Source organism: Cimex lectularius, unplaced genomic scaffold (assembly GCF_000648675.2).
Source record: "Cimex lectularius strain Harlan isolate CLEC.00 unplaced genomic scaffold, Clec_2.1 scaffold3, whole genome shotgun sequence".
Taxonomy (NCBI): domain Eukaryota; kingdom Metazoa; phylum Arthropoda; class Insecta; order Hemiptera; family Cimicidae; genus Cimex; species Cimex lectularius.
The window spans coordinates 4,298-76,386 of NW_019392688.1; the positions used below are offsets into that span (position 1 = coordinate 4,298).

Consider the following 72,089-nt stretch of genomic DNA (forward strand, 5'->3'; position numbering starts at 1 on the left):
GATATTTGATCAATCGGAGTACGAAATGTAATGAATCTAATCTCAATGTTGTTGTTTTTTCCCCCCAAAAATGAATTGTTTAAGAGCTAGGAGTAGATTTATGAAAAAGAAACAGTAGATAGTTGACCAAAAAATATGTAGGTAATCTCAGAAAGGGTTGAGTATCGGAACATGATTCATAACTTTCATACGTTCCATTTGAAAAGTAGAAGCACGTGATGAACTTAGTCGTACGAGTAGTTAATCACCCTGGATATTAATGACATAAACTTGGTCAAAGCGTAGTATTCTATATTTAAAACATACACTAGTTCCCTATAGTGATCAATTATCATCATAGAAATAATAGTTTAATGATATTTCCAAATAACTAAAATTTACTTTTTTCTCGTCTCTCAACAAAATAAACGTGTGTTTTATCAAACGTAATCTTTTCTGACTATTTTATAAACTGGAGTCATTTCAGGCAATCAGTTCAGCAAAATTATCAAACTTCATTATTCACCACGTAGGTTTTGTTCTTCGTTAACGTCCAGGGAATAATGGTGCTGTTATCTGAAGTGAATACCGTCACGTTCACATCACACAGGCTAATGACAAACGAGCTGACCAAACCGGACAGAAACCGTCGTTGAATTTTGGTTGTCTACAGAATCATAGCAATTTTCAAACCGTACCTTCTATTACATAAGTACACTTCATCATGATTGTGACGACCAAGACAGCAAGACAGTGAACAGAACGCTTATAATTTATATATATATANTATATATATGCCTTTGCTGGTTTCTTTGAATATTAAAGTAACATAAAATTTTCATTTAATTAAGATTTTTAGTTAAGATAAAAAAGTCAGTGTCCGCGGGATTCGAACCCACTATCTTCGGCTAGATACGCCGCTGCTCTACAAAGCGGACACCAACTTCCCATCTCAACCCCACCTTTTGAATTTTTCCTCCTTTTTTGCTATTTTCATTGTTGAGATGGGAAGTTGGTGTTCGAGTGGATCGAAGTCACGATAGCTCAAGTGGTAGAGCAGCAGCGTATCTAGCCGAAGATCGTAGGCTCGAATCCCGTTCGTTACACTGACGTTTTTATCTCAACTATAAAATTAATTAATTGAAAACTATTAATTGGTCAAGCGGACCACGAAAACTAGTGAACGTAATGTATAATTCTTATTATATAATTAAGCATATCTCTATACAATTCATAAAGTCCAAAATAATTCATAGCGTCAATGTTAACATATATGACTATTATTGGATTTATTATTTGACTAGACGTAATATTTATCATTAATTAGTCATTAATCGATTTGTTAGTGTCGAGCTCAAAGAACCGTATCAACCAAATCGAATAGGTAGTAATTGCATATCTTTTGAAACGTTTTTTTTTTTTTTTTATCAGACACACTCACAAACACAATTAAGTCCATATATACAAGGAATTTCGTGAACAGAGGTCACTACTTCAGGAGGTAATCCAACTTTTCAAATTGGATTAAAAAGCCTTTAAAAGCATGATTGTCAATTTTATTGGAGATATTTCACTTGGTTACTTCATTTATTATTCCATTAAGTACCTAGTGTGTCACAAAAATAATGTTAATCATACTTTTTTATGTTTTAGTGGTTAATTGACCAAGTTACTTCTTTCAGCTAATTTTTTTAATGTAAGGTGTTGGTTAATTAATTAAGATTTTTAGTTGAGATAAAAAAAAGTTAGTGCCACGAGCGGGATTCGAACCCACGACCTTCGGCTAAACACGCAGCTGCTCTAACCACTTGAGCGTGACTTCGATCCACTCGGACACCAACTCTCCATCTCAACCTACAACCGTTCGAATTTTCCCTCTTTTTGCCATTTTCAAATGTCGTGTAATCAGGTAAATCATACTATAAACTGGATTATACTAATGGAAAGAGCATTGAAATATCGTTGAGAATTTTTGTTCCTTGCAACCTTAAACAAACAAAATACAAAATATCATAAAAAAAACTTTAAGAGTTTACACAATTCTGAGTTTGAGTAAGATTTTCGGGGTTCTAAAAATACTGGCAGATATGGTGCTTAGACAAAAGTTGCCTCTAGTTATAAACACATGTACTGAATTTCGTAAAGACCAATTATCATTGAAAAATGGCCATTCGAATTTTGGAATTTCTATTTAATAAAATCAAGGTAATACAAGTGTTGTACTACTTCAACATTTCACAGCCTTTTTCATAAGTCTTGTTTCTATTAATTCTACTGTAAATTTGATTATAGCACTGGAAAGAACATTAATATTTTTATAAGATTTTTTTTATTGTATTAACCTTAAGGAAACAAAGTACAAAATCAATTTGATCATAAACTCTTACGATTTTCCCAAGTTTACTATAGGTGAAGTAAGATTTACTTGCTCTTTCTTTCTTGGCTTAGTTAATTCAGACAGATATTGAGCTTTAAACACGGGTACGTAATCTCAAAGGTCAGTTATCACCAGTGTAAAATTAGCATTTAATATATACAAATTTCAGTTTACGGTTATAATTTTTTTAAATCTTGTATGTGCAACTTCTATCTAGAAAAAATGAGAATAATAAAAAATTAACGAAAAATACTGTTTGGTACAACAATGTTCATAAGTTCACTAGTTTTCGTGGCCCGCTTGACCAATTAATATCTAATATTAATATTAATATCTCAGATAAAAGTCAGTTTCACGAGCGGGATCCCGAATTGAGATGGGAAGTTGGTGTCCGAGTGGATCGAAGTCACGATAGCTCAAGTGGTAGAGGAGAGGCGTATTTAGCCGAAGATCGTGGGTTCGAATCCCGCTCGTAACATGATTTTTTTATCTCAACTAAAAACCTTAATTAATTGAAATTGTTCATAAGAAAGCTTAAAATTTTTAAATTAATTGTTAAAATTGTTCTCCTGCTTGGACAGATTTTATTGCTCTCAAGTTTTTTTCTTATGTTCAATTTTGTACCAATGAGTCTTTCTTGTTAATTTGTATTACTTTCATTACTTTTAATAGAACTATCAAAATATGTTCATAACTAATGTTTTTGAACAGTTCGTAACCGATAAATCAATTTTTCGTAATTAAACATTAATTTTGGATTAGCGATAACTGACCGTTGTGAAATTAAACTTTGTGTGTTTACAGCTCATTATCAAGAGCAACTTTTGTGTAAGCGCCTTATCTGTCCGTATTTACAGCACCAAAAAAAAACTTACTTTATAGAAACTTCTGAATGATTTAAGTTTAATTGTCTAAAGTTGCAATATAAAAAAAGACACTCATAGGTTTTTCAATGTTTTACCCGTTGGTGTAATCAAATTTTCAGAAGGATTAACATTTCAAGAGACATGAGATACTTCATGGAATAAGGTTGTGAAAGGTCGAAGTAACATGACAAGTGAAATATCTCGAATAAAGTTGAGAATTAGGCTTTGGACAATAGGGGCTTTTAAGTGAAATTTGATAAGTAAGATAACCTCCTGAAGTACTGACGTCTGTTCACTGGACACTCTGTGGTTCCAATTCTTACAATATTCTAATATATTTATTTTTTCATATTCAAAAAATTGTTAAAACTAACAAAATGTAAAAAATTTTGGATGATTGACAGGAGTAAGTCGACGCTATTTCTAAGGCCCTACCTCCACCCTCATATCACATTCTATAATAAAACCCTTTTTCAACATATTTCCTATTTCTCTATTTCATTTGCTGGATTTAAAATCCGATTAATTATTTTAGGGCTGCGAGTATAATAGTGCGGGAGGACGGCACTCACCTGCTTCGCGTCGACAAAGAGGATTTCAACCGGATTTTACGGGACGTCGAGGCGAACACGGTCCGCCTCAAGGAGCACGGGAAAGACGTGCTCGTCTTGGAGAAAAGTTCCTCGCCGAACTCACAATACAAGTAAGTACGAGTTCTGTTCTTGAATTTTCTAACTTTTTACAATTATTTTCTGCCCTGAAGATATGTTGTTATGGCATGTACTGCGATGAGGATGGTCGAACACCTCCTAGATTCCAGATTGGATACCAACACGGCCGCCCACGACCCAGCGTTGGACGATTTTCTTCTCACACATGTACTTTTCATATCGACGAGACATCTGGTTCAAGAACTGCGCAAACAATATCCTTTTTTTACTTATTTTATTTTTTGTTGTGGGTGTTGTGTATGAAAGATGATTTTCCTTAATAATGCTTACTTATACCATGGATACTCCGCTTCATGATAAAGAACAATCGGACGGACACAAAAGAAAAGTGATTCTGTTCGTGTACCGATGGGTCACGACGATAAGGCATCCAGTACTTGCTGATTCAAACGCGGTCGCTTTCATCGAGGTACCTTGTAGCACTAGTAATTACTATTGTTGAATATTCTAATTCTTTTTGGTTTTAAGGAATTAGCGTCGGATTGTGAACACGAGGGATGGGAAGAATCTGGACTGATGCACAGGGTGACGGCGCAGATCACCAGACACCGCGAATCCTCGACAGTCGTCAACAGATGGAAACTGCCGCCTTCAGGACAGCCAATTTGCCTTTTTTCCCCGTCTGAAACCGGAGGGACGTTGATAAAGTCCCACGATGACAGTAGGTCAAATGGAAATACGAGAATATGTCAAAGTTTTACAACTCTGCCCTATAGTAATTTTCAGGGTGTACTGCGCGGATCACACTTACTGCACCCTCCGCATGCAGGTGTCGGCGACGGCCGAACAGATCAAAGTCGCCGCGGCGGACAAACTGGGGATCAGGCACAGGCCGGAGGACCTGTTGCTCGCTGAGGTCAAAAGCAACGGTGAAAGGATTACTTTCAGGGATTCTGAAGTCAGCATACCGACCGCGCTGACTCTGAATGGAAAGATCTTCGTCGCGCCAAAAGAGCATTTGGACGCATTGGTAAATAAATAGTTATTATATGATTTTAAGTACTTTTTCCTTATTCCGGAATGCTTGCAGACCATCATACCCGAGCAGGAGATACCGACCGAGGGGCTGGAACTAGACCTGGAGGACGTCAGTGCCAAAGAGATGGCATACCACCTAACGATGTTCGACTGGGAGCTATTCTGGAATATCCACGAAGTTAGTATTAAAATAATAAAATGCTTTCTGTATGTAAATATATAATGATGTATAATAAAAACAAAGAAATGGAAGAAACCTCATCACGGACATGGAAGAAGAAGGGTTGTGGTTTCATGGGTTTAGGGTTCCGTTCGTACGACGCAAGGTCTGTACCGCCAGTATATATATAATTCCCATCGATATTAAATTAAAGGAAAGAGTTAAGGTTTACGAAAAAAAGAGTACACCTGTCTTGGGCCGGAATATGTAATTGGCAATCCTTTACCACCAGCAGAATGGGCAAATCCAGCCGAGTTGGAAACTAGTCTGGAAAACTAGATCCAACATACGACATTTTTTCGGTTGGTTGTAAGATGGGTGACTCTCTGGGTTCCTCTGTCGTGGTATATCACTCTAAACGGAAATGCCACGCTAAAGTACCCTTTGGCAGCATGATGTTCAATTAACCAGGCAGAAATTCTAGCGTTGATGCATCGGACAAAATGGTTGTTAGAAAGAACCTCAGAAAACCTCCTGGTTCAAGCTATGAACGCTACTATGATATACACAGAGAGTTCGGTACATTCGACATGCTCATAGAACACCGAAATCACATTGCCGTAGATAAAATTCGTGCAACGCTTAGGAAACTGCGGGCAAAATTGGGATGGCAGGTCGGATTGCTCTCGATTAAAGCTCACGCTGGAAACGATGGCAACGAAACAGCAGATAGGATGGCAAAGCATGCGGCATCTGATGAAAGCTTCCCAATCACCTACTCTCGTCAGCTATGTGAAATTTTGGGCTAATGGGAATGCAATAACGACATTGAAAGATGAGTGGAGAGAGGTGATAAAAGGAATCCGAAGAATTTATTCCAACCATTGAACACCGCTTACATATAAGTCATACTTTTAAGACTACCATGGCACTTACGGACCACGGAAGGAACAGGACGTATCTTTACCGAATGAATGTCATTGATAACCCTACTTGCTAGAGGTACTTGGTAGAGCAGCGGCGTATCTAGCCGAAGGTCGTGGGTTCGAATCCCTCTCGTGCCATTAACTTTATTTCATCTCGACTAAAAACCTTAATTAATTGTAATGTATTAATTGGTCAAGCGGACCACGAAATTAGTGAAATTAATAGTGAAGTAGAAGGAAGCGTTGAGGATACGAGAAAGATTTTTGAATGAAAGGATTGTATTCTTGGAAGTTGGATAGCTTGGCGAAACACACAGCTCGATCATGTAAGTCTACGTAACATGTTCTAACTGCGATATTTTCCTAAAATAAATAAGCCCTGATGATGACAATATAATCGCAAAAATTTAAAGAATTGTCGTTCAGTTGTGACCTCATCGAAGATCCTTTTTGCCAAGTTGTTCAATAGCAGGTCGATACATATCTTATCTTCAGTATCTCATATATTGTTAATTGGTTCTGTCCACTTACTGCATATTTAGGTCCGAGTAGGATATTTGTCGAATCTTCGGTTGAGTTCTTTTTAAGAATGGGTTCCATGTAAGGCTGTTTTTCAAGTAGAACTCTAGATAGCGACGGAAAGATTGCTTCACTTTTTATGCGCACTCGTGGGTACGTTCGTCTTATGAGTGTTAACATCATGTGACGGCTGTTTTGTTCATTTTGATTAATGCACCACTGAGTTCACCAATCTGTTATGAAGCCTAGGTGTTCTTGAGTTGCTTCTGTTGCAAGGATAGGGTCCGAGTGTGACAAGAGGATTGGTGCGTCGTCCGAAAAAGGTTGTGAAAAAAAATAACACTAAGAATCTACGTTAACCACCTGAGGTCTGTTTTTACCGAATTCGGCTGCTGCAAGATAGGATGCTCCTGGATAATCCTCGCAGCTTGTCATGAAAGGGCTCGTTATCACGACAGGGTGAAATTTATTGCTCAACCATCCTTGACGAGAAATCACCCCGGAGCGATTGATGACACAGCCTTCCAGTTAATTTACAGGCTATAGAGTAAATCATTATTGAGAAGGCGAGATATGTCATCACGTGCTCGCTTCGGGACGGCATCCATCATCCGATTAATTAGCCACCTACTAGCAATACGATTGACCCCGTTTAAAATAACAATTCTAAGAAATTAGTAATTAAAAACTTATTTTCTTTGACTATAATTTAACCCATCCAAAACTACGTGTATAACGAATTTTACCCTTTGCTATGTTAGTTAATGAAATACCGTGGCCATGGCACAACTGTGAAATTGGACGATTATTTGATCATAAATTGAGTCATTAGCATTGCAACATGGATAAATCTGTACGAGATTAGTCTGAAAATACACAAAATGGTAGATGATCAATTTTGCCCTAATTTCACCAATAAAATTGAACCTCATAGTGTCAGAGTGATATTTGCATATGTCAGACGACTTGTAACTTTTCAACCGTCAAATGGCTTTGTCGATTTCAATGTCATTCGAACGAAAAATAACGCTGTCGTTAATGTAAAAAAGTTCGAAAAAATAATTTGTTATTAAATACAAATTATATATTAGATACATATACATTTATATTAATGTTCTTATAAATATTGTATTATGTTAGCAATAAGTGGCAATTCTGCTTGTATTTTATTACTTATCTCTAATGTAGAATAGAACGTTATTAAATAAATAAAAATTTATTCACTAAATATATATACTGTATTCAATTTAAATGGTAGATAAAAATCAAGAAAATAACACAATATTCAGGGTGTTTTTTTAGGCCCGGCTGAATTTGTCTTGATCCAAAAATGCTATAAAAAATACGGGTTTAATATTTTTTAGTCTAATTTCGAATTTTTGCCTTTTTTGGAGAAAAATTATACAGGGTACGTCAAGCCCAGTACAACTTCATAAGTTCAAATAACCCTACAAATCCTAACACATCATTTTAAAGGATTTTTTTCGCTGAAAATGTGCAATCGGATTTTAAATTGGTCAAAAAATGACAAAGTTATGACAAAAAGTTTTCGTTTGTTTCGTTGTTAATTCCAATAATTTGCTTCTTCACTAAAGTAAACATTTATTGCCTTTATGGTTTACATTCCGTCATTGTTTGTCAAACTCGCATTATGAGAGGTAATCAGGAAGTAAATAAATGTTACAATAGTAACTATTCGTTACATTCAGTATTCCAGTAAAAATGAACCTAAGAGCCAGTTTTTTTCCAACCAACAACGAGATGTACGACTGCTTGTTTGATAGTGGTGGTATTGCGCGTCGTGTAGGAAAATTGTACTCCCAGAAATTTCCTGATCACCACAAACTTTTCTGTATGTTTCTGTGTGTGGTTTTACCAACCCTATTAGATGATGTTCGTCTACAACAACGACAAAGAACGACTCTCCAGCTTGATGGTTGCCACGCACACAATTCTTTGCAGGTGAGACGTTATTTGAATAGTCACTTCCTGGATAGGTGGATAGGACATCATGGCCCGATCTGTTGGCCTCCTCAGTCACCCGATTTAACTCCACTTGACTGTTTTCTATGGGGCCATTTAAAAAACAGTGTCTACGCCAATATAGCCATTATAACCCAGCAACCTAAGTTGAAGAACTGCGGCAAAGGATACAAAATGCTTGTCAATCCATCTCCGGGTGGTACAACGTGGTTAAGGCTCGGGGCTCAAGAAAGGTGTACCTCGTGCTTCATCAACGTCTCTTTCTCACTCCAGGTTCCTTCATTGTTGGCTACAATGAGGGTGTCCGGGCGCAAAATAATGGTGTAGCCCTGAGGGCGGCTTAGCAACCTCTCTAAAGCACAAGCTGTACTTGTGTCGGCCGCGGGTCGGCATGGGGCGGCGAGTACCTTATCAGAGGCACACGAGGGTTAGGGCACCAGATCCTGTCTGAATAGACGGAGGAGGGTGCATAACCATCTGTACTATGGGGTAACAGAAATGTTCCAAGGTTCAGCCCCTGTTACAATGGGAATGGACTCGTAGTTGGCCGTGGCGAGACCCCTGGCGGGCACTTAGAGAAGAAGCTGTCTTCTACCTGTGACCCTCGCACGAAACTTGCGTATGACCACCGTTATACACCCGGCTTCACGGGATACGGCGGATCGGACGGCTGCGAATAAGCGTTGAGGACGCTATGATTATGCTGAAAAGTCCCTCGAATGCGTGAATAGTGGCGGATGGGAACGGGTAGTGTATCGGTTGCTCCTAATTGAGTATGCTTTGCACATAGGTGTAGGCTGAACTCGATTGGAGGCTTTTCCCCTAGGCGGTCTCCTCTTGGGGTGGCTAGCAATTCCACTTTAAACAAAACTGCGGCCGGAGCGGGTCCGGTAGTTTCTACGCTAGGGAAGCCCCACTACTCTGGGTGGTAGAGTGGCCTTCTCTATCTAGGGAGTGCGCGGGAGACCAGGCTGTTGTATTTTTTTAAAATTTTACGGCTTGGCGCGCGGCATACGGTTCGATGCTCAATGGGGACCCGACTACTCGGAATGGGCAAGCGGAGAGCGAGGTTCACTTGGTTAAACTGAGCTGCCTTTACACCAACGCTGCGGCAGTAGCACCCTTCCCGTATGCGAAGGTGCGTCAGCTCTCATGTTGAGAATCAAAACTTCCGATAAGGCCGAATAGGCTTGGTGCGGACGTTAAAGATCCTCATTGTCCTTTTTAGGACGACCGAGTATACGGGAGGCGATGTCAATCCATCTCCCCTGACTTTATCGCTCTAAGCACCGGTGAAGAGTGGTTAAAAAAGAACAAATCGTTGCATCTTTTCGCAAGGCAGGCAGTTCCAACTTGAAATGTGATTAATAAATAGCAAACCAAATGATTTTTTGTTTTTTACCAATTTAAACTCCGAACGCACGATTTTTTCTCAGCGTAAAATTTCCTTTAAATGATGGGCCAGGATGTATCGTCGTATTTTTAATTTGAATTTTTAAGTTGAACTGGGCCTCAGATACGCTGTATAATATTTCTCAAAAAAAGTTAAAAAGTTGTAACCAGACTGAAAGATATTAAACATTTTTTATTGATTTTTATAGCGTCATTGGTTTAAGAGAGAAATTCAGCCGGGCCATCTAAAAAGGACACCTTGGTATTAGATTAATTGGCATAAAATTTGTTGATATTGTTGTAAGTAATTTTAAGATAGTAATATTCATTGAAGAAGGCAATGTTATCTTCAGTATTTCTGCACGATTACATTAATTACCAATTATCAAAATTGCTTCTTTTGATACTGACTGTAAAATAACAAAGAGCTGGAATAGTATTAAACTTTGCATAAATTGATTGATAGAGTTTAAAACAAAACTCTTCGTAAATATATAAAATAAAGTAAAACATAGACACAAACATAAAAACTGATAGAACAGTTTAGAAAAATTAAAGAATATTGGCGAAAATCCTCTCACAGGAACTGTTCCAACGCTATGGGATTTAATCTGTTTTCCTGCTTATACTGGCTTAAAAATTCTCGTGTAATCAAATTAATATGATTTTCTTTTGAAAGAGATTTTCCTTTTTGTTGACAGTACGAGCTTCTGTACCACACGTTCGGTAGACACAGGTTCGGACAGAACACTGCCAATTTGGACGTTTTTCTCAGGCGATTCAACGAACTCCAGTACTGGGTAGTCACCGAGATCTGCCTGACGCAGAGTCTTAGCAAAAGGGTCCACGTGCTTCGAAAAATCATCAAAATCGCATCTTAGTTAGTAACCTAATTTCTATTTGTATTTAGAATATTTTTTTCACGTGATTTCTTTCAGCTGCAAGGAGTTCCACAACATCAACGGCATGTTTGCTCTGGTGCTCGGCCTGAGCAACGTCGCAGTTTCCAGGCTGTCAGCCACCTGGGACAAGCTGCCGAGCAAATCGAGGAAGCTTTACACCCAGCTCGAGGCGACCATCGATCCATCTAGGAATCACAGGGCGTACAGGGCAGTCGTAACCAGTATGAGCAGCCCTCTCATACCGTTCATGCCTCTGCTGCTGAAAGGTAATCAAGGTTCCGCAAGGTCATCATGTTTTATTTATTTATTTATTTTTTTTTTTTGCGTTGGTGTACCTTGAACTGAAAGACAAGGATAATGAAATGTCGAAACAGTCAGAATAACCAGAAAGAACAGATAGAGGTGATCAGATACGATCAATCTACAATATACGTTGTTAATTTTTTTTTCTTTTGATTGTAATGCTTATATTCAGTGTATGTTAAATTCAGCCCCAATGACCAGGTAGGTCGAAGTAATGTTTTGTACAGAGTTAGTGTGTTCTTTACCGTCATGTCTGGTCGGTCCTATAAATTTTCGTAATCCAAATCGTCTAATTAGTTCTTGTCACTTGAGTCTTGTGTTAATATAGCCCTAAGTATTTTACTTGGGTAGATGTCGATAGTTTTTCACTATTAACGTATAGCCAAGGTAAGGTTGTTTGTCTAAAGTGAACGTAATTTGGGTACATTTTTCCTTTTTAGTTTCATCTTCCACACTTTTACACTTTTGTTCAATGAGCTCAAGATTCTCTAGGATATTGGACCCCTCCAACTCAAGCCCTTTTGAATAGGATTGGAGTTAGGAGATAAAATTTATCACTCGTCAAGGTTGTAAGGGTATGATGGGATGTATTGGCAGGTCAGCTGAACAAAGAGTGGACCAAGAACCCTTGTGGGACGCCGGCCCATGTAATAATTAAAACCAAATTTATTTAACTGAATTAATATACTAACAATGTACCTGTAAAAGTACCTGAACGACCTTTCGAGATCCGTCTGCTAAACTATGTGTTATCGGTCCAGGAAGTTAACTCGTAGGTTTCAGGATAAAGTTTGTGAGTTCTTTTTTACGAAGGTTCGCAATAGCGGAGGTTATATCAACCCTAGGGATGCCGCTGTTTTTTAAAAAGAGCCGTCTTGTATGTCGGCCGCTGGATTCGAACCCGGGACCTTTACCGTACAGTGATGCCGTGTCAACACCTAAACCGTTGCGGCCACCGACGCCCCCCAATATACGTTGTTAGCATGAATTCAAAATTTAACCTAACTAATATTTCATCTTATGCTTTTTAACTTATCGAACCTTTTCTACATATTGTAGACGTTGAATTTTTAACAGAAATTGCAGATAATTATCAGACTTGTCATATTACGTACGGGCTCGTACGTTATCGCAGTTTGATTTTTTTTAAATGAGAGAATCAATCTAAATAATAAAACGCAATATAACATTCACACAAAAATGTATGTACACAGTTAGTTTTTACTTTTTTATTATTACCTCTGTAATTTATAAACTGGGTGTAATGTGTGACAATCAATTGTTTTGAACTCAGACATACTCTAAAAATGACTAAATTCACTAGTTTTCGTGATCCGCTTGACCAATTAATATATTACAATTAATTAAGGTTTTTAGTTGAGATAAAAAAGTCAGTGTCAAGAGCGGGATTCGAACCCAGATCATCGGCTAGATACGCATATACATCTCAATTAAAAACCTTAATTAATCTAAAAATTACTTTGCCAAAACCGTTTTCAAGCAAAAAATGGGTGTATTTTTTTGATTGGTCTAAATGTTGAAGTTTCGTTCAATATTTAAGGGAACAGTATCTCATTACTTTTTTTTAGGAATGAACGATTCCTGTGAGTCTCTACCAGTTTTAAATCACAATTCGTTTTTGTTTTAAAAAGAAAAGTTATTAATATTTTGAATTTAATTCATTAGATATGACGTTTATACACGAAGGGAACAAAACAATGGTCGATGGCCTGGTCAATTTCGAGAAGATGCACATGCTCGCGCAAACCCTACGAACACTGCGATACTGCCGCAACAGGCACATGGGTGAGTGAAATGTCTGACTGTATCTCCATCCAGCGGTATTGACCGAGTCAATTTTCGTTTCAGTCATTGACCCGCCGACGCCGAAGAACGAGTCCGAAGTCAGAGCGTACGTCAGGTGTCTCCGGACGATCGACAACCAGAGGACGCTGAACAGCCACTCGCAAAAACTTGAACCGAGGAGGTCGTAAATTCACAATTTAAAATTCTTCCAGGCAGCCTGCAATTTTATCAAAATAAGAACAAAAACGTTTTTTGCCCTTTTTTTAATATCCGAAGCCAAAGATTTTCAAAATTACAAATTATCAAAAAGAATATTTATAAAATTTAAAAAAACCTAAGAACACCAAAGCATCTTAGCTATAGTTTTATCGCAATACTTTTGTAAATAATATAAATTTTTAATCTTTTATATAATAAAAAAAGAATAAAAAATTATTGAATTCTAGTCATTACATATAGTATTCTATAAAAATTATTATGAATTTTGTTTTCGATCCAATTATAAAAAAGAATTTTAATATTTCAGATATATATTTTTTCCTACTATTACTACTATTTGCTACTTACTATCTTAAGCCAATTGTTTACTACGAAATGGCTAGTATTTTAACTATCACTAAAAATCAAAAATGCTTTACTTTTCATATTGGAATAATTAATTTGTAGAGTTACTAAAAAATGCTTAGTACTTAGTAATAGATACCTTTTAGTTAAAATTTATCAAACCGATGGATCGAATTGTAAAAGAAGATGACTCCATGAACTTTTTTTTAACTTTGACAGGGCATAATCATGGGGGAAATATATTGAAAACGGGACGGAATTCCAGTATATGTGATCGTTCACTTCCTAATCGTGAAAAAAATTTTAATCTAACGTTAGATAGTTACTCTATATATTTTTGTTTCTCTAACACAAAATGAGACAATCAGTATATCGGTAAAACGGCTCTTTTGCGGATTTCAGAGAGGAAAAAGAGAAAATCAGAAATGTGAGTGCCTTGCTGGTACATGAACCAAATATGTTGTACCTACATAATTGTATCCCTTTATAACTTTTTAATTTATATTTTTATTATTTATTTTTGATTTTTTTAAAAGATATCGCTTCTATACCTACTTTATTTGTGTTGAATAAATGTGATGTTGTATCTTTAGGTTAGTTTATACTTCTATGTATTGCTTCCTTTAAAGTTAAAGATGTTCTAAGTAATTTTAAAAAATTAATTAAAAATTTTTAAATTTTTTTTCTAAATCTGAATAAATAAACTGGATTCGTGTGTTGTCAAGACCAATTTTTATTTCAAATTATATCATTGTCGACCAAGAACAAGTCTAAGTGATTTAAAAGAAAATAGTGATACACATTTATCAAAAACTCCAATAGAAATAATAGTTTTTGAACATTTTGTGAATAAAGTCAATTTTTCGCCCAAGCCAATCATGTCAAATTATTGTCAGACGGAATTAACGCAGAAGAATATTTTACGAAATTACGAAGAGGACAAATGTATTTAAAATGTAATATTTCCTTAAAAAGAATTCTATTGTATCCTAAGTATTTGCAATAAAATAATCAAACTTTAAACGAACCTTTTTATTTATACAACCCTTATGTCCCGAAAAATTACGGACTTTATTCAAGAAAAAATGAAAACTAGGATACGATAACAAGTCGAGAGATCCTGCTGATAAAACAATTTTGAACAAGATAATGCAAATTCAAAAAATATAACTATATAAATAGTAAACTTAACAGCTTAAAAGCAGTTAAGACCGACGACTTATTACGAAAAGGAACACAAAAATTAAAGAAAACAATCATCTAAATTTTAAAATTAAACCCACTTAAAAAAAAGACGGCTCCTGGGTAAGAGATTCAAAGATTTTCAATTCATTTGGCTGAAACGTTTATAAACTAAATGGAGTATGTTCAACTCATCTGTTATTAAACAAAAGAAAATAGCCAAATATATAAAAAAAATAATGAAAATACTTCGAAAGCTCAGGAGTGAAGAATAGAAGAGGGAGAAAAATGCTCTGTTCTCAGAGAAATTTTGCTAACCAAACAAGGAGTTTTTAATTTGAGATATTTGTTTATCAAAGCATTAAGAATTAGGTTCGTCCTTAATATCTGAAAAGTAGCTGAGATCACTATAATAACATAACCAACTAAAACACCACACGAAGTTCCACCCTACCGACTCATCTCATTACATCCAGCAATCTAAAAACTATTGAAAAACAACTACATTGAAAAAGAGAACATTATACCAAGTCACCAATTTAGATTTAGAGCCAGCATTCAACTATAGACGATATAGAAAATAAAAATTCTAGAAAATAAAAAGTTCTAGAAGATAAAAATGCATTCTTTTTATGTAAGGTTTTTTGGTTGAGATAAAATAGTCAGTGTCGCGAGCGGGATTCGAACTCACGACCTTCGGCTAGATACGCCCTGCCCTACCACTTGAGCTATCTTTACTTGATCCTCTCGGCGTATTTAGCCGAAGGTCACGGTTCGAATCCCGCTCGTGACACTGTATTTTTTATCTCAACCAAAAACCTTACATAAAAATAATAATTAATTGAAAGAAGTCAATTGACCACTAAAACATAAATAGATAAAAATATATGTTCAGCTTGAAGGCAGGTATCGCAAGGCTTTGACAAGGAATCCTACGAAGGTTTAAAACAAAAGTTACAAACAATATTCCAAACACAATATGTTGAACTATTGACCTCTTACTTTTTGAAAATACAACAACAAATTAGACATTACGAATAAGATTGGAGTACAGCATCTTAGGTTCCGTATAGTTTTTGCTGTATACATATGACCTAACAAAATTGGGAAACATAACCATAACAACTTTTGCCGATGACCTCTCAGTGGAGAAAGGTATGCTCAAACATCGTCTTTTGCTCAAATATCAAAAGATAAGTGATAAATAAAGACAGATAAGTTCAAATTAAACGACAAGTGTTGCGTATGGTGCCGATTGAAAATAAAATAGAACAAGAAAAAATAGAAACAAAAGGCAATTAAAAATAAAATAAAATAGAGATGGAATGAGAAAAACAGGGAATGAAAAGAGTACTCACCCTTCTGCCTCTTGTGGAGGCGCAAGTGAGAAGAACTTCGATCCCTATAGCTTTAAGCCAGTATGGCGGAGATTAGGTTTGAGGTAGTGTTATGAATACTACAAAAGAGCAAAGTAGAAAGATGTTAATATGAAAACAACTCAAGAGACAAAACGAGACTGTTTTCGGAAGGGGTCGGGAGAGGGCCATAAGTCGTCCCAAAACAAAAATTTCGATTGTTTTAAGGCACAGAAGACCTAAAAACCAATCGAGAGAAAACTTTACACATCGTTTTCCGGGCCAACGCAATACTTTTTTATCCTCCTTCAACGAGAAAAACTAAAAAAAAAAACTTGATTTAAAAGTTTCAATACTTTTATTTCAAAAAGGAACATATTTATCATGTATTTCCAAAATGTTTTTCCGTCATAGTTTGCAATGTAAATGTTTTTACTAACCAACATTAACGAATATAAAAATTAATCCCCAACTTAGAGGTTATCGCATCGAGAGTGGCAAAAATCAGAAAAGCATCACAAGGACATGTCCAATCATGAAAAAATCATAGACTGCAATGTAATTTTTAGCACAAAACATAAACGAACAAAAAAAATCCTAACGGCAGTAAGGAGTGAGAGGTAGATTTCTTTCTTTTGCGAAATCAATGAAGCGGTGCTAAAAATTTTCTACTTTTACAATTATATAATAATTTGAAAACAATGGGTGTATATTATTAATTATTTTATACAAAACGTAATTAATATTGCAATAGGATAAAAAATTAATAAATTGTTTTTGTTTTTTATTAACTGCTGGCGTTAAATTAAATTAGATTCGGGCCATTTTTTCCTAGACCACATAAAATAATGAAAATAAAATGATTTACTAGTTAACTACCTAATTTGAAATTTTATTTAAGCTATTTAATTCATTATTTTCTCGAGTTATTTCACCATTACTTTTCTGTAACAATGGGAAATTTACGGAAAAAGACGTGCGATGGCCCCGCCATATTTATTAATAATATGCACAAATTTAAAGACTTTTGCTTTTCTCATGATTTCTCTGTTAATTACAAAAAAAACTTAAGAAACGCCTACGTTTTCATTTTATTATAAAAGAAAAATTAATTTAGGTTTGAAAGTACCGTATTTGAGAAAAAATCCCGATTAAAAATGGGATTTTTTCAATTTGTGATAACATTTAAAATACTGGATTTGAACCAAACCGAGCTTAAAAGTTACAGGAAGAATCCCGCTTAAAATCGGTACCAAAAATGTGAAAATTTAATAATGAGGGTCGTAGCTAGGAGGGAGTGAAGTTAAACAAATCGCGCTGGCTGTTGTGCGAGATAAAACGCAAAAACGGCTAAAATTTTGATTGAATTTTTTACCTTCATCGCCCATAACCCTGCGACTCCCAGTCGATTTGGCTGAAAAACAATCCCAACCGCCCTTATAGGATTCTTTACCACCCTGCCAAATTTCATTGCAATGCGATCAAAAATACGGCCGCTAGAGAGCGCTAGATTTTTGAAAGAAATCTACCAAAAATTCTAAATCGACTTACAGGTTTCTTTAATTGAGTGTACGAAGTATCAAACCGGGGGGAAACAAAAGTATTTCTACTCACTCAAAGTGTTTGTTTTCTGCGTAAATACTTTGTTTGAATATAAAAAATATTTTTTGCATTGTATAAATTCACTTTTTTCCACATCCTACATTTGTAAAATTTAAACAATGTTTGTAAATCCCAGGGCCTGAAGATGATCTCAATAAAGATCGAAACGTTGGCACGATAAAGAAAATGTTTTTCTGAAACCTACATCACACCAGACCGCATCTCACGATTTCCGAATAATCATCGACTTAAGCCGGGAACACACTTACCCGATGCTACGCCGTGCGACGCTACCCGACGCCTTGCCACGTTTTGGTGGGGTGTGCACATCTATCCGACGCAAGTACACGTCGCGTACAGACCACAGCGTTTATCACAATAATCACTATCACAATCACAACGCATCTTTTGTTCTTAATGCACTATTTTGAGCAAATCCTTGTAATAAATTGTTAGTTAAATTTTATGAGTACAACCATCTAATAAATTGTTTGTTAAACTTAATGGTTTTAAATAAAGTTACTCCTAACCATCTAATTAAACAATGTTTATAAAAATTTATGCATTTTTGATCTCGTTTAATTTGGTTTACATTAAAATAACATGTTGTAATTAATATAACGACAAAATTACATGTACTTAGTTTGAAATAAACTATAAAAAAAAAGAGTGTCCTGTTCTGATGCTACCCGACATTAGAAAATGGTGTAAGTTTACGAGCAAAAGTATGAAATAAATTGTTGATTAAATTTTATGAGCAAAACCGTGTAATAAATTGTTCCAATTTGAATATATGTACCGCCGAAGCGAGTACAATAAATTGTTAGTTAAATTCATTATATCAAAAAATCGTATTCCGGTGTTTTGATTAATTTTCTACCAAACCATTAAAATTAATTTTTTAAATAAAAACTAGTTCATTTTTAATCACAGTTAATTTGGTTTCTATTAAAATAAGTATGTTGTGATTAATATAACAACAATAATACATGTAGTTTGAATAAAAATATGAGTGTCCGGTTCTTTTGTCTTCGAGTGTACTCGATGCGACCCGACGAAAATCTGGACAGTGGGGATCGCAGAGCGTCGGGTAGGTTAGCGTGGCATCGGGTAGATGTGCACGGGGGTAATGCAACCTTATGGAAAATCGGAGTTTGGATTTGTATAGGTTAGCATCAGGTAGCGTCGCATGGCGTAGCATCGGGTGTGTTTCTGGCTTAACGGTCACTAATCACCCCACATAAGAAAAAAAGTGGAAAAACAGCTGTTTGTATTTATAAAAAAAAAGTTCTCTATTCCTTTAGTCCTCCCGAATAGCACGAAAAATGTAACCTGCAAGTAAACTTTAAAAATAAATCAACTATCCGTTCATTAATTCTAGCAAAAACAAAGAAAAACGAATCGCCGTTGAAGTAATGAACGATTCAAAGGAATTAAGACTGTATAACTTATTCTTTTTAATGATAGAAATAAATAAGAATACTTAAATATCCGAGGGACATAATACAAGATAAAACACCATAATGTCGTAAAGAAGTGATTAATAATGCACTCAAAGCTCTTTGAAGGCTGGATTTTCCAAGATTCACTTACGCATTCGTACCAGCATTAGCTCCGTACTAACCGGGATTTCGAGTATTAACTCACAAATATCACCTAATTTCAAAGTGTAATAATTACGAGATACAAACAGAATAATCTGGTCCTTTTATATATTTAAGTTATGCTCATTTTCATCGGCCCAATAGTTAATTGCGTTTAAGTCTTATTGAATTTTTTACAATTGCAGCTTGTAAGCCTGGAGATGTAAAGGAAAGTCAGCAATTTGGAAGACTCTGCATAAACATGATGGGAGAAATAATTTATGAATTTGGGGACGTCGTTAAGGTAACAGCAGAAGGGGATTTTAAGGTGATGGATGAGGGAGATTACACGGGTCAGAAAGGAAAAAAACGGAACCGGCGGAGGAAACTGTAGGAAAAAAGATAAAGCTTTGAGTCAGGAAGAAGGGTCTATGATATTAAAGGTTTTAGAAAAATCGAAAAAAGACAATAATGGTGATTTTATATCCCTCTTTGCAGATGTAGTGTGATTTATTTGCCGTCTATTAATCTACAAAATAAGTTTAAGTAAAGGAACCTGAATTTGACAAATAATCAAATATTGATTAAAGTTTACAAGTTTTAATATGCCGACTTGATTAACTTTGTCGTGCCAAAGATGGGGGACTCAGATTTTAGTGTGTTTTTTCCTTATATTAACATCCTACATATGTTTAAAGGAATTATTTTTAGTTATTTTTTTAAGAAAAACAACAAAATTAGAGAAAATTAGTCACAATTGTAAAAATGGTCCCAATCCAAGGCGAAAAGTCTGACATCACAATAAACACCAATAACAGTTGTAATGCGGGATCAGAAAAGATTTGCATTTGTTCGAATTGTTCCAGTACGACTCGTAGCACCGTGATCAAGAGGCCTCGGCCCGTCCCAGACTGGATAAAGAAACTGAAAGGGATGCTGCACTACATGTGCACCCCGGGTCCGAAACAGAGGCCGCCCAATTTCGAATCCGTCTGCAGGACTCTCAAAACAATCGAAGAGCTTAAGATCGACATGAGGAGGGTGTCCAGTTTTATAAGGCACGTGAAAAACGACTTGCCGAACGATCGTTGCTACGCCGATATGGAACCGATACTCCAGAGGATGATGGTGAAGATCAGCATGCTGGAACATTCGGCGATGAAAAACTGCGCACTCGTCAGCAAAGGTGACGTGCGGACGAGACGAAACAGGTCCATAACGGCAGAACAGTCGTTGATCCAGAGGCTCTGGGCTGAACTCAAGGCTCTTAAGGCGAAACAGAAAGAATACGAATCCTTAGTGGAAACGGTCAATAAACTGAAGAGTTCCATGATAGATGTCCGAACCGAGTCCGATAAGGGGCGAGTTGAACGGTGGTATAAAACACCCGAGGAGAATATAACAGGCGTCAATTTCGTCTACACAAAGACGACGAAAATGTACGATGACAATCCCCGGCACGACGACTGCGAAGTCTGCGATGTCCAGATCAGCAAGGGCGGTGTTACTAGTCGAAATTCGGATCTAGCTCGGAGTCCCGAGATCAGAGATCAAACGCTCAAAATGTCGAACATCTGGTACCAAAGCGCTAGACAACTAGTCGACATGATGGCCGAAAGAGCTAAGCAAAATCCATAAACAATGGTCAATAAAACGGAAATTTAAAAGAGAGAAAAAAACTTTCTACATAGTTAAATAGTTGAATACCTCTGGTAGTTAACACTTTTCAAACATGCATAAATTTTCTTCTAGCAATATCTAGTGAAAACTCCGAAACTTAATAGAGTTTGAATTAGGAATTTTTTTATTTGTCATTGAATTTGACAGTTACAATTGAACCTAAAAAACGAAATATTCTCGTAATGTACAAACTAGTATAGAATCAGATGGTAGTATTTAAAAAATCATACAAATTTTATCATACCTAGTAACCAATCCTTTTCCTTTCAGATTTTTTGTTATTCAAACAATGTACCCTGAACCTTCAGACTTTTGATGAAATAATTATTAATAAAAAAGAACATTTTAAGTTTTTATGTACGTATCATATTACGTTATTTGTTTAACTCCTGAGCTCCTATTCTGTGAAGATCTGCCACAGTAATGGTTCTGTAGAAGTATGGTCTACACGTGCACATGCGCACACACAAAATCAAATAAAATAGCATATTTATAAATATATTTATATAAATAATAATTTATTTCAATTAATTAATCTTGCTGTAAGGTATTGGTTGAAATGAAAAAGTTAATGTCACGACCAGGATTCGAACCCACGACCTTCGGCTCAATACGCCGATGCTCTAACCACTTGAGCTATAGTGACTTCGATCCACTCGGACACCAACTCCCCATCTAAACCCAACTTTCAAATTTTCCCTCTTTTTTGCCATTTTTCAAATGCCGAGTAATCACAATTCGATTCTCGGCGACAAATAAAATGGCTTCAATTAGTGAAGATATATTTCGTTTTCCATTATATTTCGAGGTCCGATTGACCAAATTACTTCTTTCAATTAATTAATCTTGCTGTAAGGTATTGGTTGAAATGATCGAAGTCGCTACAGCTCAAGTGGCTAGAGCGGCGGCATATTGAGCCGAAAGCCGTGGGTTCGAATCCTGCTCGTGACCCTAACTTTTTCATTTCAACCAAGACCTTACATAAAAAGATTAATTAATTGAAAGAAGTTATTTGGTCAATCGGACCACGAAATATAATGGATTTAATAAATAATAATTTTAAAGTTAGAGTGTCAGGAGGCACAACATTATTTGCACATAATTATTAATTTTATAAGTAATAATTAATTTATAAGTATGAAGAAACAGACAAAACATCTGAAGAGGTTGCATCAGAAAACGGACCACGACAATCTGTCCGTCCAGCAGATGTGGTAAGATTAATGAAAAATAATATAAAACAAAAATGGGAATATCGCTGGGCACAATCTTCTGCCAAATAAAGCATTGGTCCATGGTGGCAGGGTCGAGAAGGGAAAAGGCCATACTTACTGGGTACGCTTAGGTCATAATAGCTTATACATGGGCACTTGCTGGCGGGAAAGAGACCGCGTCGATGCCCATTATGTACCAAAAGATTATTTTACAATGCAGAAAACTAGAAGCCTGCGGGATGAACTAGGAAGTCCTGACCTAAGCGTGGACTTACTGCACGTCAGTGGGCACTGATCGCTGGTTAAGTAGCTCTGGGCTATAACAGTTTTTAAACGTATAAAGTCTGTGTTTATGTGTACCGTTTTTTTGTGTTTTTAGGGGTTGTGTTTGTATAAATGTAAATGTGTAAAAATATGTGAGAGTGTGTTGTCTGGTGAGTGAAAGTAATTTATTAGCACGAATAGAGGGTTTAAACCCACCCCGAGGAATATCAAGTACTCTGAGGGAGTGAAGGTGACCAGACTTTTTTTTTGGGGGGGGGGAGATTACAGGATTATCCCAGCACCACGACGCCGGATGCTTTTCGCTGGGGAGCCGCGTTTTTTCCTCTATGCACGGCAGGGCTCCCGACGCTAGCGGTCGTTTCTGGGGAAGGTGGGAAGCGTGAAAATGTTTACGTGTTATGTCTTTATGTTTTTCTTGTTCTCTTAGTAACAATTTGACAACCTGAGGTACATTTGAGAGGTTATCAAGATAAGCAAAAAAGAGACAAAATATGAAAGAGGCAGTGACAAAGATGTGCGAAAGAAATACAAAAAACGAAGAATTTTCGCATAAATAGCCGGCGATGCCCACTTGATATTTGTCGCCCCATAAATAAACAATACAATAGTATTATCAACCGAATTTTTCTAAAACATTGGCTGGTTGACGTTCAATTAGACCTTCTTACTGCCGCGATAAGTCCTCTTAAATCTACTACCATTATATATTTTTTTCCAACTAGGAAGAAGTAGAACCACAGGCTAGTCTAACAGGCTGATGCAGAGCATGACCCCAATAGCCTACCGGCATAAAAAGGAGCAAATAATCTTCGGAGGGGGTCATATAACCTCATGGTTGATATACCCTCCTTTAACAAAATAAAAGAAATAAAACATTTAAAATAAAATAAAAAATATTAAAATAGTCTGAGAGAAAGGGATCCCTGTTAAAGCCGACTATATTTGGTTTACAAATTGGTCCAATGGCTTCAAGACAGACTATTTGTCTATTATGCTTGTATATATGGAAGGAATTTGAGCAATATGCCACCGTACTTTAGACAAAGGCAGTTACTATTGAACACTGTGTCAGGGAGCTCAAAATAATTGCCAACAAAAGAAAAGCCATCTAGTAGTACAGTCAGGTCAGTAGTAGATACCTCATATGTAGTGAAGTCCAGGGCCGTTGGGTCGATACGTTTATGAAGGAAATTTCAGTCAGGATACTATCGGACCTGAACCTCTTGCGACATACCAAAACGACATATCCACTTTGGGTTTAAAATAACGTCTTGATTTTTATGGGAGCATTCGAACAGGTTCATTAAAGGCCCACCAAAGAAACTAACAACAAAATTACTAAAAATGCGAGATGTAAGGTCAAGAATGGTAAGAATTCTTGTTTCCAATTTAGAAATATCGACAACTTTTCCATTCATGGACACTCCTGATCAAGGTACGGTCTTGAAGAAGAAAAATTCAGTTATTACTAATACGTAGAATATTTCCAGGGTAAATATATTTAATTTAATTTATATTTATATTTATTATTTTTTAACGAGGGTTTGCAACATCAGAGGTCATATCAACCTACGGGGTGACGGTGTTTTTGAAAAGAAGCCCATTTATATGTCGGGTTGAATGTAGGGCCGTTGGTTCGAACCCGGGACCTTCGCCTTACAGTGATGAACGCCGTGTCAACGCCTAAACCACCGAGGCCCCTATTTAATTTTTTTACTGTTGAGATTTTGATTTGCAGTCGGCTTTCAGTTTTACGATTGCCCAATGAATGGCAATTTTTCATCTCTATTTTCTTTAATTATCAAGCATTATGGGAAAAATTGTATGAAATCTATTGGATATAATCATAACAGTAACGTTTCCTCAAAGCACCGACATAAGTTTAACTTCGCCTGAAAGTTCCGTGAGCTGCCCTTGTCACATTCATTATTTATGGGTTTGTCCCGTTAAACTTCATTTATTTTTCATGACATTCATTTTCATAAAATACAGAACACATGTCGTGCTCGTGTGTGCCTGTTTTTATAAAGAAAAGTTAACTACGATCTTATTGTTCAAAATTTATTAACCTTTCATGCCTCGTTGTGGCAATCATGGTAAAAATGTTTTATAAAAATTGGTTAACGAAAGATGAACCAGAAGGGCTGCAATATATATATATATATATATAAAATACTTTTGTTTTTGAAGTAGTAGTGTGAAATACAAAATTAGGTGTAGTGGTTTCTAGTAGCACTGAAATCATGAAGTTGAGATAGCTGGTTGCTATTCAGTTTGTGTCCGTAGAGGGGAGAACTTAAAAACTTTAAAATCCAATTATTTAAGAAAGTTTGAACGCCGTAAAAAGCCGGCCGTGAGAAATAGGAATAAGGCTTTCAGTAAACTGGTTGATACCCAGCAATGAAGAAGAAGTTTCTTAAAATGACGGTGATGTGCAATAAAAAGATTGTGAAAAATGATGAAAACAAAACTGGAATAGGTAGGATTTGAACTGTAGTAAAAAAATTTCAGATAAAATCCTTTTTTAACGTTCAACTAAAATATTTAATATTTAATTATGATGTAGGTTGCGCTTAGTTTGTAAAAATGAACTGTATTATACATTACTACAAACTTGCCAAAAATATATGAAGTAATTTTATTATTTATGCTAAAAATTCTAGCCCTCCCACTCTCTCTCTCTCTCTCTCTCTATCTCTCTCTCTCTCTCTCTCACTCTCTCTCTCTCTATCTATTTATCTATCTATCTATCTCTCTCTCTCTCTCTATCTCTCTCTCTCTCTCTCTCTCTCTCTCTCTCTCTCTCTCTCTCTCTCTCTCTCTCGCTCTATCTCAATCAAAGAATACATTTTTATACTAAATCTTTTCACCCGCGCTCTCTTCCTTGTTCACTCTCTCTTTCCCATTTATTAGCTCTCTCTGTTCATCCCAATCTCAATAAGTATCTCTCACCTTCTTTATCTATCACTTTCAGATTTTCATTTTTAATTTTAGACAACAAAAAAGTATACAATTTGTAACCATACAAACACTATAATAAAGAAAAACGTAGTCTAATGTTTTTTGCAAGAAATTATGCAGGTAGTACAAGGAAGGAAAATATTAGAAGCTTATTAAGAAGAATTATTTGTATATGGTTTCATGTTGTATAATTTGGTGCGTTGACAAAATGATAACAATACGAACGAAAGACCTGTTAAATAAATTATTCTATAAGTTCCCCTTATACGTGGTGAAATGAGCAGAAAATAGCCAATTGCTATATACACAAGTTTATATTAACAAATATTTACACTTAATGCAATTTTAAGATTTTCTTCTCTATGTACAACAAGGTGAATTCCAAACAAACACCGTATTTACAAACGTCACTATAACACAAATCAATAAATCAAAGCGTCCATATCGCGCACAAAAAAATCTTCTTTGTGAAAAGTCAAATCCATGAAATACAAATGAGTCAAATCCGGAAAAAGGTGATAGTCAAATTCGGTGAGTTTAGGCCGAGCTTCTCCTGAAATGTGGGAAATTGGAAAATTAAAAATTGAGCCTGGGCCGATAGAAACTAGGGACAATGTTAAGGAACTTACCGTATGTTATCGTTCACAAATCCTATGACGGAAGGTCCGTAATGAACTGCAGCGTCGTACGCGTATTGGGCCATTTGAACATATTGCATGATTTTCATGAGCTTCTTGAAGAACCCTCTTTCTCCTTGTTCGTTGTACTCCTGCTCGGGCTCTGCGTCTCCATTCAACAGTACATTCTTCATCGAATATATTGAATATGCGCCGAGTGCTGCTCCAGTTGCAACTAAAGCCATTGGGTGGATAAACGCCATTGTGAAACAGCAAATTATCAGTATTGGTCCAATTTCGTTTCTCAAGATTCTTATTCACTTCGTCGTAGTCAAGGTATACTGAATGACTCAGTAGGTCACGATCTTCGCAAGTTTAGTTGAATCCAAAGTAGAATTTCAGCTTCGGTATAGCTCAAAATTTTTCAACAGTGTTGCACTTTTAATTGACGATTCAACATTACCATGGAGACACTATTGCATTTATGTTATTTTATTTTTTTAAAATATTAATTACATATGTTTTGTCATTTTCTGTTTTACTCTCTCTCTCTCACTCTCTCTCTCTCTCTCTCTCACTCTCTCTCTCTCTCTCTCTCTCTCTCTCTCTCTCTCTCTCTCCCTCCCCCTCTCTCCCCCTCTATCTATCTATTTATCTATCTATCTATCTATCTGCCTGCCTATCTATCTTACTATCTATCTAACTCTCTATGTACCTATCTATCATAGGTATATATCTATCTATGTATCTATCTATCTGTCTCTCTTTATTTCTCTCTCTCTCTCTCTCTCTCTCTCTCTCTCTCTCTCTTTCCCCCTCTCACTCTATCTATCTATCTATATTCTCTACCAATCTCTCTCTCCGTTACTCTCTCAAATACAGACCAACAGACAAATCGATTTAGAGGAAACAGCTTGAGATTGTAATTAGAGGAGGGAAAGTGAAAGACACACAGTCAGATAGACTGAAAGACGAAGAGAAAAGTACTAAGAAAATCAGAGTTTATAAATAAAATATGGCTGAGCGTGAAATAATACTAGACACATTCTCTCTCTCTCTCACAGACACATATGTTACATGCCAGCACGAATGTAGGCAAGCAGTTGTCTTTCGTCATGAACTAATGACTTAAGTACGAATTAAATAGTAAAAATTTGTCCTTGTAAAAACCATTATATTTTTATGTATAAGAATGTATTGTAATTGTTCAATATGTGTTGTATATAACTATTTTCAGTTTGGTTTTGATACGGCGGTCAAATCTACCAGTTTCTTCATTATCTTATCTTATATCTTATCATAATAATAAACTAGTTATAGAAAAGCAGAAGGAAATGTAATGTCGTGTTTAATAAGTCGGTATGGTGAAGAAATGAATTAATTATAATCTGTAACTTATGTGCATTAAGGAAATCCAACTTGTGGTAGACTCCCGACTTAGATTGAACCCCATGACTATCAAAAAAATTATTACACCATATAAGTAATAACAAAAAAACAAGGGTTTGACAATAATAAAAACATAGACATCAACTATAGAAAAACATAGACTTACATATATAGAAAAATCTTCGAATAAGATAAAAAAGGTAATGTAACCAAGAAGACCAATGCATTAACATAAAAGTGGCGTTCAAAGATAACAATAAAATTGACAAAAAATTAACCATCCCTAAACAGGGCAAAAAACTCTTTACAGCCCTAAAGAGCATAGATCCAATAAGCAAACATCACATTAACATGTCATTGTGATATGTGTTATCGATAACATACATATATCATCATCACATCACACAAAACATATAATACAACATATTAAACAATTCACTAATTTCGTGGTACGCTTGACCAATTAAATCATTACAATTAATTAAGGTTTTTAGTTGAGATGAAAAAAGTTAATAGCACGAGCGGGATTCGAACCCACGATCTTCCGCTAGATACGCCGCTGCTCTACCACTTGAGCTATCGTGACCTCGATCCACTCGGACATCAACTTCCTATCTCAACCCCACCTTATGAGTTTTCCCTCCTTTTGAGATAGGAAGTTGATGTCCGAGTGGATCGAGGTCACGATAGCTCAAGTGGTAGAGCAGCGGCGTATCTAGCGGAAGATCGTGGGATCGAATCCCGCTCGTGCCATTAACTTTTTCATCTCAACTAAAAACCTTAATTAATTGTAATATTAAACAATCATCACATTCTACACATCAAACAGTTCTACAGTCTAATTCTTCTACAATTTGCCATTCCTTTCCCTAATTATCCCCGTCTATATAATGCTAAAAAGATAATCAGGCCGAGCCATCCCCATTTTTTCCTATTGTCGGCTCTGTCGGCTCCTTTCACCTCAAAGAAGCCGACTCCTCATATAAAAAATGTCTTTATATTCCCGACTTCCCTCCTCACCCCTTCAAAATCCAATGAATGTATACATAAAACATCAATATCTCACTACCTACTCTCTGGTACTCTCAACACGACAGACAAGAATGACACATCTACACAGAAAACAAACACTTTGAGTCAGTACAAATACTTTGATTGAATCTAAAATGTTTTAGCATTGTATAAATTTATTTATTCATTTTTTTTAATCTAAAATTTTCTAGTATAGAATAAATTCATTCTTTTTAATCTAAAATTTCCAAGCATTGTATAATATTTTTTTAATGTAAAATTTTCAAGCATTGTATAAATTAATTTTTTTCACATCCTACATGTATTTATAAAATTTAAACAATGTTTATAAATCTCAGGCCCTGAAGATGATCTCAATAAAGATCGAAACGGTGGCACGATAAAGAAAATGTTTTTCTGAAATCTACATCACACCAGACGCACCTCACGATCTCCGAATAATTATTATAAAATAAAAAAACTACGCTAAGAAAGAAGATTTTATGAAAGGAAAAGTGGTGAACTAACTTTTTAGGGGGTACGTCATAACACAACTTGTCAACATAATTTAATGGTTCGGAAGGTTACAACATTGTTTACATGTATCTTATAGGTTCGGTTTTATAGAAAGTAGAAAGTAGAAACCACAGTAAAATTTTGTCAGCATGGTTTTGGTGTAAATATATAACGTAAGGGATTTTTATTGACTATAATTGAAATATAACTGTAATATTGTTCATTTTTCATCATAAACTAGATTTTTAATTCTAAAAATTGCCTTTAACAGATTAATATTAGAAAATTGCATGAACTTTACGTCGATCTTTGTACTGTCTGTATCTTTATACCCCACAGAGTTATTTTTTATGTATTTAGGTAATGTGTTTACCAAAGACTTCAGAAGTGCTGAAACTGTACAGAAGCCTGTTACGTTACGGCCAAACTCTTCAGTTCACCGACAAAAACTACTTCAAGAATCGAGTAACGAGCGAATTTAAAAGGAACAAAGTTCTGTCCGATGAAAAAGGCATCAAATTTTATTATGAGGTACGTCAGATTTCAATGACAATATGTATTATATTGTATTAATACCATTTTATATTTATTAGAGAGGTCAAGCGGTCTTAAGCCAGAAGAGGATACTATAGAACGATGATAGCTTTAAGATGGTTACGCTATTTTAGCACTAGCAGTGGTCTAAATACAAAAATTAGCAAATTGGTCCCTCCTGTGAAAGAAGAAGATCTGTCTGAGCAGTTTGTAAAAGGCAGTGGTCCCGGGGGGCAGAATGTAAACAAAAATACAAATTGCGTTGTTCTAAAACATCTACCTACAGGTGCGACATCGAGAAAATATATTATTGTTTAAGACGAAAGTCATTCAATTACTTTCTTCGATTTAGGTGTTACAGTCAAGTGCCATATATCTAGGTTACTCCATGAAAACAGGCGCCTGGCTAGGGAATTGCTCGCCATTAAAGTCGACAATCATGTCAATGGCGAATTTAGTGTAGAAAATCAGATGAAAATAATGGAAAAGAAAAAGAAAATCGCCTTGGATAGGAAAAAGGAAAAACTGAGGCTTCTAAAAGAAAATTGGAAAAAACAGGAGGGATTGTGAATAGTGTGTATCGGTTGAGAGATATTTTGAAAAAAGATTTATATTATCTATCCTAAAATAAACTTTTTTTTAAATTTACATTCATTTTGTTAATTCCATTTTGGCCTTATTCAAGCAGACACCCTCAGAGTGGTCAGTGGCTGGGATTCAGTCGAATAGAAGATACTATGTACATGTAAATGCACATAAAAATAATACAAAAATTTAAGAAAACAAAATTAAAATAAATCTTGATAAAAAATTAAAAATTAAACTTCTATGAGCTTTCCATGGTACTCTAGTGCACTTTTTGTCAAACCAACCAGGTTTTTTTTTTAAAGAATTACTTGAAATAATTAATATGGTCAATTATGTGGGCTGAACATATCTTGATTATTAATTACTATTAATATTCCATTATTTAATTTTAAACAATTTGTTTAAAATTTATTTGATTTTTTTCTACACTGAATTTGTGCTATTTCAGCTAGTCACTTTGAAAAGCTATATTCGCTGAAAGCCCCTATAAGATTATTTAGCTCTATGGTTGACAAGTCCTTGGTGCCTGTGTTGAACGAGGATGAACTAGAAGAGCGGTTTGTACGAGGGAGCGGCCCAGGAGGTTCAAACGTCAACAAGAATTCAAACTGTGTTGTTTTGAAGCACGTACCAACCGGTAAATCAGTTTTACAATTGCCATTTTTTTCCCGACTGACATTCCACTCCTGCATTTTCAGGGATCGTCGTTAAATGCCATTTTTCAAGGCTTCTCCGCAACAACAGGAAGTTAGCGAGGGAGAAACTTGTCACGAAACTGGACAACTTAATCAATGGGGAAAAAAGCGTGGAAAATCAGCTGCGGCTTATCTACGAAAAGAAGAAAAATGTTCTCGAAAGTAAGAAAAGAAAACTGAGACTACTGAAGGAAAAATGGAAAGAAAAGGAAGGATTATAAATACATTTAGTTGCCAATGTCAATATTAAATCATTGTGTTTAAATTTATATTAAAATATATGCAACAGGGAAAATTCAAAAGGTTGTAGGTTGAGATGAGGAGTTGGCGTTCAAGTAGATGAAGTCACGATAGATCTGTGGTTAGAGCAGCAATGCAGCATTGGTCATGAGTTCAAATCCTGCTTGTGGCATTACTTTTTTTTATCTCCATCAAGACTTTATATAAAGTATAATTAATTAAAGTAGTTAATGAATTATTAATTATGATTACTAATGTATGGATTATTCATTAACATTTACGTTGTACTCCTATTACCCAACAAATTTGAATAAGACTATTTTGTGTTAATAATTCCTTGTTGAAAATAAAACAACTTTAAAAAAAAATTATTTTGTTCAAATCTATCCCGCATAAAGACTACTTGGCATCCATTGCGGTCACGCTCATTTTATGTCGTGGAATAGTTTCACACGTCCGAACTGTTGATAGTTTGCGATGATTTTCTGTGGGGTGAGAGAATTACAGCTTACGTTCATAACCCTGCTGCCAACCCCATATAGAAATCACATTTTCCTCTTCCTTTTTTTTAATTTTTATAATCGAACGTCAGCCTCAATAAGCCAAATTGGAGATAAATCAAGCAATTTTGCCCGCTCCCTTGAATTTCAGCTAAGTAGCTCATAGTACATTATACCCATTTGATTATACTGTAGACCAGTGATTCTCAAACTGTGCGCCGTGAAAATTGTCTATAAAAAATATTATTTTTATATTTATACAAAAAAATATAAAACTAAACCCCCTTTATGAAAATACAAAAAACTAATTCCCTGGTGGCCATCCAATCTCACTCAACATGGATGTTATCGAGAGCTGTAATTGGGTATTTTATATTATTGCCCTAAAAAAAGTATTTGCTTTTATATTTTTGCTATTAAATGTGTCATCGCTTTTCAAAAAGGAAGTTTTTCAATTTCAAGAGTTTTGATTATTTATTGAACAAAATTGCAGATAAAATAAGAGGTTTAAATATATCAATGCTTTTCTGAATTAAAAATGAATTACTACTATTATCATAAAGTTTATGCTGAGATAGACTATTGTTTTGACATGTGGAACAATTCTGATATATTAAAGGCGCCGTAAACAGAAAGTTTGGTAACTGCTGGTGTATACTGTAAAACAGAGATTTTGGGTACACACAAATAAACAAAATATAAATTAATGCTTTATTCAGCGATTTTTTCGTTTTTAATTAACTGAGATACAGAAACTTTCCTTGTAATTGGAATTTCTATGTGACTGTTCAGCACAATTTAAAAGTAGGTTCATCGGTCTGTACATTACAAATTTGTATATAAGTTCAGTTAAGACTAATTAATATAAAAACAAAACAAAAAAGCGTGATTTTGTTTTTAAATATATTAAAATGAGAAAAGTAAATTGTATGAACACATCAATAAATATTCTATTTCATTTTGCTACATTTTGTTACATTAAAAAAAAACTAATAAAACTTAATTGCTATTACAAAAATAATAGATACATAAAAAGAGAGAAAAAAAAACATGTTTGCAATAAGTACACCATTCTTGCTAACAGACTTGGTTACTTCGAGCTTTTGTTTAATTTAAATATAACCTTTTAATATATAAAAAGCTGACTATTACTGTTTGAGCAAAATTAGTGTACCGCCCTAATTTCACACATAAAAAATAATGAATTAAAAATAAAATAAAACTCAATATATACAAACATCCAATTCAAAATCACCAGAGAACTGTGCCAAGTAATTAAATCTGGTTGCAACAGTCTTATGGTGAAGAAAAATTGACTTGTGATGACTCCGTATAAAAAAAAGTAATCACAAATTGCCATCTCTAACTATTATATGTTTCCTGTACACAAAGCAAACTAGAGCTTTAAAAGGCAAAATAAATGGTAAAAATTAAGACACAACATATACATAATTCTGAGATTTTTCTACTAAACTAATTTATCTGATTAGATGTAAGTACAATTTCAATTTTTTAAAATTTATTATTTTAATTGATGTTTCCAAGTTCCAACAAAACAAATGATAAATAGGTGGAGGGGTTTTTGTCGTATTTTAATTTATTTATTATATTTTTTCAACATGGAATAATATAATTTTATAAACACATGAAGGGGTTGCAAGGACGGTTTTAACGGTATGATAATGACTGTTTGACTCCATTGACTGTTTTTGACTTTAAAACATCATTTTCGTATTGCATCACCGTCTCCTTCCCATTTTCTACCACTCTGAAAAATAAAAAATCAAATGTTAGCAGGTCAATAATGCGATACAATAGACAGAAATATTACTTTTTCGTTGTTATCTTTTTTCCATCGATAAAACGGGTTGATGTGCTTGTTCTTTTTGAGACGTTGCCCCCCATCCCAGAGCCGAAGGATGTTGAGAAAGATGTGAAGCTCGAGTTATCGCCGAACATGTCTGCCCCCATATTGAAGCCAAAAGGTGAGAATATGGTTGAAAGACTATCCATACCATGGCGGCCGCCTCCAACATCTAAAAATAAAACATTATAAGAATTTGCTCTCGGTTTTTGTAATATCCTGTCGAATTACTAAAGCACAGAAAGTGTTAGGGATTGAAAATTATGTTTACTTCAACATTGTTAACATTAATACACTTCATTTTTTCAACAAACACCACACATGCTGATTTTATTAATCAACAAATTGTGAAAAGACTAATGGAGGAAAAAAGAATCATTTGACTGCATTCCATATCATTTATTGCAAAGAAAATCATCTGGGTTTTTTTTACCTTTTTGGCACAAGTGACAAGTTATTTCGTTTGAGCTTGATCCCAGGCCTTGTGATTTTTTTTCAATTTTTTTTTTTTTAAGCTCTAGCTGTACACTCACAGCATCTATTGGGCTCAAGTTTTATCCAATGTAACAGACAATTCGGTAGTAAAAGGACGACACATCTCTCCTTTCCCATCCTCATCATCAGTGAACTCTTTTCTCCCCCTTCTGTTCACAATCTGGCCTCTCTCAAACTTTTGTGAAATTGCGACACAATCATGCCACAATATCTCCGCCTCATGGGCCTACTTTTTTCTACCTCTTGGCTTTCTGATTTGCCACCTCATGGGCCTACTTTTTTCTACCTCTTGGCTTTCTGATTTGTCGCCTCTTGTCTGCCAAGCGCTCTGTTTTAATATTATATCGTTTACAGTAATTTGTTTATTTTTGTTTTCCTTATTTATATACACTTATTTTATATATTTTTTCAAATATGTACTCATGTGTATGTGTGCAAAGTTGAGCTAAATAAATCAGCAATCAGTTTTTATTTTGTTTTCATATATATAATGAATTATTATTATTAATATTATGATATGATGATTATTAATATCATGATTATTGAATAATAATTGATAAAATATTATTACATCCTTATTATTTATTTAACAACCTGATATAAGCAGTAGCTGCAAATATTAAATATTGGTTGTGAAGTATAATTTAATTATTTGTAACCAAATAATTTTAGTAAGCAGTTATTTGAAAACCATGCACACATCAAACTCTCACATAAACAAAAACGAAAAAATTATTTTTTTTATCACGATACAAATATATTGCTCTCACCGGCTTTAAGCCCCCTTTTAGAATCAAAAGAATGAGCTGAAAACATTATCTTTTTAATAACCTAATTGCTTAATAAAAGAGAATTTTCAATAAGTCAGTGAGGAACAGAAGAAAAAGTGCTCACCTCTAAAAAGACCAGAATTTCCGAAGAATTCCCTAAAGACATCTTCGGGATCTCTAAAGGTGAATGGGAATCCGAAGAGCCCTTCGAGGTCATCCGCATCGTTGAACGTCCTCGATCTTCCTCTGGGCATTCTGTCATTGAGGCCTTCTCGGCCATATTGGTCGTACATCCGCCTCTTCTTATCTGTAAGCGATGTATATACACAATTAAATCAGAAGCATAAAAGTATTGTTAGTGGTTAATCATACTAAAACATGTTTTTGTTTTTTGTTTTTGTTTTAACGGGGAAATTTTCAAAGCAAACTAACAATGTTGCAACAACAAAACGTTTTGATGACAATGGATTTGGTTTATGTGGTATTGTTCTATGTTTAAATGACAAGTTCGATTGTCGAATCTGAAAGTGTTTTTTAATTTAATTCCATTTGAAAGAAATAACTTCAAGAAACACATACATTTTAAATAGAATTTAAAAATAAATAAATAAACGTTGAATACCACATTAGAAGCATCAAATAAAGAAAACTTTCAATAACAGACATTTCTACTTGAAGAGAGAAAAAAAAACTAATCAGCAGATCAAGTTTAAACACCATTGTACGTTCTGTACAATGTAAAATGAACCCAAACGTGCACAATTTGTTCACAAACATGTGGACAAAACACGGACATGGAATCATATCGTTTACAGGAAAATTAAACATTTTTTGTACTTTGCTCTAAAAACACAGGGAAAAAATCTGAATTTTGAAATATTCTAGTTGTGTTCGTTAAAGAATTGATCATTATTTTTTATTAAATACTTTCAATATAAACAATGTTAATGTTAAATTTTTTCTAGTTGAAAAATTATTTATTAGAAAATTTGTAGTTTGTTATAAAACCATTCTTACTTACTTTTGACATTAATATTGTTAATAACTACATACTTTTAAAATAAACCATTTCTTTTAATACTTTTTAATACACAAAAATAACTGTTTAGAGTGATGAGAAATTTTTTTGTTTTTGGTGTTATAAAATAATATATAAGCATGTAAAGTATTTTAAATAATAAAAAAATTCTAACTTTCTCTTCACTCTTATTTAATTTTTTAGAATAAATTTTACTTTGGATTAGTTTACAGAAGTTATCCATTAAACAATGTTAATAAAATTATTAATCAAAACTAAACAAAGCAAGTGTTTTATGCATTTCTCCTCAACTGTCATGGCAACCCCTCTTTACATTAATTAAAGTTTTTTCAAAGTTTTAATCCAATTTTAACCAGCCACATATACCATTACAAAGCGAATATACATTATTTATATATAGTGCAAAATAAAATTATTTGATGAAGAGCAATTGTTTAATACATATCAATAAATTTAGAACAAATATCAATGCCGATTGTCATTGGAGGAAGAAAAAAAAAACATGGGAAAAAATTGCCAGGGATGAAATGCATAAAACACCTGGCAAACAAAAGGGGTCTGGAAAACGCGAACATTAACTGGCATTAATTTGTATTATTTTAAGACAAAGGTTTGACGCCAGGATCAAAGCACAGCACCACAAAAACCTCCAAGTAATTATCATCGTTCACTACCGAAAAACCGGTGGAAAGGAGTATGGAAAAAACTCCTGAAAGGCGACGTTCTCGGCTTAGAGTGATGGTGATGGTAGTAGTGGTGGTGGTATCCAGACGAGTTGGTCGTCTTACCATTTGCTTTATGCTCATCATATATCTTCCTCTTCCCATCTAACGGAGAGTATCACCATACATAAAATCACTTGCGGAAAAGGGTTGAAAAAAGACAATTGAAAAAAGAAAAAAAGAAGGATTTTTTTCACAATGTTTGAATGGAAGACTATTAATCAGCATTATTCTTAATATGATTGGTGACTTACCATCTGACAACACTTCATAAGCTTCGGATATTTCTTTAAACTTCTTATTGGCCTCCTCTGGGTTGTCTGGGTTTTTGTCGGGGTGCCATTTTAAAGCAAGCCGTCTGTAACTGTATAACAAACATTTAATTGAATTTTTTTTTAAATCAAATTAAAATTAATTACAAGTATTAGAGTATGTATTTTTTACATTTTTATGGGGGTATTTTAACTACAAGATTTTATGAATCCTAGGAGTGCCAGTGTTTGGGGTGTTACCAAAAAGTCATGCTGTTAGTCTACATTATGAGCAATTGGATTTGTATTATGCAGCCTTATTTTTTATCTTGTTTAACTCAAGTATGTTCAAAGAATAATGTTTTATCTAGAAATGGTGTATTAATAATGTATGATCTTGCAAATGACCCATAGAAGTAAATGTTGAATTTAGACATCTCAAAAACAAATGATTTTATTATCTCAGTAGTATATTTTGACAAAGCATACTATTCAAGATTTACAGTTTTAATTTTTATGAACGTTAAATTAGCATAAACAAACAATGTATATTTTACAGACTAATTTAAGCCTCAATCATATTATTGGTGGATTATTATATAATAATTCCTTTGATTAAACTAACTATATATAAGACTAATAATGTAAAGATTAATAACAAATGAAATTAAAAATATTGAATTGTGAGATTTCCTCCTCTACGAGGTGAGGAACCTATAGTTTGGTAGTTACCTATCATCTTGGTCTGCCTATACTCACAATCTATCAGATTAAAAGACATTCCATGTGACATTTCAAATGGCCACATTTGTTATATTTTTATAGACCTTTAAACACATTGAAATTGAAAAAAGTGTTCCTACAAACAATATGACATAGAGTAAATGTTAGTTCATTTACAATACCATGGATTGACATTGTAAAAGGCTTATGTGGCCAGTCTTTGTTATACTTTTATAGATCGAACTGACTCAAACTGTAAAAGAATTGGTTTTAGTACTTAGTGTTTTTTAGGGTTTGCTCTTAGCGAAGGTTATGCCAGAGCAATTGAACCTGACATCTCTGACGAAGAAATGGCCAGCCTTTGTCACATTTTTGTAGAATCAAATCAACGGAATTTAGTAAAAGTTTTTTTTAAAATTTTTTTTATAATTTTTTTTTTTTTTTGTGAATGATATATCACAGGAGAAAATGTTTCCAAATCTTTGGGCCTGACAAATTATGAAATAATGTCCAGTCTTTGCTACATTTTTTCATACCAAACGGACTGAAATTATAATAGAGTTATCGTTCTTGGCGAATGTTATGTCACAGAAGTAAATGTCAATTTGTTTTCAATTTATCAGTCCTGACGTCAGCGTTATTTCTTTGTGAATGATATGTCACAGAAGGAAATGTTAGTTTGTTTTCAATTCATCGGCGCTGACATTTTATGAACAAATGGCCAGCCTTTGTCATATTTTTGTAGATCAAATCAACGGATCTTAGTAAAAGTGTTTTTTTTCATGAACGATATGTCACAGAAGGAAATACTAGTTTGTTTCCATATCATCGGACCCGATATATTATGAAATAATGGCCAGTCTTTGTTACATTTTTTCATGGAAATTGGAAAATTTTCCAAATGGACTGAAATTGTAATTGAATCACAGTTCTTAGCGAATGTGATGTCGAAGAAGTAATTGTCAATTTGTCTTCAAATCATCAGACCCGACATATTATGAACTAATGGCCAGGATCTGATGTCTTACAAACAAATGGTCAGTCTTTGTCACATTTTTGTAGATCAAATCAACAGGCCTTAGTAAAACCACTGTTTCTTTGTGAACGATGTCCCACAACATGTTCGTTCGTTTCAATTCATCGAACCTGACATCTTATGAACAAATGGCCTGCCTATATCACATTTTTGTAGATCAAATCAACGAACCTTAGTAAAAGCGTTATTTTTGTGTGAATGATATGTCACAAAAGTAAATGTTAGTATGTTTTCAATTCATCGGACCTGACATATTATGAACAAATGGCTAGATTTTGTTGCATTTTTATAAATTAAATGGAATCATCGTTAAAGTGACATGGATTACAAGTAACATCGTAACTTTGCAAAATGTTAACTTACGCCTTTTTGATATCCGCTGTGCTGCATCCTTTTGTCAGTTCAAGAACTTTATAATAGTCCACCATATTTACGGCCTTTGCCCAAGAGGGCAGACTCGGTCTGGAAATTAAAAAATACCAATTAGTTCATTAAATTTTTGTGAGTTGAACATTTGAATTATGTTAAATTGGGTGGTTTTTGATTAGCAAGTTAGGGCTGTAAGTAACAGTGTTTTCAAAGGTTTAATATAATTAAACTGATAAGATATCTTATAGAAAAGAAAAAACACTAAGGATAAGGGCTATTTTTTATTAAGTTGTGGGTACAAAATTGGTTTGTACAGATGACAAGAACAGCCTATAATGTTTCAAATACCTTATAAACTAGGAGGATAATTCTATTAGAGCCGAAATAACCAGTCCTCAGGGCACAGGGTTTGTTTTGAAAGCTAAACTTGTTAACTGAGGCTAATAAAAGTGTTGAGGCTGAAACAGCTGGGCTAACCACGGGCGGGGAACAGTGTTGCCACATCTATGACAACAAAACGACGGCGACACTTTCGATTTTTGGAGGCGGCTGAAGGGCCGAGGCGGAAGAGGCTGTTTTGCGAATTTACGGCGGGGCCGCCGTCGCCAGCCGAAAGCGAAAGGTCGGATTGCATAAGATGCCCGTCCCCGTGGATCGGACGAAACCGAAAGTACGCAAGATTATATATCTTGCATGGCCTACTTTTGAATCGATTTAGTCGCTTTTGAATTTTTCACCTTCAAACTGCAGTTTTCGGTGGTTCTGACTGCTTTAATACTGATGATGGTTGAAAACGTGCAGCCTGAAGATCCCACGCTTCGTAGCTGGTCTACAAACGACATTCCTATAGATAGTATCTTCAACTTCCGATATCCGGATCCAACAATTGTTTATTACCCAGTTGAGACTTACTCTTAATAAATTTTTAAAATATTCTTTCACCATCAAACCCAATTCTGTAATACACTAACAAGAAAAAAAAAATATTTTAACAAAACTATCTTTGCTTTGCAACGGCATGAGAGTTGGGGATTTCTTTGAACTGGCACCCACTTAGGAAAAATTGAAAAATGTATTGGATGGTTTAAATGTTTTTTGTTATTGGTAACTAACCAACAGTTCATAAAAACTCGTTATGATGGAGCAAGTATATAAAGAAATCTACATTGTTTTATTTGTAATTAGATTTAACGTAGTGTCTGACGACACGATAATGCTTGAAATCCGGCACACGACAAAAACCAGATTAGAACCATCCTTTTCAACTATTAAAAAATCAGTGCTTTTACTGCCTCTGTTAGTCGGGCCGCGACCGTTTTACTTCTCTTCTCCACCCTGCACGTCCGATCACTACTGTGCATCCAATATCCGCCACTATGCGCTTGACAGCGTACCTTTGAGTATCTGACTGCTAACCACTACACGTCCAATTATTTGGGAGTCCAACTGCTAATTTCCTGTACCTATAAATTATACATCTGGTTGCTTCCTACTGTTAACACCTTTGCGTCTGAATTCTCCCTGCACGTCTGACTATCCACCACTGTGTGTAGACAGACCACTTTTGTCTATCCGACTGCTAACCACTCAGTCCGACTATAAATAACTATCCGTCAAACTGACCACCGTCCGATTGCTATCCTTTTTCGGCCAAATCCAGTACATCCACCACTATGCGCTTTGCAGCGTATCTTTGAGTGTCCAACTGCTAACCACTATACGTACGTGCTTCGTACTGTTAACCCCTTTGAGTTCGAAGTCTCCGCCCTGCACGTGCGACCATCCACAAATAAGCGTCTGACAACCCACTTTTCAACTTCTGAACCCTGCACGTCCGACTATATACCATTACTCAAACTGTCCACCTGTGTGAATCCAACTGATAACCCTTGTACCTCTGGCTATCAACCACTGTCTGCCGATAATCCCCTTACCATTTTCAATTTTTTCATGTAACTTGCGTAATCAAAGGGTTGTAGCTTGATCGTTTCAGATCATTCTGGTTTGCCTTTCCTTGATGGTTGGCGTACGACGATCCGAGACGATTGACCTAACCACCATATTATTCCAAATTAAATACTGTGAAAAACACGAAAAATAATATCAAAACCAACTAAATGATTTCATATTATTTATTAACCTCTTTGTTGCTAGTGTTAATTTAACTTAACTCGTATCTTTATCAGACATAACATTTATTGTTAAAATAAGAAATTGTACATTTTTATCTTTGTTTTCGATACTGAGATAGTTGTTTATTTATATATTTTTTAATGATTTGAATATATGCTCAATTTTTATTTATTATTATTTAAATTAGAAATTAATGATCATGGCTAATGTGTATTTTAATTAATTAATTTATTATTATTAATCATTAATTAATAAATTATTTATTTATTATTATGAGGAGTGTGGATTGTTTGAATAATTTAAAAATTCCGAATAAGGAACTTATTTCTCTTCCCCACTTAACAACACCAACTTCGTCAAGAAACTATGTAAAGAATATCAAAATTTTGATAGAGTTAGACAAATCCTGCGCGCTCGCAAGTTGAAGAAATGTTTACGATGGGTGATGGAACAAGTCGACCCAGCATGCCAGACAATTTGTGATTTCCACAAGTGATGAGGGCGAGAAGCAGAATCGACCATTTTGTTCGGAAAAAACCAAACTATCAGACAACCGTGAGGGCCATTTAGAACGTCCTACGCTTTGACCTGGCTTATGTTGTATTCGCTCGCTTTTCCCCAGTGTTTCTAGTGCCAGTTCTTTCTGAACATCGCGTGTAATATCTAGCCTGTATAACCACTGACGGTTCATCGGATAGTTTGTATTTCTCGACTGTATACGGCATTGATATCCGGGTCAATTGATAATTTGCTCGTCAATTTTCTGTTTCTTCAAGCTTATGTGTCATATTTTGAGTTTTAAAAATTTTTCAATAGGTATTATTATAGAAAAAAATGATATAAAAATAACATTTCACATTTTAAAATTAAATGATTGTGGATCATATAAAGTGGATTGCGCTGTATTAAAATGTCCACAATTTAGGATATGGATAAGGAAAAATTTTGATCTTATCTTTTAAAACGGGTGTTATTGATAATCAACAAGAAAATAAGTTGTTAAAATAATTACGCTTTATTTTGTGATAAGTCAACCTATCGGAAATCAACGTACTTTGGCTTACAACGTTCATCCAACTATTGTTAAAATTTAGTTCATTGATAATTCATCTTTTAATTTTTACAGTAATCGACAGGTAAATTTAAGTGTTAAAACTAGTTTTAAATTTATTTAAGTGATAAATGTTTAAATATATGTTTTACATTTAGTTGATAATGTACCCACCGGAACTACGGCTGAGAGCGCAGATTATTAATGGCCAATTTGCCAGCAACTATAACAATTTGTTTCTTTTCAAAATGATTTTTACTAACTTAAATTTCGTGCCTCTCATTTTATAACTAGCTCGGCTTCTCCACTGAATATTCCAACATTGATGTAAACCAGTTCTGCAGGAAATCAGCGTTTATCGTACTTATTGGCTGATAAACCAATTGGATAAGACAATTACAGTCTGGAACTAGTTGATGGGTGTTCAATAAACACCTTGTAGACTGCCTCGTGGAAAGGCCAGGCAAATGTTATAACAATATAAAATAAATATAATTAGCGATATTAAAATATCTAAAAATAATTAATTCACCGTTTAATATTAGAAAGACTTGATAAAACAATATGATGATTTGTCGGTTGTTTTATCATTACTAGTTACTGATAATTTAGTTTATTTTTATATTGCAAAGTGTACGATATCTGTCGGTCCCTTCGTCCAGACTCAAATGGACGAGCTTACTGTAGGCAGACACTTCGCGTATCAAAAGCACTGAGGTGCCCTCGGAGGACCTGACTCGTAGAAGAAGCGTCATCCTCACGAGATTAAGGATAGGCCTTGCGAGGTTGACGCACGCGCATTTAATTTTGGGACAAAGCACGCGTTGCTTGGCATGCAGAGAAAGGTGGCTCGATGTGGCCCATCTAACCGAAGGGCAGCGAGTATCTGGGTTTCCTGTTCCGATTCTTGGAGGAAACAGGGTTGTTTTATTGTATACAATAATGATAGTTTTGTGACCACAGCGTGTGTTGAGAGTGAATGTATTTATTGGCGCGAATGTGAAGTGTGACAGAGCCATTGGAATATTGAGTACCCCATCGAAACTCAATTAAGTTAGTTATACAATCTGGGTAGGTAACACATGGTATGCAAATAAGTAACAATGTATTTAAGGGTGAGTGAGAGTATGAATGAATTTTGGAACTGATTGCGTGAAATGACCTAGCTTCGGTGGCAGGACGGATAAGACCAAGGTCTGACCCGTGGTGGCTGATTCTCGAGGCCTGAGTTAATTTATGCTAAATTTCAAATGATAGCATTGCCGGTGGACTGCAAAAGTGATAGGCTCAACTCAGTACACGCGTGTATGTATGTACGTGCGTGCGCAGATTAGAGCTTGTATAAACCAGTAATCGGTTTGGAGGACACCACTTGAGAAGGAGTTTTCGTACTCTTATTACCGCGCATTATAAGGGTCCACAAAGAGAAAAAGGATTAGGTACTTGAAGTGAAAGTAAAAAAAAAAGAAGTTAATTTTATTTTTCCCTCCTTTCTTTTTTCCCTAAACTGATCTCCAAATCGGTTTGTTACAATCACAATCTGAGAAATGACAGATAACTGGACTGATCACTGACGTTCGAGAGGGTTGTGTTGGGTGTAAGAAGTCCTCTTATGTACAAGTATGTATATCCATAACACAAGAGTCATAGTAATAAGTCTAAAAAAATCTATAAACGTAGTGACTGTGTTTATTACTAGCATGTCCGATGTTGTAGGTACATTTCTTAGTTAAGTCGGGGGAAACAAAATTGTCCGGTCAGTTTGACGTCAAGTTATTAGAAGTCTCCATTTGGGGAAGTTCGACTTACGACTTTTATAAACTAATAAACCATGTTCTTAAAAATTAAAAACCTTGTGATATCAAGGAAATTTTAGAAGAAAGGAGCAAAGCCAATAATTAGTAAATGATCAAGCAACCTAATTATTTAAATTATAGAACAGTAAAATCTTCAGGGAACGTACTAATTTAAAATGTATAGCAATTTTTCAATTAAGTTTCTAAATAATTAGATATTTTTATAGTTTATTAACTATAAACGTTTATTATATTATAAACGCTTATGGATGAACGTCTCACTGTTTTGTCAAAATGTATGTTTATGTAATATTTATATTTATTAATTTGGGTTCGCAAATCAAAGTGCTTTTTTATGCGTAATGTCTACTGATTTAAAAAATACAGTTGAGATGATGTCGACGAAAATTTGTCACCTGTTTTCTGTCCATACACTTCATTCAACCTTATTTACATTAATAGAAAATTACTTTCAAAAGAGATTCTCTGTTTCAAGTTGTTTCCTGTAAATTTCGTTATGGATAAAGCAACTTTTGCGTCTTCGACCTCCTCGAAAACTTGCTATTCTCATGCGAAAAACAACGAAAACACACCCGACAAATTCGCGACAGAGGCTCAAAATTCCAAGACGAACGCGTCCTTTAAAAACGGGGTCGAGAAGTGGATGTGGAATGTGTGAAATCTTTCAAATGTAGTTGTGTACTTACTAATTTCGTGCAATTTTGACTGGAGATGAATATATGAGATACACTTGACGCGACCAGCAGCATGAACATATGGTTTTTAGTAAACAGGTGAAAACTAACCTCGTCGCTCCGGGGGATTATTTGGACTGCTTGGTGTATTGTCAAATAAAAGACAATCCGACAACGGGAGCAATTTCCTTTGACGGCCCAAATTGCACCGTTACCGAAGAATTGGCCGGAAATTGTCGATGCCCCTCCCCGTCGCATAAGATTAACTCTATCGTCTCGTAACCGAAATCGATTTTCACGCGCGACTTGCCCGGAATGGACGGAGAAAGCCATCGCATTGTGTTCAATTGTGGAAAAAAGAACGCCATCTGCCCAGGTCATCAAACCCGGGAGAAAGAACCATCTTAAACTGACCGTACGACACGAGGTGTTCCGAATTTCAAGGCGATACCAGTCAAAACAACGGTCTAATTCTCAAACGTTGCACACTGTTGTCATTGTGTGCGCTGATTAGACTTGCGATCTAATCATAACTGATCAACTTTGATAAGCCACAATTTCCGCGATTCGATTGTTGTCATACTCGATCTCATGATTTAGTAATGGACGAATTAGTGCAATTTCCTTGGAGAAGATAATTGTGCATAAAAGGGGGTGAACAAAAATGAAGAGATGTTAACGCTTTCCGAGTTAATCCAACTACACCTCAAGTAATAAATATCATTTAAGCACAACAGAAAACATAAATTTTCTTGGCAGGAGTAATAATTTCTTATTAGGAAATTAATCGTTTTAACCATGTACTCTTGTGGGAAATATTGTGGTGTTTGGAGGTGATGGACTTGATCATCTCTGATCATCTAGGTCTCTTCACACTTTGACAGGTTCGTTTCCGCGTTTGAACACCTCTTTTTTCTAATTTCCCTGTGCTGGTATTTCTTTATATTTAAAAATAAAACAGAAATCTCTGAATATAAAGTTGAACAATGCAAACAGCAAAGTGAATTATAAACTGACAACTAATAATATGTACATACCTACACAACACTGTACTTAAGACCACATACTTTCCATTACAGTTCTCAATAATTAAACTCATTCATAAGCCAAATAAAAAACCTAATCTTCCTACTTTCTATCGGCCCATTATTTTCCTATCTATCCTTACTAAAAATTCTAGAAAAACTTCTTAGCTTGGCATTTGGAAACTGAAAAACACATCATGCGTCCCACACTGAGAACATTTCTGACGGTCTGATTTTGCCGAGTCCGTTAGGGAACTGATTTCATTTTATGAACTTGTTAGAGCGAGTGTTCCTCAGGGAAGCATACTTGGCCCACTTTTATTTTCAATATATACCACAGATATTCCTACATGTTCTTACACATTTCAACACATACATTCGTTGATGATATAGCGATTCTTACGCGAAATTCGGACCCGCCATAAACACTCACGATTTATAACTACACCTGAATGAATTAACATTAATGAATTAACGTTCACGAAGTAGAGAATAAAAAGAAGCCTAACGACAAGCGTACGGAAAAATTTTACTCTGCGTAAAAGTATCTGTCCCCCAGGGAGTATAAATGAAACTCCCATTGCCTACCACTGACCAACTGACACTGTGCGTTATCATGTATTTTTCATGGATAAACGACTGACTAGGCCGAACACAAGACTGAACAGGCAAGAAAAAAAAAAAAACGTTACAAATTATTAAAAAGCCTACTTACGATCAAAATTCGACAATGAAAACGAACTTTTAATTTACAAGAGAATAATAAGATCTCTCTGGGAGTACGGTTGTGAAGTTTGAAGGTTAACCAAGGCAGACAATTCTCAAAGTCTACAATCAATTCAGTCCAAAATTCTCCGTCAAATTATAAATGCTCCTTTTTCTGTTTCAAATCATACCGTTCACAACGACCTACTATTTGTACACGACTTCATCAAAACCAGCGATACAAAATTTCATAAATCACTGACCATCCACAATAATCCATCCTAGTTAGACAGTTATCACTTCCAGACCTACCAGAAAATCCTCCAAGAGGACTGAAGCAAAAGTGTCTTCGAAGCCTTGTTAGTGTTGAAGAATGACGAGATTTCAGGGTGAAAAAGTGCGTCACGGTAATTTCTTTCACAAGTGACTCAACCGACAAATTCAGCATATATAGAAAATATTTACTTAATATTTTGTTGTAAATAACAAATAAATGTAATAAAAAAAAGTGATACAACTAAGAAGGAATAATACATTTTTTAATCAAATTAACTCTTAATTAATTAAACTTTTTATCTAACCTCAGACGGCCTCAATGGCCATGAGTATATCTAGCGTATGGGACGAAGAAAGAAATGTTCAATATGTGGTGTTCAGTGACCGTTAGTTAATGATTATTTTTATTATTTATTATTTACGTATATAAACATAAAACATCATATCTCACTGGCACTCTCAACACGACAGACAAGAATGACACATTTACATGGAAAACAAACACTTTGAGTGACTACAAAAACTTTGAATCTAAAATTCTCTAGCATTGTATAAATTCATTTTTTATTTAAAATTTTCTAGCATTGTATAAATTCATTTTTTATCTAAAATTTTCTAGCATTGTATAAATTCATTTTTTTATCTAAAATTTTCTAGCATTGCATAAATTCATTTTTTTATCTAAAATTTTCTAGCATTGTATAAATTCATTTTTTTTAATCTAAAATTTTCTAGCATTGAATAAATTCATTTTTTTATCTAAAATTTTCTAGCATTATATAAATTCGTTTTTTTCACATCCTACATATATTTGTAAAATTTAAACAAAGTTTATAAATCCCAGGCCCTGAAGATGATCTCAATAAAGATCGAAACGTTGGCACAATAAAGAAAATGTTTTTCTAAAACCTACGTCACACCAGTCCGCATCTCACTATCTACAAATCATCAGAAATGTATAATATTGTATATGTGTTTGTTAATAAGATTCATTATTATCTATATTATATATATTTTTATCTAAGGTCATAGTTGAGATGAAAAAATATAATTTTAATTAAAATAATTAGTACGGTCAATTATGACTACCAAATATAATAAAATTAAAGTTTTATATAAATAAAAAGCTAGCTAAACTGAATTTTAAAATGTAAAAAGGCAAACACAAACACAAATCGTAGAATATGGCAAAATGCCGTAACGAGCTTGACAGACTAAATCAGGGGAAATAGACAGACACAGGATGATCGGAGAAGATCAAAAAAGAAATATAAACCGCACCAGAATATCTTAAATATTTTTAGCTCTGCTAATAACACGTGAGCTTCAGTTACTTAAAAAAATCAGGTTTTCACATTGCACAATGCAACAGGACAAAAATCATAGCGTCCAGATTCATTTCGTTCTTGCTTGAATTTTGCAACCGTCTAAGATCGAAATTAATATCTGGAATACGCTGTATGCGATTACATCAATAACGTAAGTTTCCTGATAAATTAAATTCAGGCAAAAACCCACCTCGGGGAGCATCATGGCACTTATACAAAATCCACCGTTTTCCCATGATTTCCAAATTGTCTATTAAAGCTCATGATTGCAACAAATACTGGTCAGATATTTTTGGAAAAGGCTATTCTGGCTTTAGAGGGGCCTTGAGAGATGTGCAAATGGAAATCGCGTATTAAAAGATGCCCGCCGATCGTCGCACTCCATTTGCCAAACCAATGCCGGTTCCATCACCGGGCCAAAAATCTTCATGAATTTCACTAAGCGAACAAACAGATAAGCCAAGCCATGAATAAGCGGTGTCACCAAAATCAAATTCTTAGTAATGCTTACAAAAATAAGCCAAAAATGCAAAACGTCATGCTACTATATTAATGCAAAGGATTGTATTTTTAAATTTAAATATTAAATACAAAAGAAGAACGTCGAGTTGAATTTTTAACTATGATCACCTTAAATATTATGAAATGTTCTACAATAAAATACAAATTGTGTGTTTTATAGAGGTTAATTAATTTAGAATTTATTCCGAAAAACCAAATAACGTGTTATGATGAAATTTTCCTTTCCGATTTTTCTTTTAAACCAAAAATTTTTATAAATAATGATAATAAATTCTTGATTATAAAAATTATTGTTTAATGACAGTTCAACATAGTTACAATTGTACTTTACCACAATTTTTGAATAGAAATTTGTGTTATTAGACAAAATTTTTGTTTTTAACGTAACATTTATGAATTTGTATTCATACGTTAAAATAGCAAATATAGTTACAATTAAAGTTTCAGTAAATTAGAGTTGTTTAATTGAAATCTATGTAATATGTACTTTCATTTTTTTTAATAATTTAACTAACTTTATTTTTTATATTCATTAGATTTCGTGGTCCGATTGACCAAAAATATCTCTCAATTAATTAATCTTTATGTAAGGTATTGGTTGAGATACAAAAATCAACGTCACGAGCGGGATTCGAACCCACGATCTTCGGGTAAATATGCCGCTGCTCTGCCACTTGGCTCGATCCACCATGGGTCGAGGTAGGAAGGTGGTGTCGAGTGGATCGAAGTCACGATAGCTCAAGTGGTAGAGCAGCGGCGTATTTAGCCCAAGGTTGTGGGTTCGAATCCCGCTCGTGACACTGACTTTTTTTTCTCAACTAATACCTTACATACAAATTAATTAATTGAAAGATCCATTACAATTCGTGGTCCGATTGACCAATTAACTTTTTTTCAATTATTTAATGTTTACAAAAGGTATTGGTTGAGATAAAAAAAGGAAGTGTCACAAGCGGGATTCAAACCCAGATCTTGGGCTAAATGCGCCGACGCTCTACCAATTGAGCTATCGTGACTTCCTACTAGCTTATTTAGCCGAAGATCGTGGGTTCGAATCCCGCTCGTGTCACTGCCTTTTTTATCTCAACGTCTATTATTGGTTTAGATAATATTTATCTCAACCTTTCATAAAGATTAATTGAAAGATTTTATTTTTTATTAAGTAGTCACACATAAGAAGCTTGTTGTCAACACTATTCTGTACGACAGAGACAACCCGGACCGAGATTGCAAAAATTCATTATTAAATAACTAAATGGATGGACATTCGAACAAGCAAAAGTTATTGCGTATACTTCTCAAATCCTAAAATAGTTGATAAAGACGAATTTACGATTGGTTAAATAGCCGATATCCTTTTCTTTATTAAAAAAGTTATGAGATCTTCCCATAGTATTTCAATAACAGATTGAAAAAAGTGCAGAATTGGGCCACGGGCCCTCGGTCGTATTTCAAAAATAATTGACCATTTTTACAGTTTTCGCCAATCTCGAGACGGTTCTGGGTTAATCGGCCCGATGTTAACTGCTCAGTTATTAATCTATTCCTCCTCTTGCCCTAGGCGGATTTGCTTGATATAATCCCGTGAAATAAACTCTACTAACACAAATGACCGTGAAATCTCGAATAATTTGTCGCGACCTGTCAACAATTGGTCATCCATAACGGTAATTATCTAATTTTTCAAAAGATTTTGAACGTATAAGCGTACTAATATTCTTTAAGTATAGCCTTATTTTTATTTATTTCTTTTAAAAAAATAATACATAACTCTTTCTTTAAGAACTCTTCTTAAATGAAGGGCCCGTAAATGCGGCTATATTAACACTGACACTCTTCTAACGAATTAAATTCTAATAAATTGGCTGTGTCCGCCGGTATGGGGTCTCCCTTAGGAATGGCGAGGAGGTGGATGAACAAAAAATAAATAAATAAAAAGTCCTCTGAATTGGATATATTACTTAAAAGCTTGACGAAGGAATTTGTATGTATTTGACTTTTTGTTAACTAGCCTTATACCTGATTTTTTAATTTTAAATTAAAGTATTATCTACATTAAAATCATTATTTCCACATTATGTTTGAAAATGTAACACATTTCAATCTAACATAAACCCTATTGTGAATTAAATAAAAAATAGCAAACGATATTAGTGACTTTTTTTAGTTTTGGGGCCGGCAAACTATTGGTCATCGCCAACCCTCTCTTCCTTTCCTTTACATTTCGTTCCTTATCTTTCTCGCGTTTTAATTTCATTCACGCTAATAAATTACATTCACACTACCCCAGAGTACTCGATATTCCTCGGGGTAATTGAGGATAAGCCCTTTCATTCACAGTAATGAATTTCTCTAATTAATTAATCTTTTTATCTAAGGTTTTGGGTTGAGATGAAAAAAAGTGTCACGAGCGGGATTCGAACCCACGACCTTCGGCCGCTACTCTAACCACTGAGCTATCGTGACCGTTCGAATTTTTCTTTTTGCCATATTTTCAAATCTGTCTCTTATCTATATAATAATCTTTTTTTAATATTATTTCTTATTTTAAGATTAACTATCCATTACGTAGTGTAAAAAATGGAAATTTTACTTTAAGTTAAGTAGGTGAATTTTACTTTTAATTGAACTCCCTTTACTATGACTGGTGTAAAATAAATTAAATTAAGGTGTAGTCAAAGCAATTCCAAACTCGCCAGACTGCTTTATGCCATGCTTCAAATTTATTGTAACTATTTTGCTAAATTATTTGATAGTCAAAGGTCGTGGGTTCGAATCCCGCTCGTGACATTATTTTTTTCATCTCAACCCAAAACCTTAGATAAAAAGAATAATTAATATGTCAATTATGACCACTAAGCAAATATGGATTAATTTAGTAATGAATTACATTTATATATTCATTCTTTCACCCTAGAGTACACGATATTCCTTGGGATAATGGGGGGGGGTAATAAACCTCTCGATTCATGCTAGTAAATTCTTCACACATTCATCCACACTACCCTAGAGCATTCGATATTCCTCGGGGTTATTGGGAATAAACCCTTCCATTCACGCTAATAAATTACATATACACAGTATAAATCATTCACGTTACTCTTTAAGTAAATAGCCTTATTACTTAAAACCAAACCAGATATTTGAAAAGGCCTTAGACAAACATTTTATTAATTTGCGGTTGATCTGACTGAACTAGAATGATACAAAATTGTAAAAATTATAAAAACTGAAAAATATAATTCAGTTGTACTTTCCTCGCCAGGTTTTAGTGTTTCACAAATTCACGATTTCTTTGACATTCTCATTCTAGCCTTTCTATGAAGTACATTGATGTTTTATCCAAAAAAGTTAAATCACTGGCAATAACAGCTAGATCAATTACTTAACCTTATCAATTATTAAACTCGTCCCTAATCTATTCAATGATTTATCAATATATTTATTAGGTTTTTTCACCCTATATTAGATGTTTGAATTTTGGAACTCGACCTTCAGTTATTTCATTCCTAGCATACTTTTAAACTATTCAACAGCCCTTCGAAACAATGCAAGGTCGAAAACGATCGATATGTTCTATCCATACATGTCGAGACAGTTGATATGTACGACACTTTATGTAAGACGTAATTTTTCCTATCTGATCCATTATTCATTTGTTCTGAGAGAGAATCTTTCTGGATAGATTAAATATATCAATACAAAATTAATGAGCAATCGAATAAACTTGAAACGTTGTTTCAAGGTTATATTTATTTTTAATTTTAAACAACCTGGAATTTTTGGCTTGCTCAACGAAGCCGGAGCCATAAAGGTAGCGTTCAATGAACTTAAAAGCCACCTCTGTGATAATAATAAATTCTTTGTCTTCATTTGCACACACGCACACTTATCCAACTGTGTCAATAGTTCGTATTATGCATGCGTATGACAATAAGTAGTGTAATAATTACTTTCGCTTGTGCAATTATCTAAATCCCGGTTTATGATAACCTAGAAACTTAATAAGATCAATTTTACCGTCCAATTGCTAATAATAATGGCAAACTATTCTCAAAAATTGTATAGAACAACTTCAGGTAATTGTGAAGTAAACATTTTAGAACTACCTTGCCAAATTATATTGTTGAATCGACATGACCAAATCGAAAAGTATTTCTAATCTGATTAATTTAACATTGGCAAGAAAACTATAATGAATGAAAGAATTGCAACAGAACCGCAAGGAATAATTGTAAAATGTAATTTTTAGATTATACTTCATATTTGCCATATTTTTATAAAAACAAATTACATTATAACATAGGCCAATTCCTTGCAATTAAATATGTATTAGTTATTATCACAAAAATCTAGTAATTGGCCAATTTATCGACCTTTCTGCTATCATTTGTTTGCTTTTCTGCTCATATAATAAATTTGTATTGTAAAAATGTTTGCCAAATAATTGAGCTGTTTGTTACACTTATCTCATTTTTAAATTATTTTTATTCACCACGTGGTGATTTTTTTCTTTGACAATTTAACCCGACGATTGTTATGGGAACTTTTAGTTTAATGGTGTTTTTATGTTTGGTATTAACATTTTAAATGGTACAGCATAAGAATGTTTGTTAAATTTTGTTATCGGTATAGTTCAAAACTTAACGAAAAGTAACCACTAAAACTAATTTCCTTTGGTTGAAAATGACAGTAACTCTACTTCCTGTTTGCGTTCATTAGGTATTTGATTTCATATTTTGCCTATAAAAATTGATTATATTCGGTGAAATGCAGCAAAAAACAATTATAAACCTGCAATCGACAAAATTATAGTTATTAACCATGCTTGGAATACGGGTTTGAAGGTTTTTAATAAAGATTTCAAAATGAGAGATACACCACGAAATTATTTTTGAAAACGTTCAAGCGTTAAATGTGACAATACCCTATTAAACAGTTTAAGTGCTGTTCTGGTCGAAAAATAAAGGTTGGTAAACCGCAAAATATAATTCCTGCAACATGACAACAAAAGGGGACACTTTTCACTTTCGTGTTACTTAGTGTATGGCATTTTATGCTTGCTATTTAAATAGAAAAGTTGTTTTTGTCTTGTTTTCCCTTCTAGGGCTTCATAAGGTACCGAAGAATTATTTTTTTAGCACAACAATAGGTTCGGGAAGAAAATTGCCTGTTTCAAAAAATAATTTCAGATGTGTTTTAAGTTTCTTATATCCTAGTATTGTTTGGAAAACTCTAGGGTTTATAGAATTAAATTGAAGGCCGCGAAATTGAAACTGTTATTTTTTTGTGTTTGCATTTTCGAAAGGACAAAAAGTTTTGGATTTTGATAGCTAGTCGACAGTGTATTGCATTTCCTTGGGCACTAAAGATACGAGACGGTCCAGTAGGCGGTCATTGTAGGCGATGGTAGGCGGCAGTGCTCCCTGATTCATCCAGGGTCAAAATAATAGGGAACGTTTGCACTAAAAACCGTTTCTTGCGTGAATTTAGAAAGTTGACCTTTTATAGTTTAAAAATAACGACAAAAATGTTCAGAAATCGCAACATAGAATAAATAATGCTAACTAACTAAGTTGCATACAAAAGCTTAGGTTACGCAAGTCTTTATGTATATAAAAACCCAGTACGACGGAAGTCAAACAACAACATGAAATTTAAAGAAACAACTGTAACTCCAGAATTTTTTTAAAAATTAGTAGCACATTCAGAAATGGCCGGATCGACAAAGAAGCTCTCCCGTATCAAGAGCACTGTCGATGGGTGGCCACCCGAGGATCTGACTCGTAGCATAAGGGATACTCGCTCGATTAAGAATAGGCCATGCGAGGTTGACACTCGGACACTTACTCTTGGGCCAAAGCATGTGTCCGGCATGCTGAGAAAGTTTGCTATGTGTTCCACCTAATTGAAGGGTGCAATTCCTTGGCTCCATACAGAGAGCGCGCAGGAATGCCACCCCCCCCCCACGATTTGAGAATTGTGCTTGTTTACTGCAGCGAGTATTGGGTCTCATGTTCCGATACTTGGAGAAAACAGGGTTGTTCTATTGTATATAATAATAATAGTTGTGTATACCTACTTTGTGTCGAGAGTCAATTATTTATTAGCGTGAATGTATGATGTGAGAGGGTCTATAGCGGAATATCGAGTACCCCATCGATCCTCAATTAGGTTAGTTGTATAATGTGTGTGAAGGTTGTGTTGAGAGTGAATGTATTTATTCGCGTGAACGATGCCGGAATATCGAGTACCCCATTCTCAATTAGGTTAGTTGTATAATATGTGTAAAGGTTTTGTTGAAATTCACTAATTTCGCGGTCCCCTTGGGCAATTAATATATAACAATTAATTAAGGTTTAGTTGAGATAAAAAGTCAATGGCACGAGCGGGATTCGAACCCACGATATTCGGCTTGATACGCCGCTTCTCTACCACTTGAGTTATCGTGACCTCAGGTTGTGTTGAAGTGAATGCATTTATTAGCGTGAAATATGGCAGAATATCGAGTACCCCATCTACCCTCAATTAGGTTTCATGTATAATATACGTAAAGGATGATGGAGGAATAATATCGAGTACTCCATTGAGTGAATATTGTGTGAATGAACGTGAGTACTAATGAGTTTGGAACAGCATGCGTTGGGTGCTTAATTGATTATTGATGATTTATTTGAAACTCAATAGCTGCTGACAGCACCCCCCCTCCCGAAGACCACCTCCAAACCTCCATCGCTGGACGGATAAGACACTGAGGCCTACCCCCGGACTCCCAACACCAGGGTAGGTGATTCTCGAGTCTGCCGGCTATTTACTGTAAATAGCAAAAGCTCGAGTTGCCGGGGTACTACGAGAAGCCAATAGGCTCAACTCGGCACGTTTGTATAATATGTACGTACATGTGAGAATTTGAGCCTATACAAATCCAAAATCCAAACAGGGAAATACCAGTTACATCCTATATAGATCAATGATAACAGAACACTTTTAGTACTGAATTAGTGATGTTCAATAATTTACGTATTTAACACGTATTTACGTACTATCAAAACCCTAGTTAAATATCTTTATTTTTAATCGGTGACACGTGCAAAAAACTGTGATAACTACATCTTCAGGATCATCTAGCATTATCTAGCATTAAATTAGGAAAACAAAACAACCAGATTTTTTAATGAATAAAGAAAAAATGATAACAACTTTTTCGATTATTGATGATTTATTTGAAACTCAAAAGACTGAAACATTTAGCAGAAAGTTTGAGGTAATCATGTATGATCGAACTGCGGATAAAACGAATTACCCCAGATTATTCCTTCCGATGAAGACACGAGAAACCATTAATAACAAATTGTTATTTATAAAATTGCCAATTAGACAGCTCTCACTGATACTTTAAAACCGCTTCGATCGTTAGCACGGTAGTGAAAACAGCCAGTTATATTTTTTTTAAGACATTTTATGTTGACTGCAGTACTTATGTGCTGTTAACATTTCGATTCGGACCTCCCAATTAAAACGTTCTGCAGAGAATCCGGTTGTTGGCCACTAAACACGTACTTTTCAAAAATTATCTTGATCTAATTGACTTTCTAACTCGACGCTCTTCCTACGTTTCCTTCCCGACAGTTGTTCCCTGTGCATAACATTCGTATAACGAAAGCAGTAATTAAAAATATAATTACAAAGGTTTTTTTCTTCTTCCCTTATTGTAATCAAAAAGGATCCTTTATTATTCAAAAGGTAGCTAAGGTAATTTAATTTCCTTCTCGCATCTTTGAGGGGGTTCTAAGGAAAAATATTATATCCTTTTTTTTATCTAAAGACTTTAAAAATAAACAGTGATAAAGGTCGTAAAGGCTGGTATAACAGAACTCTTACGTAAACATATTTTATTTGCCTGCAATGCCTGCCTGTTACTAAAGATCCACACGCATTGAAAATACACAGTTTAGTTTATTGTTACCTTGTAAACTTTTACATCATGTTATAATTATATAAGTTGCGCAGCACGATAATTAAACTTTTAAACATAATAAAAACATAAAAACAACAACAAACACGCAAAAGAAAACTATTGTCTTCAATCATCCTTACAGCACAGTAAAATAATGCATTTGTATAACTCCACAACAAGATGTTTCAGTTATCCAAAATGTTCTTGCTCATAATTTAACAAAATTAGGCTTGAAAATGGGACATTCCTCTACATTCCTCTAGGGCAGCTACCTTGTAAAGCATTGAGTGCAGGTGTTAATTTACAATTTTTTTAAAAAGATTTTTTCAATTAAGGAATGCAATAATTCCATTTCTTATTATTACAAGTAGTTATTGGTAATATTAGTAAAGCAGTAATATTCGACACAAAAAGAAGCAATATTGCTAGAGAATTATTATAGCAAATTGATTGAATGAACAGCCATATTTAAAACGCCGAATTACAAAATTTGGGATTCCAAAAGGATTTTTTTTTTTTTTTACGAGGGTTTGCAACAGCTGAGGTTATATCAGCCCTCGGGTTGCCGTGTTTTTGAAAAAAAAGCCCATTTGTAAGTATGTCGGGTTCGAATGCAGGGCTACTGGATTCGAACCCGGGACCTTTACCTTACAGAGATAAGCGCCGTATCAACGCCTAAACTGCTGCGGCCACCGACGCCATCCTTTCATTTTTATCTTTAATAATTTATTTTCTCAACTATTGCGAGGACAATGAGGTTCCCTTCTTTCTATGACCTTTATGGAAGCATCTGGCCACTGATATGGCTGATGGTATGATTCAGGTCCAGTTATACGATGAAAAATTGATATTTTCAAATGCTAGACAATGTAAAAGTTCACAATATATGGGCATAAACGTCAACTCAGGGGAAAGAAGCCTTAAACGTCAGGTATGCTAGGAGCAAGTTATTGTAGACCATTTTAAAAGTTGTTATCTTCTTCCAAAAAGTGAATGCTTGACTGTTAATTACATTATGAGACATCTTCTCGGTTGTAAGTACAGTACGACATTTCAGATTATTTCTCGATGTTTCAATGTACGTATTTTGAACTGTCTGGGTATAACACCAATAATATTTTACACTTACTTTGAATTTTTCTTTCTCTTAATACAGAATATAATTTTCGCTATCCCGTTGTTGTATTTTTTATTTTCGGAGGGTTTGCAACAGCAGAGGTTATATCAACCCTCGGGGTGCCGGGGTTTTTAAAAAAAGCCCATTTGTAAGTATGTCGAGTTCGAATGCTGGGCCGCTGGATTCGAACCCGGGACCTTTACCTTACACTGATGAGCGCCGTGTCAACGCCTAAACCATTGCGGCCACCGACGCCCCTGTATTGGTTATTAATAATATTATGCCATCAAACAATATGTATATGCTTTTATAACAGTAATAAAGCATGTTTAAAAATATAGATAAATAGAGAAAACTTTGCTTAAAATTGTTAAGGTTGGTATCAATTTTAATCATATCTTCTTTATAAAGATTTAACAGGAATAGAAACTTTAGTTGAAAACTAATTACATGGTTTTATTTTTAGACTATAAAATTGTCAAGATATCAATTGTTCTTAATTTACTCAGTCATTATGAATGTACTTTTGAATTATGCTTAGATTTGTGGAAATAACGAAAGAAATACTTGAGGAAAATAGGGTCATTGGACGCTAAACACCAACCCAGCTTTCCAAGGACTTTTTCCCAACTTTGGGGTATATAGCGCAAGTTGAATGTAGGGCGAATAAATTATAATGAGTGGGATGCAACGAATTTTGTTTTAATAAGGTCTTCAAGTGCTGATGCAATGTTTGCATAAGAGTGCAGGGTTTATCTTTCTGTCGGGCATTTCAAAAAATTGTACAGTTAGGATTGAACTAAATTGTCGAACGATTTGGGAAAAAAAAGGTGAAATGTCTTGATCGACACGATATTATCAAAATGGGAATTTTAGAATGGTAGCCGACTTTCGGCGAAAGGGGCCGGCTTAAGAGAAACGGATTATTCGACGAGATTTTCGGCCCCGATCAAAAAATTATCTCGGCATTTCAGAAAACGTTACAGCTGGGCAAGATTTTTATCTGCACGCTCGCTGGCTCACATCGTGTCCCTTGGGAGCGTTCTCTTCTCTTCTGCGGTTATCAATATTTCGTGATCTCTTCATGAACAAATAAGGAAATGGGATGTTAGCCTTTCGAACGGCAGAACGCCGCGAGGGACAGTCCTACTAGACCTCACAGCCGGTGACCGAGATGTTTCGGGATAAACGAAGGGTCAGACACGAATCCTTCGCACGCGATCTTAACACCTTCGAGCTATCTAAATCGCCACTTCTTTTATCTCCGTCGTATATCGTTCGTGGAATCGTTCGGACTACCATCTGGCGTAAATTTCTTTTAAAAAAAACTACATCTAGCATATGCACAACGGCGCATCGAATTGGACGGTCACATAAAGGAACCGGATTTTCATTCAAAATTAATTAAAACAAAACAAATATATTTAAATGTGATACTTATCTGTAATATTCATGGTACCTTAAGAGCAAGTTGTTAATTATTATATCTCAACTGGTATTGTCTAAGCTACAGGAATAGAAAGGGTTTTTAAATAGATTTTGTTTACGTCTGTGCGCGTTCCGGGATTATTTCAGCGATAATACAACAGAGTTAAACAGAAAGGCTTTATTGAAACGTTGAAATTTTCAATCTCAGTTTATTTTTTCGTTTAAAGTTTATTTAAACATGTAACTTTAACGTTTGCATGTGTAGATGAAAAACTACAAGCTGTTTAAGGAATATGACGCAGAGCCCATTTGTCATGTTATTGATTAACTTTGATTACAACAAGCATACTAAAATTTCTTTTTTTATTAATCAGCAGGAATAAGATGAGAATGACGACCCTTCTAGTTCGAATCCCCCAAATAGGTTTATTTGTTAAGTATTAGAGTTAAATCTAAATTAAAGCAATGTTTCTAACAAAAAGTTTCAAAATACCAAGTGTGGGGTGAATGGAATGAAGTTTCCGTTTCAACTATAATAATTTCAACATCTGATAGAGTTCTGTTATGGACGCATAAACTAATCAATATTTGTACTAAATTTATAATCACGATATTGTATACATAATACCTCCCTCCCTCTCACACTCTCTCTCACGCTCTCTCTCTCTTTCGCTGTCTCTCTCTCTTTTCCTCTCTCGTTTTCTCTATTCCCGCTATTCTCTCTATTTCTACGCTCTCCCTTCTCTCGTTCTCTTTTTCACGCTCTCTTTCTCACTCATTTTCTTTCTTTAACTCTCTCTGTCTTTCTCTCTCTAGTCGTCTAGTTTAAAAATTGGATGTAAAAGTGATCAAAGTTAGCCTAATCACTGTGCCTATAAATAAAGCATTAATAGAAAAAATAGTACAAAATTAATCAACCCCCATTATTTTCAACTAATAAACTTTTAACACATCTTAAAAGCAGATAAGTGTATATAAAAAAATTTTCAATTAAGGCATGCAATAATTCCATTTCTTATTATTACAAGTTGTTATTGGTAATATTAGTAAAATAGAAATATTCGATACAAAAAGAAGCAATATTGCTGGAGAATTATTGCAGCAAATTTATTGAATAAACAGCCATATTTAAAACGCCGAATTACAAAATTTGGGATTTAAAAAGGATTTGTTTCCTTTTTTTACGAGGGTTTGCAACAGCTGAGGTTATATCAGCCCTCGGGTTCCTGGTGTTTTTGAAAAAAAAGCCCATTTGTAGTATGTCGGGTTCGAATGCAGGGCTACTGGATTCGAACCCGGGACCTTCACCTTACAGAGATGGGTGCTGTGTAAAGCCTAAACCGTTGCGGCCACCGACGTCCGTCTAAAAAGGATTTAGATGTAAATTACATACGGAAATAGATCACAAACACTAGTGATTATTTGGAGATCGTGAGATGCGGTCTGGTGTGACGTAGGTTTTAGAAAAACATATTCTTTATCGTGCCAACGTTTCGATCTTTATTGAGATCATCTTCAGAGCTCAAAGTGTTTGTTTTCTGTGTAGATGTGTCATTCTTGTGCGTGGTGTTGAGAGTGCCCTTTTCTACTTTGAACCCTGAAGATGATCTCAATAAAGATCGAAACGTTGGCATGTTTTTCTAAAACCTACGTCTCACCAGACCGCATCTCACGATCTCCAAATAATCATTGGCTATCGGTCACTAAACACCACACAAAAACTAGTTTTGAGTTTTTAAACCTATTTTTTAAACTTGGGACAAAGTTGAATAATTGTTCAATTTTCATATGCTTGATATCAATTGTAAAGAAAGTTCTCAAAATAAATTATGAGTGCAAAGGTTACATAAACATGTACGTTTCACACCTTTAGAAAGGAAAGTAAAGCTGATTAAGTAATTAGGGAAATGGAATAAAGTATAAAGGAAATTTTGAATTAGCCAAAAGATTATGCGTTAGCCTCATGATTTTTCATGAGGTTTTCATGTGCGTGAAAAGGCAGAAATGAAATAAACTTCCTTTTATTTATCATATAAAGCCTCCGGTTCGCCTCCCGGACGGTGATCAAATTATTTCTAATTTATATACAGAAATGCTAAACAGGACGTGTACGACACGAGAACCGAGAAAAATCAAGGGCAGCGCTAAGTCCTTTTAAGGTCCGGTCTAATAAAAGAAAAACTGCCGGTCCGAGTTTTCAATCACGGCGGAAGAGTTCGACCTTTCCGCATGATACTGTTGAAAGTCGTACGGGCAAGGTTGCCCAGAGATAATGCCGAATCCGCGACCTTAGCTCCTTTTTAGGAGACTGTTTGTAATAATGACGTCCAGGATGTCGTTTATATCTTAATTCTCTGAGACGTCATTTACGGCCAATTCCGAGATAAAGATAATGTTTAGAAAATCCCTTGGCTCCGCTGAAACATGAACAAAGGAGGCGGTTCTTTATGTCAAAATGCGAATTCGTTATTATCCACTTTTCTGAACGCTTACAACAAAGGTACACCCGGCCATTTCAATCAATCGTAAAACAAAAATGGATATGAAACTGACCATCGTCGTCTATTAACGTTCTTCTCCTATAATAATTCTAATTGTTTAATTGCGCAAAAATGATCAGTTTATACCAACAAACAACCCCTGGCGTAATCAGGGTTATTCGGTCTAGGTCAAATGTCAACGAGGGTCTCGGAGATAAGCGTAAAATACGTCTCGGTCAATTTTATTCACGTCATTTTTATTTTATACTATTTTTTATTTTACGAGGGTTCGCAACAGCAGGTTATATCAACCCTCGGGGTGCCGGTGTTTTTGAAAAAGAGCTCATTTGTAAGTATGTCGGGTTCGAATGCAGGGCCGCTGGATTCGAACCCAGGACCTTTTACCTTACAGTGATGAGCGCAACGCTTAAACCGTTGCGGCCACCGACGACCCTACTTTATACTATTGTAGCGTGTAATTGAACAACGACAATTGTTAATTTAAAGGAACGTTGGTTCTCACAGTGCAACTATCATCTGAGCAAAACCAAATTACGAAATACATTTAATGACAAAATTATGAAAAATATCGTTATGATCTTAAAAGTTAAGAGATAAAAAAACAGTACACTACAAAACATGAAGCTGTTTAATTATATTATTGAAATGCATTAAATAATAAAAACGATTTAAACTAATTCTTGTCGTACAAGAGGGCCAACTCTACGTTGGGGAAAACAGACGAACGATCGAACCACTTTTCTTCCCATCCTCAATTAAAATGACTATAGTTCTAGACATTTTATCATTATCTATATCAATTGTAATAACTATTACGAATTCGCCCATAAAATAAATATTCGTAATAATTGTTACAATTGATATGGTTAATGATTCATTTTTGATTACGATCATTTATAGCATGCATTAAAATAATCAGTCGCTGACCATCGAGAAACCATGCTTTAGTCTTACTAGTACATGTAATTAAATTTTTGTGCATAACTCTACAACCTAATTTAATTAAGATTTCATAGTGAAAAATCAATAGTACCGTAGATAGATAGATGTATTAGTCGGGGTGTGTATTATACTGCACTCTTTAAGAGCTATTGTATGTTCTGTGCTTAAAGCATACTGGTAAGTTCTAGCTAATCAAGGAAAAATAGTAGCCTAATACTGTGTCAATATCAGGCCGATTACTACCTAACAACTTACGCATATTGTGCAAATCATGTTACGTAACAGTGAAATAGTTTTGAGACGCAAGTGTGCTACTACATTACTACTACTGGGGTATTAATAGCACACTACCACGGTATGCAACTATGCCCTTTCTTTGTAATCTCCCTAGACTTTGGCTTATTTGTTATGCGCTGGTTTCATAATATAATGGGCTTCTTCGCAAAACGGAAGAATAATTTAGGTTGCGAAAGAAAGAATAAAATTCAATTTTATCGAACCGTTCAAAACATGACACTTTTAAACAAATAAATTTTAATTAAAACAAAATTACAACACAAAATTAAGTTAGGAACAAGAGCTCTGGGGGGGGGGGATCGGTGGCCGCAACGGTTTACGCTTTGATAAGGTAAAGGTCCCGGGTTCGAATCCATCAGATCTCCATTCATACATACAAAAGAGCTTTTTTTCAAAAACACCAGCACCCTGAGGGTTTATATGACCTCCGCTGTTGCGAATCCTCGTTCGAAAAAAATAGGCTAGCCAATGTAATAATGTTCGTAATAAAGTTAAATGTGTTGTTTCATATTTCCAAGCTTCTGAGTATGTCCCCTTGTTCTCCTTGTTTTATGTTGAGTAGGAGTCTGATGATTGTGTTGGTAAAGGTTCGTGATGGTTTTCTGTTAGGCGAGCCCTGTACTTTGATTTTTCGCTACTGTCTTTAAAGTGTCTTACATGGACTTTACATCTGTGTTTTGTTTTTTATTTCGTCTGCCCATTTTACTTTTCAACGTTTGGTCACGAAACCTTGATGGAATCGACAGAAGACACCGACATACATAAAAACGCCAAACCCCCCCCTCACGACCATATAAATTCACACAAACACTGAAGATGGTGAAGTGCGAAAACGCGACTGACAGACCAACCCAGCGAGAATAAGCTAGCTAGAGGGCGTCGGTGGCCGCAACGGTTTAGGCGTTAACACGGCGCTCATCATTGTAAGGTAAAGGTCCCGGGTTCGAATCCAGTGGCTCTGCATACGAATCCGACAGACTTACGAATAGACTTTTTTTCAAAAATACCTGCATCCCGAGAGTTGATATAACCTCTGCTGTTGCAAAGGTACAAAAAAATAAAAAACTCATAAAACGTATCCTAAACCTACGATTAACCTTCCTGGACCAGGCGGATCTCGAAAGGTCCTTTACGTACATTTTACAGGTACATTGTTACTATATTAATACAATTAAATAAATTTGGTTTTCATTATTACAAGGGCTGGTGTCCCACAAGGATTCTTGGTCCCACTCTTTGTTCAGCTGACCTGCCAATACGTCCCATCATACCCTTACAACCGACATGGGCGATACTGCAATTTTATCTCCTAACTACTATCCTACTCAAGCCCCTCCAGTATCCAAGAGCATCGTGAGCTCATTGAACAATGGTGTAAAAGTGAGGAAGATGAAACTGAACAGGAAAAATGCACCCAAATTACGTTCACTTTAAACAAACAACCTTGCTTTGCTATACGTTAATAGTGAAGAACTATCGACATCTACACAAGTAAAATACTTAGGGCTATATTTGGACATTAGGCTGACGTGGAATCACAACACAAGACTCAAGTGACAAGAACTAATTAGACGATTTAGACAACTACGAAAACTTATAGGACCGAAATCAGACATGATCAGAGAAGAACACACTAACTGTACAAAACATTACTTCGACCTATCTGGTCATCGGAGCGGAATTTAACATACAATGAATCTAAGCATTATAATCAAAATTCTTAAAATAATTCTCCAAACTCCTTACTATGTCTCCAACCTCCCTGTCCACAATGACCGTAAGATTCGCTTCAAAAAATTGATCCGTTCCCACTTCCTAAAAATTTCACTTCTAACCTCCCATCCTAAACCTACTGCTCAAGCACTGTCTATTACCTCTGATACCAAATACTCTCCACATCGCCTGAAACAGAAATGGCCCTAGACCTCCTCTTCTTAATCCGGCAACGAATTGAATGCCACATTTGCTACAGGATACAAATAAACAAAATTTCAAAAATAATATAATTTAAAAAAGATGTTACACGTCCAACAATTTCATGAATAATCCTAATTATAATTTCATGGCATTTATTTATTACCACTATTATATAATTTAATTATAAGCATTGGGAGTTCGCGTGTCCCCTTTCAATAAATTTCATTGTAGTGAATTGTTACATGACGAAAACTGAAGGAACATATTTTAATTACATTCTGAATTAGTCGTTTAGATAGATCACCGTGTGAACGGAACGTCCAATTCATCGTCAGAGATTATTTAATAACTGCTTACGGTTGAATAATCACTTATCTGTCGGACTGTTCCCACAACACACGAAGAAACTTTCGGCTCGGATTTATCTACGTAAACTTATCAAAAAACTGAAATAATCCTTCTATAAAAAAATAACACGTATATTATGTTTTCTAATTGTATATAAATTACTATGTCAATTATAGTTTCAGTTTTTCGCCTTAAAGTCCGTAAAATATAGGATACTGGCCTTACTATGCCTATGAATAATCGCTGTTATCAAATTATGTTATGCAATTATGGTGTACCGTAAAAGACTTACTTGTGACTAAGACAACGTCATTGTTTATAAATATCAATCATGCAACTTCATTGTCTCCGATCATACTTGTCTGCCTGGCCTCGCTGGTTTTGGACGTCGAGACAATACAAGTCTAATAAAGCAAGTAGAAGAGATCAAGCAATGGTCTGTCACCTCTCACACATCACAATATCTCACAATGATATTAATTTACAATGCTTAATTTATTTACAATGCTTAATTTATTTACGATGCTACGTTACAACCAAACAGTACTGATGAAACAATGACTAGTTTCTTAACCTTGTACCATTGTAATCTGTACCAATTAAATGTGAATAATACTGATTTATTAATTACTGTTTTAATTAATTCATCCGTAAACTATCTGATATTGAAGTGTTATAAACTGGGACAAATAGCCATGGATTCTTCTAATTTTTTTACCGTTAAAAAGGTGGATTTGTTGATTAAACATACATTTATTAAAATACAACTCGTTGACTCACAACAGATTCACCATTGATGATGATGAAAATCAGAAACGTGTCCGACTTAAAAACAACGAGGATAGTCTTGCCAGGATAGTCGGAAAAGTTGAAACAGCAAATACATGATAATAAATCTCAAAAATTATTTGCCTTTACAGACTTTTATTTGCATAAACACTGTCTCAAGGCAGGATCTCTCTGATTATAGTAATAATAAATCCGTAAAATACATATTAATTTATTCAAAACCGTACATTTATCAAAAAACAAAAAGCATGAAGAATTATTCAAAATTCTCTACACTTGTTTGTGGGAAAGAGGAATTCATATTATGGCATAAGAAAAGCAACATCAATAATTAAAAACCGTATTAAAATATTACAGCATATGAAAGAAGGCCTGTAATGTATTTAAAGAATATAACAGGAGATTTTTAATTGGAAGGCTAATCGTTTTAATTTCTGAATTCTGTTCGGGCACCAAAGATCATTTACGCTAATGTTTACATGATTTGCGTAAAGTAAATAAACATCCGAGACACGTAACTGAAAAAAGAGATCAAAGTTATGTAATACCTAATAAAAGAATGACTTATCGTTTAAAAGAGGACATTATTGGCTAATTATAAAAACCAGAGTTTAAACTTATTTGATGGAGTGTCTCAATATTTGGCGATTTTTAATAAAAATTTGTTGGAATAAAGACACTTATACAAAATCTCCTATGTATGCCTATAGATGAAACGGTTTCTGTGATGATTATACAGATCGGCAGTGATCAGGAACGAATTGACTAAATTTTAAGGAGGACTTAGGCGTTCAGAAGGATCTAAGGAAATCTCAGGTAGGCCATTTCGACAAAATATCTTTCCCAACCAGGCCAACTAAATTCAGAGATCGAGGAAAAACAGCCGGTATCGATAAATAGAAAAAGAATCGTTTTCGCTCGCGTTGGGCGAAAGACAAAACAATAGTCAACAGCATATTTTGATTAAAAGTCGACAAGTTTTGGAACAGAGTTTAATAAAAGCAGAGGATGCTTTATTTAGTACTTATATGTCACTTTCCAAATAGATTATCACGATGATTCATACAATATTAATTGGAATGTCGGTTATAAAAAAAAATAAACGAAAACATCTAATTAAAAAATATTGTAATTACTGGCAATAATAACATAAAAATGAGGTTTTAAAGGTATTTATTAGAAATGGCGTAGAAGTCCAATTCCAATTTAATAACCAGCCAAAGCAATCAGATTTCTCCATTTAAGAGCCCAATTGTTTCGGATTCATCTAAATCATTCTTAACTTTTTAAAGCTAAATTTATTTAGAATTTTACATTTGGCAAACAAGACTAGTCTGATCACCACATTAAGCAAACGCAAGAACTTATCTTTATAGGGTTTCAATTTAAAATTTAAGAACTTTCTTCGCACTTTGAACACTAAGTTTTTTTTATGTAAAGCCATATTAATAATCTAATTGTAAGTTAAATGTATAAAGCTATTGGTATTATTCATTATTATATTATTCACTTCGAAACAATATTTCTGTCAAATTGATGAACTAAACTTTTAAAGCTTTTTGAAACAATAAATATTTTGACTTATTCTTTACAGGTAATATCCACGGGTATTTTTTTCATTATATATATGTGTAACGTTCCCATTTGATGGAACCTTACAAATTATTGGATAAAAAGGGAAAATAATCTAAAAAAATATATAATTGAAAATAAACGAAGATATATCAATTCTCNTTTCCTTTAATAAAAAATAAAAAAAAAATTATATAACAAAATTAATTTAAAAAAATATATTTTTTTTGTAAATCATTGTCTAGAAACATTAAAACTATGTCTGACGAAAGCGTAAAGAATTGTTCGGGGGAATCCTTTCATAAGGGCTTTACTAAAGATGAAAACATTCAAAAGGCCATAAATGACGGTTTAAAATCGGACGAATTCATTAGATATACTAGAAAACTTAAGGATAAAATGTGGGAATATTTATCTCAAAGTCCGATTTTGTCTCCCCGACTCTCCAAAAAGGCGAAATTAAAGACTAGGGACACATTTTTAGAATTAATGGACAAAGCGGTCGAAGAAATGAATCAAGAAAAGGCCCAAGAAAACCCTCAAGAATTTAGCGAATCCCCAAGAATTAATAGAGACATAAGACATCCTTTAGACATTAACTCTGAAAACCAGTCCGATAGAGACATCCCGGCTTCAAAAAAAAGATCATTTAAGAACCAACGCGTAAGCACAAGTAGTTCATTAGAAGATGATCGCAAGGGAATTCAATTTATTCCAAAATTCGATAGTGATTCCGATTTTGAATCCGACAAGGTAATGTCAAAACTAACCGAAGAAAAATACATCCGGGCCGGAAAATTACACAAGTCCTTGGTCCAAAAAATTAATAAACTTCCTAAATTGGCCCTTAACGATCCTGAATCAATTTTAAAATTCTTGGTTTCACTCTATCCCCTGTTATGTCACTACAAAACATTATGTTCAGAAATATTGTTTATAATTGCAGAAAATTTACACGGTTCGGAATCTCATGTTATCCATCGCGCCGCATTGAACAAGAACATTTCTTTTAAAAATTTGAGAGACTCATTCTTTAGATACCATATCTCCCCTCAACAAATAATGGAATTAAAGGCAAAATACTTGCTACGACCACAATCACATCAAGAATCCTTACGCGCTTATGTTGACTCCCAAATTAACTATGCTAAGATTTTCGGGGACACTTCAGAAAAAGAAACAATTAAAATCATATTAGAACGTGTGAATCCTAAGTTCCTCAGCCTGATTGGCACAAAATTTAAAATCTACACGATAGAACAATTATACAACGAAATTTCAAAAATCGAACTAATTCTCACAAATCGAGAGCACAGGTCATTTAGAGGCTTTTCTTCCAATGAATCAGACTCAGATTATGAACGCTTTCGAGTATCAAATCGGCGAAAAGATTGTCACGACAGGCGGAGGATACACTGCGTAGGCTTGAATCCCGAAGAAAATGCTAATTTTCAACGAGAAGCTCCGAATCCTATTCAGAAATGTTTCCCTGTAAAACAAAACAAGAATCGTTTAAACGATCCAGTTCGCGTTAAATACAAAACTTGTCCGAATTGTGCCGCTAATTTTTCAATTTCCGAATCCGAATATGATGAAAATTCTTGTCAAGAGCGTGAGAATAGGAAAGTCGTAAACAATTTTAACAGGAATGCAAATCCTTTTGACAATAACATAACGTGGAACAGAAACAATAGGTCGACCCACAGAATTAACTTTGTATCACCCCGGAATATATACAAACAACCTACCTATTATAATTCCAATCCGTACACAAATTTTAAAAAATACACAGGATTCCGAGAGCCCTATGACACCCGAAAGCATAATCAACAACACCATACTTTTCGTCAATATCCTCAATTTTACCCACAAAGATTTCACCCGGAGGCCATTAACCGAAATTATCAACAGAAAAAAGGAAATTATTTCCCAAAAATTGACAATTATTTCAATCAGGTTAAATCAAAACCATTTAAAATGGAAGAGGACATTTCGAAACCTTATTATTCAAAAAACGGGAACGGTGTAACGCGGCCAAATTGGAGATAAATAATGATACGTCAGAAATAAGGAACTATAGGGGACTAGACTACAAAACAATTAAATATATCGTCAAGAAAATTAATAAAATTGAACAGAAATATTTACGGGGTACCATTCCTAAAAGTGGAATAAGTTTATCAGAAAATTATGAAGATAAAGTGGGGAATATCGGTATTATCAAAGTAACTATAAATAAAATTTTGAATCCCAGAGCACTTATAGATTCCGGAGCTAGTTGTAGTTCCATTAGTTTAGAATTGTACTCGCGTTTAAGAAATTTAAATTTAATCAATTCAAGCGATGAATTTGCCCCAAATATTAAATTAGTTTCAGTTAATGGACAAACATTCCGACCAAAAATAGGTGTGGTTTTAAGCATAAAAATTAATTCATATTCGTGGAAATTTCCCTTTTTAATTGTTCAAAATTTACCCATACCCGTGATCTTAGGATATGATTTTCAAGAATGGTCCCAATTGACAGTATTTCCCAGTGTACAGGGTTATTTTTTTGGATTTGATAGAGATAATATTTTTCGCTTAAAAAATTTAGATTCAATTATTCATTGTGCCGAAGTAAAAGAAATAGATCTACCTCAATATTTTAATAGTATTTATCCTGACGTTCTAACTGAAAAAATTGGAGAAGCTAACAAATTTGAATTAAGATTGGAACTAATCGACGAGGAACCCATTCGTACGCACGCGTATTACACTAATCCACATCAAAAACAAATAATACATGACATATTACAAGATTTAGTAAAGCAGGACATAATCGAAGAAGTGGTTAGTAATTATTGTTCTCCCTGTTTTATAGTCAAGAAAGGACAGGAAAATAAATACCGACTCGTAGTTGATTATAGACGACTAAATGAAAAGTTGAGATATTTCGATTTTCCCATTCCCCACATAAAATCAGCAATAGACCTGTTCGCTAATCATAAATACTTCTCTTCTATTGATCTCAACAAGTCTTTTCATCAAATAAGATTAACAAAAGATAGTAAATTTTTAACAGCATTCACAGACGGAAAGAAAATGTATCAGTTTAAAAGAATCCCATTTGGTTTGAAAGTGGGATCACAAGCAATCAGTCTCCTCATGTCTCAACTATTTCATGATATGTCATTTGTCTGGGCCTACATTGATGATTTGATAATATTTTCTAAAACCTACGATGAACACATAGAAAACCTACATACAATTTTCAGACGTTTACGCGGGGCGGGATTAACAGTCAATCCTAATAAAATTCAATTAGTAAAACGGGAATTAAAATTTATGGGCCATATTATATCTTTTAATCGAATAAGAATTGATCCCAAACGAATTAAAGCCATTACAGATTTGCAATTACCTCGTAACCTTAAAGAGTTGGCATCTTTTATCGGAACTATCAATTACTATAAACAATTTATTCATCAATTATCAGAAATAGCTTTACCTTTAAATAAATTGAAACGAAAAGGAGCCGCTTTAATTTGGAAACAAGAACATACGAAGGCATTTCAGAGAATAAAATCCATAATATGTTCTGATGTAATTCTTAAAATCCCTGATTTTTCTTCACAGAAGCCATTTTGCGTTTTCACCGACGCTTCAGATGTTGCCATAGCGGGCGTGCTTTTCCAGGAAGAAAATAATAAATACTATCCTATCGCTTACCTCTCTAAAACATTTAATAAACACCAAATTAATTACAGCACAATCGAGAAAGAATGTTTAGCAATTGTATACACAGTTCAGTACTTCTCTAGCTACTTGAGCTATAACAAATTCATTTTATATTCCGACAATGAAAGTTTGAAATGGTTATTCAATAAATCTAATGAGATTAAGGGTAAGTGGGGTCGATGGATATCGTTTTTAAAAGGGTACGACTTTGAAATCAAACATATTCCCGGTAAAACAAACCTTATAGCAGATTTCTTGTCCAGGGCGTCTCTCCATCGCGAGGAAATTCCAGAAAAGTTTGAACAGGAAGTAGAAGAACGCACGGGATACGGATTGACCCATGTTTTACAATTTCCCGAATTATTTTCTAGTCTTTCCCAATGGCAATTAAAGGACCCCATCCTTGGTAAAATAATAAAAAATATAACAGAAGGGAACCCTCAAAATAGATACTCTTATGATGGGAAGATGAAACTATTGTACTACCAACCCCATTTTAAACAGAACAAAAGAATTTGTGTTCCTGCTAACTTGACCGACATGATTTTCAATTATTCACATTGTAGCACTTTTGGAGGTCATTTTGGTATTCAAAAAACTTTAAAACAAATAAGAAAATATTTTACTTACCCAGAACTAAAAAGAGATGTCATTGCTAAATGTCGTAAATGTCTGGTATGTGCTCAGCATAAATTCAGCAATAATCGGAAAGTCGGAAAAATGCAATCTGTGGTTGAATGTAAGCCAATGGAGAAGATGTACATTGACTTTTGCAAATTGATAAAAAGTATACGCGGTAATTCATATGTTTTCCTAATCGTTGATTCTTTTAGTAAATTTGTGTGGGCGATTCCTACCGTGGATCAGACAATCACAACCGTAATTCATGCCCTTGAAAATTTCGTATTTGCCCAGCATGGTCTTCCTCAGTTTATAATATCAGATAATGCCGCTGTCTTTCGATCCCCTATCTATAAAAATTTTTTATTCAGATTAGGTATAACATATTCAATTCAAACAAGCTATCACCCTGAATCCAATATGGCAGAACGATACATCAAAAACATAAAAACAATGGTACGGTTGAATTGCCAAGAAGATCCCGAAAATTGGGACAAATTTTTACCTTGGTTGATGTTTAATTTAAATAACTGTGTTCATGACTCTACAAAATTTTCCCCTTCTGAAATATTTCTCGGTAGAAATGGTAAAGGGCCATTAGAATTAAAATGGAACATACCCGATGACTTGACAAACCCTAACC

The 72,089-nt window shown here is 34.6% G+C and overlaps 4 protein-coding genes across 16 annotated transcripts in view; 3 read left to right on the forward strand and 1 right to left on the reverse strand.

Annotated features, from left to right (window-relative positions):
- Positions 1-3,737: 3,737 nt before the first annotated feature.
- LOC106668425 (rap guanine nucleotide exchange factor 4) lies at positions 3,738-14,509 on the forward strand (the record flags this gene model as incomplete). Its single annotated transcript, XM_024225810.1, has 10 exons — positions 3,738-3,925; positions 3,986-4,147; positions 4,224-4,362; positions 4,422-4,614; positions 4,670-4,923; positions 4,984-5,109; positions 10,613-10,791; positions 10,850-11,079; positions 12,803-12,922; positions 12,986-14,509. Coding segments are annotated over 10 exons (1,716 nt in total), but the record flags the coding sequence as incomplete, so codon positions are not given.
- Positions 14,510-28,959: 14,450 nt separating this feature from the next.
- On the forward strand, positions 28,960-29,569 carry LOC112126544 (MIEF1 upstream open reading frame protein). The gene is made up of 3 exons (XM_024225838.1): positions 28,960-29,054; positions 29,242-29,412; positions 29,475-29,569. Exons 2-3 carry the CDS (start codon positions 29,245-29,247, stop codon positions 29,511-29,513), a joined length of 207 nt encoding a protein of 68 aa, XP_024081606.1. The 5' UTR covers positions 28,960-29,054; positions 29,242-29,244; the 3' UTR covers positions 29,514-29,569.
- Positions 29,320-31,280, forward strand: LOC106668537 (probable peptide chain release factor C12orf65, mitochondrial). Its single transcript, XM_024225837.1, has 4 exons — positions 29,320-29,412; positions 29,475-29,701; positions 30,452-30,640; positions 30,702-31,280. Exons 2-4 carry the CDS (start codon positions 29,518-29,520, stop codon positions 30,917-30,919), a joined length of 591 nt encoding a protein of 196 aa, XP_024081605.1. The 5' UTR covers positions 29,320-29,412; positions 29,475-29,517; the 3' UTR covers positions 30,920-31,280.
- A 1,655-nt stretch (positions 31,281-32,935) lies between these two features.
- The window catches only part of LOC106668483 (dnaJ homolog subfamily B member 6-B-like), a 113,081-nt gene continuing 73,927 nt past the window's right edge, over positions 32,936-72,089 (reverse strand). For 2 of the 13 annotated variants that reach the window (XM_024225842.1, XM_024225843.1), the window contains exons 2-8: positions 38,702-38,800; positions 36,583-36,692; positions 36,281-36,433; positions 34,692-34,874; positions 34,568-34,603; positions 33,270-33,474; positions 32,936-33,206 (exon numbers count right to left, since the gene is read on the reverse strand). In XM_024225842.1, the coding sequence (XP_024081610.1) occupies positions 33,107-33,206; positions 33,270-33,474; positions 34,568-34,603; positions 34,692-34,874; positions 36,281-36,433; positions 36,583-36,692; positions 38,702-38,766 (852 nt within the window). In that variant the 5' untranslated portion in view covers positions 38,767-38,800 and the 3' untranslated portion in view covers positions 32,936-33,106. Of the gene's footprint in view, positions 33,207-33,269; positions 33,475-34,567; positions 34,604-34,691; positions 34,875-36,280; positions 36,434-36,582; positions 36,693-38,701; positions 38,801-39,055; positions 39,188-44,157; positions 45,055-72,089 lie in introns of those variants that run through there. The other 11 variants (XM_014397294.2, XM_014397293.2, XM_014397295.2 and 8 more) reach the window with 11 other exon arrangements.

Coding starts and splice junctions, on each gene's coding strand:
- LOC106668537 (XM_024225837.1), top strand. CDS start 29,518: ATGATAGCTTTAAGATGGTTACGCTATTTTAGCACTAGCAGTGGTCTA. Junction 29,702..30,451: donor TCTAAAACATCTACCTACAG/GTGCGACATCGA, acceptor GTGCTATTTCAG/CTAGTCACTTTGAAAAGCTA. Junction 30,641..30,701: donor TTTGAAGCACGTACCAACCG/GTAAATCAGTTT, acceptor CTGCATTTTCAG/GGATCGTCGTTAAATGCCAT.
- LOC112126544 (XM_024225838.1), top strand. CDS start 29,245: ATGTGTTTACCAAAGACTTCAGAAGTGCTGAAACTGTACAGAAGCCTG. Junction 29,413..29,474: donor GCATCAAATTTTATTATGAG/GTACGTCAGATT, acceptor TATATTTATTAG/AGAGGTCAAGCGGTCTTAAG.